A 63,646-nucleotide genomic window follows, 5' to 3' on the forward strand; every position below is an offset into this window, starting at 1 on the left:
ACTGCAGTTGAAATTGCTTTTCCTGGTAGCTGAAACTTCCTGCTATTTATGAGCATGGCTGCAGGCTGCAGAAAGAAGGCTGCTTATCTGTGTTCAGGACTTCTCTGTCCTCTACTCCCCCCAGCACTCCCTGAGGCCCCTGGAGAAGATGCAGGGCCCCCCATGCCCGGCCCCCAGCATCTGAAGCTGGCTTTTTGGCCCATCACCTCAGCAACACAGCTGGACACTCAGCTGCTTCATTTCTCTGGCTACAATTCATGGGTAGGAAAGTTGGCTTTTTTTTCCTCCTGCCTGTCTTCTGGGAAGGCAAAAGAGCATCTCCAGGGGATGCTACCCTCTCTGTGCATTCCTTAGGAGAGTGACAGGGACCCTTGAAAGCCAAGCACCTAAGGGGAGCAAATTCAGCCTTGACCACCTGATGAAGTTTTCCAAAGCAGGGTGACCCAGATGGACCTGGGATTTCAGAGAAGCAAAGATACCAAGTGGTGGAGCTACTCTGGGTTCTGATGGAGCACTTCTACAAACACAGTACTTAGCTCTTCCCCCTTCTCTGAGTCAGCAGATTACCCCCGGAAAACATCCAAAAACTTTGGATGAGAGGTGCAGGGAAAGAGGTTACATGTAGTTGGCCACAACCACACTCAGGGATGGGCACCATCACCATGCAACTCCCTTCAGCCCCTATCTTGAGGAGTAGCCCCAACCAGAGCTGAACCCTTGAGGCACTGGGTGGCCCATAACTCATGCAAAAAACCTTGGGTTGCTCTGTCAGCCCCCCAAGGGTACTAATGGGTTCTGGTGGGCCTGAACAGCCTCACCTGGGACCTTGGCCCACACATCCTCAGCCACAGGCCCTGTACTCACTTAAGCTTGGCCCTGAGTACCCTGTGAGGGAGTGTTTATTGATGCCTATCTCAAGACGGACCTTGGACCTGTGGAACAAGTAGCTTATCTCAGATGCCGTTTCCTCTGTGAATCTCATACTTGTGTGGCAGACAGCCTGCGTTTAGCCCATCTGCTGGATGGCCCTCAGGCAGACCTTGCAGGTAGCTGGTCTTTGTGCTTGACCCCATATCCTGGATGGAGCCCTCATGTCTACCCTGCAGCCTGGTGTCACCTCCAGCCGCCCTCCAGTCTGTCCTCTTGCTTTGGCTGCTAACAGACACCGCTACCTGCACATAGGACAGCTGGGAGTGAGCTCCTTCCTACAAACCAGGTCAGGGCTGGAGCACAGGAGGTGCTGGCACTCTTGAACTCACTCTGAGGACCTTCTGCATGGGTTAAGCCAGCTGCCAGAGAAGGGCTGCGCTGCCTGCCTCTTGCCCAGGGTGGGCTTGTTCCCTGTCCCCCAAAGGATGCAGATTTTAAGCCCTGCAGCACCTCTGAGAGCAATTTCACAGAATCCCAGAATCACAGAACCGTAGGGGTTGGCAGGGAACTCCAGAGCTCATTGACTCCAAACCCCTGTGCCAAAGCAGGGTCCCTAGGACAGCTCACACATGTTGGTGTCCAGATGGGGCTAGAATATCTCCAGAGAAGGAGACTCCACACCCCCCTGGGCAGCCTGTCCCAGGGCTCCCTCACCCTCACCAGTAAGAAGTTCTTCCCAAGATTGGTGTGGAACTCCCTCTGCTCCAACTTGAGGCCATCGCCCCTTGTCCTGTCCCCACAGACACTGAGAAGAGGCTGGCCTTGTCCCCTTGTGTCTCACCCTTCAGATATTGATCAGATCTCCTCTCTGGCTTCTTTTCTCCAGGCTGAACAGCCCCAGGTCAGTCAGCCTTGCCTCATAGGGGAGATGCTCCAGGCCATTAATCATCTAATTTCATTGGCACCCTGCTTATTTTTTGGCAGGGACCCTTCCTGGCTGGCTGCACCCTATGCAGGGAGGAGATTGGCTGGGCACCTTGGCCTCCTGTTCATCAGCTGCCAACTATTGTACTGTGATGGAATACCCTGGCTCCTGGGAATTGTCTTCAGTCCCTCTTCGGTGGGATTGCCCTGCCCTCTGCCGTTCCTTGCAGTAGCAAGCCGGGAGCTGAGGTACAGGCCACCAGCCAGCAGCCTGCTGGGCTTCTAAGGCAATTAATGCAGTGGAGATGTACAGATGTCTGTGTGTGTGTGTGTGTGTGAATATTCCAGAAGAAAGCAGAGACCTGAGCCTGGGTCGTACTGGATTTGAGTGTGGGAAGGTGTTTCTCAAGAAGAAAGGCATGGGGTGACAGGACAAGGGGAAATGGGTTTAAATTGGCAGGGGGTAGATTTAGAGTGGATATCAGGAAGGAATTCCTCACTCTGAGGGTGGTGAGGCCCTGGCACAGGGTGCCCAGGGAAGTGGTGGCTGCCCTCTCCCTGGAGGTGTCCAAGGCCGGGCTGGATGGGCCTTGAGTAGCCTGGGCTGGTGAGAGGTGTCCCTGCCATGGCAGGGGGTGGGACTCGATGATCTTTAAGGTCCCTTCCAGCCCTGACTGTTGTATGATTCTACAAGATTTTCAGGGTTGCTGGCCCTGCCTCTGCCCACTGCCCCTTGCCGGCAGCACCCAGCGAGCCTGCCCCTGTGCAGCCCCCGTCTCCTGCTCCCCCCTCAGCCAGGCCAGCCAAGGCGCATGGGGGAGAGGTATCCCCACCATCCTGCCTTGAGGCCTTCTGCCATGGCAAGGCAGAGGCACCTGGGAGAAGCACCACAGCAGCAGGGTGGCAAGGAAGGAGGTGGCTGCATGGGGGCTCATGGCCTCCTGCCACCCCATCCTCTGAGGGCTTCCAGCCCCAAAACTCCTCAGGGCCTCCCACCAGCTTGCCCCTCAGGGCCTTGTGCTGCCCTGACACCCCCTAAGACATCCCAGCACCTGTCCCCTTAGGGACTTCTGCCAGTCCCTCCCCTCGTGACTGCCTGCCATCATGTCATCTACGAGGTCTCCTGCCACCCCTTTGCCCCAGGGCCCCCCCAGCACCTCATTCCCTCATGGCCTCCCATCACCCTGTCCCCTCAGGGTCTCCAGCTGCTCTGATGCATCTGAAGGCGCTCCACCGCCCTGGCCTTCAGGGTCTTTCACCAGCCCATTGAATGTGCCCTGCTGAAGAGGCACCTTAATTCAGCCAGCAACAGCTGGGCAGAAGAGCTGTGCTCATGGGAGAGGACATGGCTGTTGCCCTGCTCCTCTTCTGCCAGGTCCCAGTCAGGACCTAGCAAAGACCAAGCAGAGGTGGAGAGAGATGCTGGGGAGGGCTGAGGGACAGCATGGAGAACAGACACAAGGTCCATGTTCTCCAGACAGGGCCAGCCATGAGACAGAGGCTCCTGGGGACTTGGGCCTGTCTCTCTGGCTGCAGGTGGGGTTGGGTGTGCCCAGTGGATGAAGCTGGGTCTGGAACCAGCTGTGGGGAACAGGTCCATCACCTTACCCCCTCTTCCCCTGGGAAGGTCCATTGGGGATGGGATGGGGCCAAGCTGACTGCAGCCAATAGCCCCGTGGCCCAGCACTCAGGGACCACAGTGGCTGGAGCTGCTCCATCTCATTAAGTTGCCACACTGGGGCAGACACACTGCCTTTATTCTTCTCCTTCTCCCCCATAAAAGCCAAAAAGCAGCTGCTGGCAATTTTTTCTCCTCACTGTGATTCCCAGCAGCACTGTGACCACCGCTGATGGGCTTGGCCTTGGTCAGGTGCAGGACCAGACTTGAGCCCAGCTGGTGTTCGCTCTCTCAAGCATGGGGGATGCTTCTCACTGCCGCTTGCAGAAGCCACCCCTGCAACTCCCCACTACACCAGAATCCCAGCAACACAAACCCACATGAATGGGATATATGGGACAAGCTACAAGAATAAAGTTCTCTGAAGTACCTGGGAAGCTGTTAGGTTTGGATCCCCTTAGAAAGCATGATGTTGCATGGGTCTAAAAGCCTTTAATTGTTCTCTCCCTTTGATGCTCCTGGGTGACTGTGTGTAACAACGTGGATGTCCTGTTCCCGTGTTGAGTGACAGAAGGTGCTCTCAGGGGAGAGCTTGTCCTGTGAGCAGGGAGAGGCCAGGAGCAGCTGGCAGTCCCTGTGGGCTCCAGCAGCCCAGCATACAGAGCAGCTCCTGGGATCAGCTCTGCGCAGAGCTCCAGCACCACAGCCAGCCACTGTGCTTGAATGAAGGCCATCTCTTCCAGGCCCTGTGGAGCTGGTCTTGCAGCCAGAGTCTCAGGTAAGGACATCTCTCTACAGCTCTTCACTGGAGAAGGGTTTGAGCTGCCAGGTTGGAGATGAAGGGGCTGATGTCATTAGCTGTGGCTTGCCAGGCTGGAACACAGAGGAACAGAGCCAAGGTGAGAGGGGAGAGCTGCAGGCACCCCAGGAAGCCCTCCTGCCAGGATGCCCAACCCAGCCCAGGGTTTCTAGCTCCCTGCCCAGGGCCTTTGCTCCTCTGTCAGACCCCGTTGAAAGCCTGCTGTCCTCACTCACTGTCATGTATCATCTGGAGCTTCTGCTGCTGTCACCTCACATGGCGCCCAGCGAGCCCTAGGAACAGGCAGCCTGTCACAACTCCTGCTCGCCCCAGCAGCACAGCATCCCCATGCCAGCCCTGCTGAACACTCTTCTCCCCTTGGCAGGGCTGAGCCTGGGGTGTATCAAGGGCAGGGGTGGGCAGCAGGGACCCCGTGGGACCTGCATCTGGAAGATGGGGCCCCACTGCCACAGTGCTGATGCCTGCTGCTGGTGAGCAGGGAGGGACCCCCGGGGGGCTGCTGCTTGTGTGGATCCCTGTGGGCTCTGCAGGTAGAGCAGGGTCTGCTGCAGGTACCCATCTGCCCCCCTCCTGCTGCACTCTGCCAGCTGGAGAGAGCGCAGGGATGGAGGGAAGGGTTTGGTGCAGGGACTGCTCCGTGGCTGCGTGGTCCCTGCGCCCAGGCCTGGCCTCCTCTGCCAGGACACCCACAATGCCCAGGCAGCAGCAGGCCGGGGCTTGGAGGGAGCCAGGGGCTGGCTGAGCCCCAGGGAGCTGAGTTGCAGTACCAGCTTGCTAAATCCCAGCTGTGCTGGGGTGCCTTTGGCGCCCTCAGGCTAGAGGAGGGAGAACAAATCGGACAAGAGCCTGTAGGAAGGGAGCACGTGTGGGGTACAGCCTGGTGGCCATGGGCTGTAGCTGTGGGCAGGGGCACAGGTGGCAGCCCCACACAGTAGGCATTGGGGGCAGGGGGCTTATCCAGGCTGGGGCTTTGTGACCATCCCTACCAGGCACTCACCAACTGCTCACATCTGCTCCCTCTTCAGCAGCTCTGTGATGTTCCCCTTCTTCAGGAATTTGGTAGCTTTAAACGGGGCTTCCCATGAGACCTGGCAGAGCAGCAGAAGCCAGGAGATGACAGCCCTGCCCAGGGCACAGGACCTGTGTCCCCTGCACCCAGGCAAGGTTCAGGCCCTTCCCTGGAGCCTGCTGGGAAGATGTAGCAGGTTTGATGCCCGGGCAGAGGAGTGGGGTAGACCCCATCTTAGGCATGTGGCGCTGCTGGGGGTAGAAGGACAGAGGCCCCCAGAGCTGCTGCTCTCTGCAGCCAAGGCCAGGAAGAAGCTGGAGCGCTGCAGTGCAGAAGGTGCCAGGGCAGGAGGGAGCCTGATCCACCTCCCATGGAGCAGCCAGCAGCTCAGGAATCCTCGCTTCTGCCACACACTCCTCAGCGTGCCAGCAGCAGAACAATGAGAGCAGGCTCTGGTGAACATGCACCTTCAGTGGGTGTTTTCCTGATGGTGCTACAGCCACCTTCACACAAGAGCTGACTGGAGCACAGTTGCACATAGCTGGACTCCTGGTGGAAAGGAAGAGGGCAAGACCTCAGCACTGGCTGCTCCAGACCCAGCTGGGCACAGGGCTGAAAACCCAAAGGGCACAAAGCTCCCTGGCAGCACCCAGCATCCTTGATGAGGGTGTGGGATACAAAGCCTTACATTGCCAAACAGTGGTGGGAGCCTCTCGGCCAGCTGCAGAGTGATGCAGCTGGAAGTGGCATTTCCAGGAACCAGGAACATCCTGCAATGAGAAACTTCCCATGAGCCAGCAGTGTGATCTTGCAGCTCGGAAGGGCGATGGTATCCTGGGCTCCATCAGGAGAGGGGTGGCAGCAGGGACAGGGAGGGGATTGTCCCTCTCTGCTCTGCCCTCGGGAGGCCCCAGCTGGAGTCCTGTGTCCAGAGCTGGGGCCCCAATACAAGGAAGATGTGGGACTGTTGGAGAGGGTTCAGAGGAGCCACGAAGGTGATCAGAGGGCTGGAGCACCTCCCCTACGAAGAGAGTCTGAGGGAGCTGGGCTTGTTCAGCCTGGAGAAGAGAAGGCTGCAGGGGGACCTCATTGCAGCCTTCCTGTCCCTGAAGGGAGCAGAGAAACAGGAGGGGAATCAGCTTGTTAAAGGGCAGAGACTGGAAGGACAAGGGGGATGGATTGAAGCTAAAGGAGGGAAGGTTTAAATTGGATATTAGGGGGAAGTTCTTTACGGAGAGAGTGGTGAGGGGCTGGAACAGGCTGCCCAGAGAGGGGGTGGGTGCCCCATCCCTGGAGGTGTTCAGGGCCAGGTTGGATGGGGTTCTGGGCATCCTTGTGTAGCTCCAGGCCTGGAGGTTGGTGGCCCTGCCTGTGGCAGGGGGTTGGAGCTCTGTGATCCTTGGGGTCCCTTCCAACCCAGACCAGTCTGTAATTCTGTGATTCTCTGCACATTTGCCACGCTCTGCTGCAGTTCACAGACCAAAAGCAAGCAGAGGTGCCCACATGCCACACAGTCTGCACTCCTTTTAGTCATGCCAGGCCCCTCTGAACACCTTGTGTGCAAATGAACTTGTTGGAACAAAGACAGGGCACTGGATTGTGCCTCTGCTTGCACAGACTCTAGGGAGTGAAGCAGCTCTGGTGCAGGAAAGCCCTTAAATGCTGTCTGGTTTCACTGTCAATCCTTGCAAGAAGCATTTCCCACAAGAGGGAGCTCCCACGTTTGTACAGGCTGGCTTAAGGAGCCATGAACTCCTCCGTGTCAGGAGGCACAGATCGAACCACTTTGCTTTGGGCTTTGAATCTGTGCCTCAAGGCAAAAAAATCCAACCAAAAAAAGATCACCAAGATCAAGGTCCCCCAGGAGCTTCACGCTGGGCAGCTCAGCAGAAACACACAGCCAGCACCACAGAATCACAGACTGGTCTGGGTTGGAAGGGACCCCAAGGATCACAGTGTCCCAACCCCCCTGCCACAGGCAGGGTCACCAACCTCCAGGCCTGGAGCTACACAAGGACCCATCACTATGGAGCAGTGCAAAGGTCTTTCACCTCGACTGAGGCTGGCAGGCTCCCAGCACCTGGTCTGCCTCACTCAGAGTCAGCAAGAGTGGGTTTGGAGCATGGGCTTGTCAGGACATAGCTAAAGCTGGGGTCAGAACTGCTTCCCAGCTGGAGTCTAAAACAACCACAAGGTTACCTCTGGAGGGGCACACTTGCTCCTCTTCCAGCTCACCACAGCCTTGCCTGGCTCCTCTTCTACTTTTCTTCAGTGTGTCCCTGCACCAGCTTTCTTCCTGCATAGGGGAAAGAAGTGAGCTTCCCCCTTGGCACCCTTCTCCTGCTCTCCCCATGGGTACAGTGTCCCATGGAGGGGTGCCTGCTAGGTAGTGTCCAGAGAGCCCCTCTCCACATAGCCCACCATGCTCCCGTAAACACTCCTTTCCTGCTGGAAGAGATCCCAGAGCCAACTGCTGGCAGACACACAGAAACCTTGGTGGGCAGGATCACATCTGTAAACCCTGGGATTAAACTCATAAACTCTCCTCTTTCTCCAGGGCTGGGAGAGGGGGAACTTGTTTCTGCAGAGGGTCCATTCAGAGGTGAAGCCACTCTATCAAAACACAGCTGGGGTTCCTCCTTTGGGGAGGAACAAAAACGCACTGCGCCCCTGTAACTTGGAGAGCAGCTCCACAGAGTCTGGCTCACTGTGTCTGCTACACTCCACAGAAGAACTCTACCCACTGACCCCAGAGGAAGGGAGAAAGGTCTGAGCAAGGCCCTTCCAAGGACACTCAGCACCGCACTGACCTCACCAGCAGCAAGTTGGGGGTCACTTCTGTTGATGCAAAGCTCAACCCACCTCCAAAGCTCCTCTGCTTGTGGTGCAGGCCCTGCTTGTTTGCTACATCCTTGGCTGCTGGGCTCTCCTTCCTGCAAAGTAACTCCAGCCATGGATTCTGCAGAGGACCAAAGTGCAGGTGGACATTCTTCTCCCTCAAGAGCTGCAGTTCCCTTTCCCTCATGCAGCCAGGCCACCAGCGGCTTGGGATGGGATGTTTAGCACAAATGCTATTTCACATTCAAGCCAAGGGTTTTTTCCAACAACAACAGTCCTGTGAAAAAGCAGGAAGCACAGACATGGAAACTGTTCTCAAACAAGCCGAGAAGAGTTGTTCCCCACCCCCGAGAAAGCCAAAAGCCCTGGAGATGGCTAGAACAGCTGGGGCTGGAGCCCAGCATCTCTGCAGAGGACTACACAGAGTAGATGTGACACTTGGTCCACCTCTTCAGCTTGGAAATCCTCTCAGACACATCTGAGGGTTTAGCAACCACCACTGACAAGTGGCCAGGAAAAGGGTAATTAATAATATTTTGGGGGAGGAAAATTCAAAGATGACACGGGGACACCGTGACAATCAGCCCTGGAGCTCCTCTGTGCTCACTGGAAAGACAACTGGGAGACATCAGCACCATTAACAACAGTACATCTGTTAGCAAAGGTGGGAGTTTCTCCCAGCTACAGAGACACCACAGCCTGCCCTCACATCAGGAGAAGGGGCGAGGACAGCAACACAGGCTTACAGCCAACAACCAGCCAAACATTACCAGGCACGGGTACAGATCAAAGTCACACAGTGAGTAAAGGGGGTGACTCTGCAAAATTCCTGAAGAACCACCTCATCCCAACCAAGCCAGACTGATGAGCAGTGTTCAGTCACGAAGCCATACCAGAGAAGGATAGATCATCCTTCCCTGCCTGCCTGGTCTACAAGCATTGAGTCAGTATTCAGCAAAAGGACCTGGGGGTCCTGGTAGATGACAAGTTGGCCATGAGCCAGCAGTGTGCCCTGGGGGCTAAGAGAGCCAATGGGATCCTGGGGGGCATCAAGAGGAGCGTGGCCAGCAGGTCACAGGAGGGGATCCTCCCCCTCTGATCTGCCCTGGTCAGGCCCCACCTGGAGACTTGTGTCCAGTTCTGGGCTCCCTGGGATAAAAAAGACAGGGATCTCCTGGAGAGAGTCCAGAGGAGGCTACAGAGATGGTTAAGGGCCTGGAGCATCTCCCCTGTGAGGAAAGGCTGAGTAAGCTGGGACTGTTCAGCCTGGAGAAAAGCAGCCTGAGAGGGGATCTGATCAATGTTTATCAATATCTGAAGGGTGGGACACAGGGGGAAATGGCCAGCCCTTTCTCAGTGTCTGTGGGGACAGGACATGGAGCGATGGCCTCAAGTTGGAGCCCAGGAAGTTCCACACCAACATGCAGAGGAACTTCTTCCCGGTGAGGGTGAGGGAGCCCTGAGATAGGCTGCCCAGGGGGTGTGGAGTCTCCATCTCTGGAGATATTCCAGCCCCGTCTGGACGCCGACCTGTGTGACCTGTCCTAGGGAGCAGCTTTGGCAGGGGGTTGGACCCGATGGGCTCTGGGGGTCCCTTCCAACCCCTACGGTTCTGTGATCCTGTGAAGTCTGGTGTAGGAGAGGCCATCTTCACCTTCTTGCTGTCTTCGGTTTAGGGATACATCAGCAGCTCAGGTTGGTCCTGGTCTCAGGTACTCTATTACCTGTCCTCAGGCACCTCTGCTCATTTCGATCACTCCCACGTAGATAATCATAGAATCACAGACTGGTCTGGGTTGGAAGGGACCCCAAGGATCATAGAGCTCCAACCCCCTGCCACAGGAAGGGTCCCCAACCTCCAGGCCTGGAGCTACACAAGGTTGCCCAGGGCCCCATCCAACCTGGCCTTGGACAGCCCCAGGGGTGGGGCATCCACCACCTCTCTGGGCAGCCCCTTCCAGCCCCTCACCACTCTCTCCGTAAAGAACTTCCCCCTAATATCCAATTTAAACCTTCCCTCCTTCAGTTTCACTCCATCCCCCTTGTCCTGCCAGTGTCTACCCTTTTAAAAAGCTGATTCCCCTCCTGTTTCTCTGCTCCCTTCAGGGACTGGAAGGCTGTTATGAGGTCCCCCCACAGCCTTCTCTTCTCCAGGCTGAACAAGCCCAGCTGGTTTTCACCAACTTGCAAGGCCAGGATGAAAAATAGGTCCTCATGTCCACCTAAAACTAAACCATAACCAACCCCAAAGCTAATGTGCTGCCCTGGGTTGAAGAGAAATGTTTCATTGGATGCGAAACGGAGCCATGAGCTCCATCAGATAAACTGAACCACATCTCAGTCTGAAATGAGCAGAGCAGAAGGATTCCACATTAGCTTTGAGGTTAGTTGTGAAACACGCATTTGTCAAACAACTGAGGAAGCTTCAGCCCATCCAAATCCAACCTAGAGGTAGAGGAATTAAGGATGGTTATGATGATTGTAATATAACAACAACATCCCCCCACCCCCCCATTATTCAAAAGCACCTCCGAGCCATGAGGTGGTCGCTCCTTACAGGACGACAGCCGATGGGCTCCATCGTTCCTCATATCACCAGCCAGCCTTGGAAGAATTACTGGACCCATCAAAAGGACACACTAAGCTATTCCTTTGGGTAGATGACTGGTATCTGAAGCCCATCATACGTGATAACCATGGGCATGGAATGTTGTACACACGCCTGGCTGCTCAACTGTTCTGGGGACAGAACTCTGCAGGTCCCAGATGTGCTGAAGCATCTCTGGATTAGAATCAGCTTGGGGTTCAGCCAAGATGGGTTTTAATTATTTTAGAAGTGAAAGGAGCCTCAGCTGCTCCCCAGAACACCCCAGTTAACTCCACACCCGCTGCCTGAGACGTCAGGACGCAACACCAGCCCACAAGTTCTCCGCTCCCCTGCTGTGGGCGCTCGCCCTGAAGCTGCAGCCTGCCAGGGGCGCAGGGAGTGGGCGAGAAGGAACACTGCGTCCTCCTTCATCTCTGTTTAATGCAGGAGCCATCAGAAAGCCTTCTGCTCTGCTGCCCACGGCTCCAGCCCCCATGTATAATGGATGGAGCGTGTAGGTGGTGTGGGCAAACTCCAGGCTGAGCTTTTATGAAAATATTTACCTTGCTCGCTGCTGCCTTGGGGCCCTGGGAGACATCTGCTCCCAGCCTCTGCAATGCCACCTGGGGACCAGAGCTTTCAGCCTCTTGGATGCAGGCATCATCAGACCCTCTCCCACCCAGCTGGCTTGAGCCCTGAGCATCCTTCTGCTGCTGTCTGTGGCTCACAGACACCCCCTACCCACCCCCCCAGCCACGGATGGCATTTCTGCAGCATCTGAGAACAGAGGGCAGAAGGGCAAAGAGGAAGATATGGAGGGGAAAAGGAGTTACAAAATCCCTTCCCTCTCCTCCCACCATGCATAAATGCTGCTGGAAGTGCCAGCCCGCTCCCTCCCTGCTTCTAACCATCCCTGAGGCTCTCAACTGTGCTCCAAGGTCAGCTGCACCCTCTGTGACAGCTGAGGGGACACCAGGCACCCTCCTGAGAGAGGGCCCAGGGCTGACCCAGGCTCATCCCCTCCTTGCCACTCACCTCCAGCTCCCCATGTGAGGGGGCTGTGTCTCCTCCTCAGTGTCCCTGAGGTACCTGACTGGGCCATAACCAAAAGTAAGTCCATTCAAACATGAACTTGACCCACAGCAACTTCTCCTGGATCCACCCATGAAGTCATGGATTTTTGCCCGCCCACAACCACAGCAGAGCCAAGGGCAGGCAGGTGTAGGACTGCAAGGATGTAGGAAGAGCAGAGCATGGATTGTGGGACTTGCATCTCCCCAAGATGGCCAGAGCAAGGCCACACCTTCCCTTGCTGTAAGGAGCCTGGGAGGCACCCCAGCTTCTCTTCCCCTTCCTCAGGCAGAGCTAAGCCCTGAGCTACACATGCATCTCTGAATCCCCATACACCTTCCTGCAGCCCTCCCCACCCTGCAGGTGTGAACATGTCCCACGAGACTGCACTGACCCCAAGTGCAGTACGACGTCTGCCTGACCCTCCTTTCCTGCCACTTGTACATCCAGGGCCTGCTTCAAGGAGAAAATGTGCTGGTGGCCAGGTCCCTCCCAGCACCAGGAAGCAGTTGGAAGGCACAGGAGACGACAAGCAGCAGCTGGTGCAAGGGTGGGCATGAAAAATGGATGTGCTGGTCTCCTCAGACAGCGAAGGACGCCTGCTGCAGGGCACCTCCCGCTGCAGAGGATGGCTTTTGCTCCACAGACCTCATGGGAACACAGCAGTGGACAAACTGATGCCATAGTCAAGTACAGCACAGTGCTCTGGTGACAAAGCCAGGAGGGTTGCAGTCCTCCCAAGGGCCCCTGCAGTGCTTGGAAGATCTCGGAGCTGTGGAGACAACTGGAAAGGAAGAGAAGATACCACTCAGGGTGTGAGGTGATGGCATGACTGCTTGCACATCCAGGACCTGGTTCAAGGAGAAAACGTGCTGGTGGTCAGGTTGGTCCCAGCACCGAGGATTCAACGGACTGTTGGAAGTCACCCACCAGCAGCCGAAGGTGACTGTCCCTCCACCCTCGGCAGCGGACGTGATCACAGAATCACAGACTGGTCTGGGTTGGAAGGGACCCCAAGGATCACAGAGCTCCAACCCCCTGCCACAGGCAGGGCCACCAACCTCCAGGCCTGGATCTACACAAGGTGGCCCAGGGCCCCAGCCAACCTGGCCTTGAACAGCCCCAGGGACGGGGCATCCACCACCTCTCTGGGCAGCCTGTTCCAGCACCTCACCACTCTCTCTGGAAAAAAACTTCCCCCTAATATCTAATTTAAACCTTCCTTCCTCTAGCTTTAATCCATCCCCCTGGTCCTGCCATTATCTACCCTTTTAAAAAGCTGATTCCCCTCCTGTTTCTCTGCTCCCTTCAGGGACTGGAAGGCTGCAATGAGGTCCCCCCACAGCCTTCTCTTCTCCAGGCTGAACAAGCCCAGCTCCCTCAGCCTCCCTTTGTAGGGGAGGTGCCCCAGCCCTCTGATCATCTTCGTGGCTCCTCTGAAGCCTCCCCATCAGTCCCACATCTTTCTTGTACTGGGGCTCCAGGTCTGGACACAGGACTCCAGCTGGGGCCTCACAAGGGCAGAGCAGAGAGGGACAGTCCTCTCCCTGTCCCTGCTGCCACCCCTCTCCCAATGGAGCCCAGGATCCCATCACCCTTCCGAGCTGCAAGAGCACACTGCTGGCTCATGGGAAGTTTCTCATCCAGCAAGATGCCCTGAAAGATTTCTTAAAGGGTCGCTGAATTTCCCAGTTTTCCAACAGCCTCTTTGTCCCACTCCATAGGACACTACCTTGGGAAAACAGAAAGTTTCTTCTTCTTCTCCTCACTGGAGCAGCATAAAAATAAATCTGACATATTTTATACATAGGTATGGGCTGTGCTATTCCCCAGGGGAAGGATCATTCTACCAGTACTTAACACTGAGTATCATAGTACTTATTTCACCTTGCTCTAAACCTTTCCTACAGTAAAGGTGAGAACTCCTTAGCTTCGGGCAGCTCTGCTACTTCCCTGCCAGCTTTTTTTAGGTAGAGATACAAGGTATGGCTCATACACCTGTCCCTGCTGCTTGAGAACAACCCCTGTTGCCTGTTGAGGCACTTTGACCCCATCATCCAGAAGAAAAAAAACCCAGAACTACTGCTTATCATCCAACTGGGGCATGTCGCATACAGGACAACACAAGAACAGCAGGCAATACCTGTATGATGTGGCCTGGCTGGGATGGGAGGACACCTAATACCAGAGTATTTTTTGGACACAGGAGTCTTGCATCTGTGTTGGGTCATGCAACTAATGGCAAAGCTTTGCTGAAGCTGGAGGACGTTGGCCATCCAAAACTCGCCTATGGATTACTGAGCAGTGGAAGCCCAGCACGGCCAACTGAGCAGCCTTCAAAAGCCCAGCAAAACACATCAAAACCCCACTCTGGGACTGGTGGAACTGCAAAGGCTGGTTTCACAGCAAAGCATGGGACTTGCCACGTGAACACAGAATCACCAGGTCAGAAAAGCTCATGGGGTCCAACTGTCCCTGTCCTGTGCTGACCCATATCCCTGAGCACCTCATCTCCCCGTCTGTTAAACACACCCAGGGGTGGGGACTCAGCCCCTCCCTGGGCAGCCTGTGCCAGGCCCTGACAACTCTTTCAGGGAAGAACTTTTCCCTCACAGCTGAGCTGACCCTGCCCTGGCACAGCTTGAGTCCATTTCCCCTTGTCCCATCTCCTGTCCCCTGGCTGAAGAGACCATCGCCCACCTCTCTGCACCCTCCTGGCAGGTCAGTGTAGGTGGTGATAAGGTCTCCTCTCAGCCTCCTCTTCTCCAGGCTGAGCACCCCCAGCTCCCTCAGCTGCTCCTCAGAGGATTTGCCCTCCAGCCCCTTCCCCAGCCTGGATGCCCTTCTCTGGACATGCTCCAGGACCTCCATGTCCTTCTTGGAGTGAGGGGCCAGAACTGGACCCAGAACTTGAGGTGTGGCCTCACCAGTGCCCAGTCCAGGGGCACAATCACGTCCCCAGACCTACTGGCCATTTCTGACACAAGCCAGGATGCCCTTGGCTTTTCTGGCCACCTGGGCACACTGCTGGCTCGTGTTCAGTTGCAGTCACCCAACATCCCAGGTCCTTCTCTGCCTGACAGCTCTCCAGCCAGTCTCCCCCAAGCCTGTAGCACTGCTTGGGGTTGTTATGTCCCATGTGCAGCACTCCACACTTGGCCTTGTTAAACCTCATCCCACTGGTCTCAGCCCATCGGCCCAGTCTGGTCAGATCCAGGTCAGAACAGGCTGCCCAGAGAGGTAGTGGATTCCCCGTCCCTGGAGGTGTTCAAGGCCAGGTTGGATGGGGCCCTGGGCAGCCTTGTGTAGCTCCAGGCCTGGAGGTTGGTGTCCCTGCCTGTGGCAGGGGGGTTGGAGCTCTATGATCCTTGGGGTCCCTTCCAACCCAGACCATTCTATGATTCTATGATTCTATGATCCCTCTGATGAGCCTCCCTACCCTGAGGCAGATCAACACTTGTCCCTGTTTAGTGTCATCTGCAAACTTACTGAGGGAGCATTCAATCCCTTCATCCAGGTCATTGATAAAGATGTTGAACAGAACTGGACCAGTTGGGCCAGCGATGTCTCCGTGCGATTCAGCGACACAGTGGGCTCATTCAATTGGATTAAAGCAAGCCACAGCTTGTGGTGGGACAAAGGCCACCCCAGACCACCACAGAGGTGGATACAAACAGACCCTGAGATGGCAAGAGACCCAATAGCCATGAATGCAAAATGAAGAGGGCTGAGGAAAGCCATCACTCCACAGCAAGATGTGCCTGTCAATTCTGTCCTGTGCTCCCTCACAGTACAAATCCCAGGGGTATTTTAGGGTGGGTAATATTTAGATGACAACAGAAGGTGACAGCGCTCTCCAGGAGACAGGGGAGAACACAGCAAAGCCAGGGAGCTTCCTCCAAGCACCACGAGGTGAGAAAGCAACATTTCACTGCCCACAAACCAGCTGCTCCCACAGGTACCCGAGAGGAAAGGTGTAAGGCAGCAGCTGCCACCACAGCCTGCCCTTGTTCTGCTCAGGGGGAGCAAAAGCTCTCTTGATTTTGCTTTCCCAGCTCCCGTGCTACACGTGCCAAGGAGCCGCCACGCTCAGACACGACACGAGCAGCAAGTGGACAAGGGGAGTAACCTAACACCCCATAAAGCTGTCAGCAGGAGCGAAGCCATGAGCAGGGACACAGCAGCAAGGCAGAAGGCACCAGCCACCGGCACATAAAACAAAACCAAGCTCTCTGCTCACCTTGTGCTCTGCCAAAGCAGCTGCTGAAACCCAGCTTCTCCCTCCACCTTCACACAGCGGCTCGCTGGTGAGCTGCTTCCCACCTGGATGCTCCAGGTGCACCTGCGAGCCTTCCACCACTACGAGGTCTGAAGGTGAGCCCAGCAACCTCCATGTACACAGGGGCAGCCCCAAGCAGAGGGGCTCACTCGGTCCCCAAGGTGGAGTCCCCCCCACCTCCATCCATCAGCATCTCTCTGCTGGGATATACAAGCACAGAGCAAAGGGACCAGCGTCCCTCCCTTCCACTGCCAGGGCTCATCTCCCATCCCTAAGTCCTCTGCATTCTGTGGGTGTTTGCCAAGCACGGGTACACATGGGTAGGTGGAACAAGGAAGGATGCTGTGGTCTGCAGCCCCTGCTTCTGTGAGCTCTGGGAAACCCCCCCGTCAGGCTCAGCCCATACCAATTATTTTGGGAGCTACTGAAACACCCAGGGGCTGACATCCTGGGATTAAGGTTTATAGCACATGTTTGTACAACAGCAGGTCAGTCCTGGGCATGCCACCAAGTCCCAGCTGCTCTCCCACCCCCAACACTGCAGCCCAGGGTCCCCTGCCTGGGTCAGAGCGCAACATCCCTGGCACAGGCAGGACACAGGGCCAGTGGGGCGGACACATCCCCCAGGCAGGGTCTTGTGGTGCAGACAGAACAGGATTCCAGCAGCTCCCTTTGCTGATCCCTGGGAGCAAAACACAGGAGCTCTGAATAATTCAAAGGTGTTCGGTCCTCCTCTGCCAGCTCGCAGGCTGCTGTGCTGGGGGTGCAAGATAACAATAACCTTGGGTGATAGAAGAGCAGCTAAAGGGTGCTGCCTCCTCTCAGGGGGCTGGTTCAATGGTTTGGCTTTTCCCCCACAAGAAGGGAAACTTGTTCACAACTGCTGCCTAAACACAGGCTTGGATATCGGCTGCCCCTAAGCTGTGGGGCCAGAGGAAGCACCAGTTAAAAATTCAGAGGATGACCAGCTGTCCTCCCATGTGCTGCTGCCACCAAACCCAACCTGCTCCTGCCAGCAGGACCGGAGGACCGAGGGCTCTCGTATAAACCAGAATCCCAGCGGGGCTTTTCCCCACCAGCCTTCACCAAACAGCACGTTTTCCCATCTGAGCTGCCCAAGAAACCCCAAAGGTGACCTGCTCTTGGCTGCAGACATCTCAAGCTGGCCTCCTGCCTGGTGTCCCCCAGCTTTGCCTCTCCATAAATAGCCCCGTGCAGCCCCCTCGCGTCAGCAATTCAGCAGAACTGTCACAGCGCATCAGCCTGACGGAGTGGAGCCGAGCCAGAGAGCTGCCACCAGCATCCCTCCCCACCACCAGCATCCCTCCCTGGCCACAGGCACCCACACCCCTCCCCAGCCACCCCAGGGAAGGGCAAGGCAGAAGCTGGGGCAAGCTCAGCATTGGGGGAAAGGTGTCCTTCCCAACACAGCCCTTGTCCTTGCATAGGACAGGGAGGCAGGGTGTAGACCTCACCAGGGTGTATCCAGAAAAAGGCACTGGAAGAAAGACAGGGAAAATAAATAAGGAGGGGAGCAGCTTCTCCTAGGCTCCCTTGGTCTGGCCGCCAGCATCATCACCATTGCCACTGGTGATGTGGCAACTGGTGAAGTTGGTCACCTGAAAGCACCAAGGCTCACATGATTTCCCCTGCTATTTCTTCAGAGAATGGAAAGAAAATAAAGCAAGCACTTCTGCCAGAGCCTGTGAGCTGCTTGGCCAGAAAAAGCCTTCCAGAAGAGAGGAAGGAAACCACCTGGATCCAAGAACGAGGCCCCTGCCTGCACCCACCTCCCTGCAGGAGGATGCGTTCTGCACTGTGGTGGTCCTCACATACAGGTGGCCCACGTTGCCTGCCAGGTCCCTGCTGCTAATTCCCCTCCCCCCCCCCCCCCCCCCCCCTCCAGGAGCAAGATGGGGGGCAACTTGGGTGGCATTCCTCCCCCCATCTCCAGGCCAGCATTTCCCTCAGTGCCCAGCCCAGGAAGCCGTTTCACATGATGCTGAGGGGACACCTTGCCAACTGCCAGGTTTGCCAGTGAAATTCTGAACCTCCCAAGGCTTTGCAGACCTGAGAGATCTCTGCCCCAACAAGGGGGTATTAACATTTTTGAGAGGATACATCTCAACTCCCTCCACTCAGAAAAACTTCCAAGTGGGAACAGGGTTTCACATCAGCTGCCGACCGCGGAGGCGGCAAACGTGAGGACTCAGCCCCAAACCCTCTCCAGGCATTGACAGAATCACACGGTTGGAAAAGACCTCTAAGATCATCGAGTCCACCCCTTCCTGTCCTATGCCAAACCATCTCTCCGTGGTTTTACGCGGCAGAAAGAAACCCAACCACTTCATGGCTCTTCTGGAGCAGCGATGGGTCGTGTCTCCCCACCTCTGCTGCCATCATTTAAAAGGCAAGAAGTGGCCCCCGAGCCCAGCCGTGGTGATGGTGAGGACATCTGCATGGGCAGTTACTGAAGCTGAGCAGAGAAGGGGGGCTTTGGTCACAGTGCTCCCTGAAAGAACTCTGCCGCAGGGCTCCGTGCCCCAGCATGTATTGGGCACTCTCTGGGGGAAGGAGTTATTTATTCATGGAACTGCTTCCTTGTCACCTCCTCCTTTCTGCTGCTTGGGCCAACTCCCTGCAAAGCATCCCTTCCACTCACAGCAGTAAGAACCTTACCGTGATGTTACCTCCAGACCTGCCTTTCCCACCCACTTCTCCAGCTCCAAGACTCTCCTGTGCAGAAGGACCTGTGGCTCTGCTGCTCCATACGTGCATCCACGTGTCCAATAACCCCTCAAAACTGTTTTCCTGCACTTTGCTGCAAAGAAGAAACAAAACATTGGAAAGTTAGGGGGGAAAAAGCCCAAATCTACCCACCCCCTTCAGGTTTCTTTTGATAGGCACGATTATAAGTTTAGGTTAAAAATTAAGAGTCATTTAAACAGAGAAGTGTTTTCCCACCTGTCAGAAGGGTATTTTCCTTTTAAAAGAAGTAAAGGGGTTCCCCCACCGTAATTAAGGTTTACTGATGAGCAGACACAGGTCCCAGGCAGGAGATGCCTGCCACCACCCGCCACAGTGTCCCCTTCCCCACAGCTTCAGGTCCCACATCCCTCCTCCCTTGGCTTAGCCAGGTCTGACCCTCCTAACAATTGCCACTGGATCCTCTAAGACATGCCACATCCACCCATGAGAGCTAGTATCCCTACCCAAAAACAAGCCGAGGAAAAGCCCAGCTCCCTCCCAACACATGAATTCTGCAATGCTCCAGTGAAACTAGTGAAGAACATGTGTTTTCACTGGTGGGAATCCCAGACTCACAGAACTGTAGGGTTGGAAGGGACCCCAGAGCTCATCAGGTCCATCCCCTACCCCGCAAAGCAGGGTCTCTAGGACAGGTCACACAGCTCAGCATCCAGATGGGTCTGGAATATCTCCAGAGAAGGAGACTCCACACCCCCTGGGCAGCCTGTCCCAGGGCTCCCTCACCCTCACTGGGTAAAAGTTCTTCCCCATGTTAGTACAGAACTTCCTGTGCTCTAACTTGCAGCCATTGCCCCTTGTCCTGTCCCCACAGACCACTGAAAAGGGGCTGGCCATTTCCCTCTGCATCCCATACTTCAAATATTGATAAACATTAATAAGGTCCCCCTTTAGTCTTCTTTTCTCCAGGCTGAACAGCCCCAGCTCCCTCAGCCTTTTCTCACAGGGGAGATGCTCCAGACCATTAACCATCTCCGTAGCCTCCTCTGGACTGTCTCCAGGAGATACCTGGCTTTTTTATCCCAGGGAGCCCAGAACTGGACACAACACTCCAGGTAAACCCCACAGGCAGTGGAACAGGATCATGCAATGGGGAGAACATCAGCATGATGCTAAGGGAGAAAAACCTGGCCCAAGTGCCTTCCTGATCCTCACGCTCAAACCCATGGGAAGCTGGAGTCATGATGGCAGGTGAAGCACCACGACCTCCTCTCTGGCTTCTCTGATGGCACCTAGGCTGTCAGCACACCAAATCCCATCAGTGCTCTGTCACTTTAACCCCCCTGTTTTACAGCAAGCGCACGTGCCTCCAACTATTCGGGGAAGCAAAGAACAGGAGCACGCACTTAGCAAAGTGGATCCCATTCTGGGTGGGTGTTTATCATCGCCCAGCATCAGCTGAGCTCTTCCTCACCCACGCAAATTTATTCCATGTCCAGATATGAGGAAGACTTAGTGAATGCAGCTGGCTGCTCCTGCGATTCCAAGTACTCCAGAGCATTCTGAGAGGCAGGCAGAAATTTGCTGCAAGCAGGCAGCAAGGCCATCTCCTCCCCGGCTTGCCGAGCCACCACTTCCTTTCCCAGCCCTGAGCTGCACAGAGCCCATCTTCTAGCAAGCCAGCAAATAACTCCTTGAGTTTCCCCTTGGCTTATTCCTAAGGGATACTATGGCTTTACCATCCCCTAACTCTTGCCAGCGCTCCCCACTGACAGGGATTTCATTAGACAGATGAATTATTTACCTCCCGCCTGAACGACGGGGATCCAGCGCCTTCCGCGAGCACGCGTGGTGAATAATGGATGTCCTGCTCAAAGAGCTAATTGCACCTTTGAAAGCAAGGAGGCCATGACTGCACAGAGCCTTCTGCTGTGTCCAAAGGCACTCAGGTCTCCAAGGGAGAAGCAGGTGCAGAGGTTTAAGCGAAGGCAAAGAGGGACAAGGACACACCAGGCTTTGCCGCCTTCTTGCAGCATCTCAGTAAGTTTGGAGAGGACACTAAGCTGGGAGGAAGTCTTGATCTGCCTGAGGGTAGGGAGGTTCTTCAGAGGGATCTGAACAGACTGGACTGATGGGCTGAGACCAATGGGATGAGGTTTAACAGCACCAAGGGCAGAGTCCTGCACATGGGACAGAACAACCCCATGCAGTGCTACAGGCTTGGGGGAGACTGGCTGGAGAGCTGTCAGGCAGAGAAGGACCTGGGGGTGTTGGGTGACTGTGACTGACCATGAGCCAGCTGTGTGTCTCAGGGGCCAGGAAGGCCAGTGGCATCCTGGCTTGTATCAAAAATAGTGTAGCCAGGAGGTCTGGGGAGGGGATTGTGCCCCTGTACTGGGCACTGGTGAGGCTGCACCTCGAGTGCTAGGCAATTAAGAGAGCAGGGTGATCACACAACTAGGCTTTTCCTTAAGTCATCCCTCAAGCTTTACTGCAGAACAGGTCCTAAGGTGGGAGAATGGCCAAAGCCGACAAGCAAGTGGCATCCGTCACCTCGAAGCAACTGCAGATCAACAGACACGCATCCCAACCTCCTGCCCTCACCCCTGAGTAGAGCTTCAGGGTGCAGTTACACCATCTGTAGTAATTACATAACTCAAAGCCCTTTTCCAGCCTGGTCTGATGGCCAGAGAGCAGCTGAGGCACTTTTTGGGCCACCACAGCTCTCGCGGTAACAGGACTCTTCCCTCAGTTTAAAGGGTTAGGCTCAGCCCCGAGGGTGCACGTTGATCCTGCACCCAGGATTTCAAGAGGGCTCCAGGAAAGCCCCCAAGCCCTCAACACCTGTGGGGATGTTGGTTTGGTTTGGGTTTCTTGATGTCACACGGGAGAGGTAAACTCCTTCAGTGATGGGTACACCACAGAACTGTTGAGGTTGGATGAGACCTTTATCATCATCGAGTCCAAGCGTAAAATCCCTCTGCAGAGCCATCCCACCCTCCAGGAGATCAACCCTTCCAGCCAAACTGGTGCCATCTGCAAGTTTACTGATGCCACACTTGATCCTCTCCTCCAGATAATTGATAAAGATACCAAACAGCACTAGTCCCGGTACCGAGCTGCGACCGGCTGCCAACCAGACGTAACTCCACTCATCACAACTCTTTGGGCCTAGTCATCCAGACAGGTTCTCACCCAGTGAAGCATACCAGTCCAAGCCCCGAGCAGACAGTTTCTCCAGGGACCATGACAGTTTCCACAACACTAAAGCTTTACCAGTAAAACACGCTGTGCTTGGCTCAAAGCCACATACAGCCCAAAATGAAGGCTACACCAACCTTCTGATCCACGATGACAGACACTGCAGCTGATAGTCCCAGACTGATTGGGATTGGCAGGGACCTCTGGAGATCCCCCAGCCCCCCCGCAGCCTTCTCTTCTCCAGGCTGAACAAGCCCAGCTCCCTCAGCATCTCTCTGTAGGGGAGGTGCTCCAGCCCTCTGATCACCTTCATGGCTCCTCTGAACCCTCTCCAACAGTCCCACATCTTTCTTGTATTGGGGCCCCAGCTCTGGACACAGGAGTCCAGCTGGGGCCTCATCAAGGCACACTGGAGACTGAGCTCAGGTAACCACCAAGCCCTGGCAAAGTCCTGGCACGCAGCCACCCTGCGACAGTAACTTTAAATAACTTTATTTCCTAGACCAGGTTTCACAGAGCCCCTTTCCAGAGAGGTTTTTGGGCTTTTTTCCAAGATTCAGAAAAGACTCCAGCAGGTCTACAATCAACACCTGCAGCTAGAAGGCTGAGGCTTTCTGTCTCCACCCCCCAAAAATCACACACCCGCCCCTAACCCACATCCCATCCCATAGCTTGCTGGTCAGGAAGCCGGTACCACGGAATCAAAGCCATTGGAGTTAACAGACATTAACTGCTATTAAAATAATAATTAGATAACTATAATGCTATTATATTTTAAATTATAAGATAATTATAATAAATAATTATGTAATAGCATAATGCAATATAAATAATAAAATACAAAAAGATAATATAAATAATGAATATAAGACAATATAAACAATGTAAATAAATAATAAGTAACATAATATTGGTTAGCCATGAGCCAGCAGTGTGGTCTTCTGGCTAAGAGAGCCAATGGGATCCTGGGGGGCATCAACAGGACCGTGGCCAGCAGGTCACAGGAGATGATTCTCCCCCTCTACTCTGCCCTGGTCAGGCCCCACCTGGAGTATTGTGTCCAGTTCTGGGCTCCCTGGGATAAAAAAGTCAGGGATCTCCTGGAGAGAGTCCAGAGGAGGCTATGGAGATGGTTAAGGGCCTGGAGTATCTCCCCTATGAGGAAAGGCTGAGTGAGCTGAGGCTGTTCAGCCTGGAGAAAAGACAACTAAGGGGGGACCTTATTAATGTTTATCAATATCTGAAGGGTGGGACACAGGGGAAATGGGCAGCCCCTTCTCAGTGTCTGTGGGGACAGGACAAGGGGCAATGGCTGCAAGTTAGAGCGTAGGAAGTTCCGCACCAACATGGGGAAGAACTTTTACCCAGTGAGGGTGAGGGAGCCCTGGGACAGGCTGCCCAGGGGGTGTGGAGTCTCCTTCTCTGGAGATATTCCAGCCCCGGCTGGACGCCGACCTGTGCAATATGAGCCAGGGACCTGCTTTGGCAGGGGGTTGGACCCGATGAGCTCCAGGGGTCCCTTCCTACCCCCGTGATTCCATAATATAGATAATAAGTAACATAATATAGATAAGGAACATTAGAAGTAATGTAATAAATAATTATATAATAAATTATATCATTATTATATGATTATAATAAGCAACAATATAATAATTATAATGTTATCACAATTCTTGTATAATTATACAATTATAGCTGTCGCTGTAAAAATTATTATTATTAATTAATTTTAAGCCTGGGCCTCTCAAGGTGGTGTTTCCCACTTTGCCCCAAGGCCAGCCCAAAGCCACGCCCTGTCCCAACACCCCTTTCCCCCAAACCTATGGAGAGGAGAAAACCCCCAAACCACAGACAAGCGGAGAGGAAAAATAATTGAAAAAAAAAAACCCCAAACAAACCAAAAACCGCGGAAAGAAGAAAATAACCCGCCCAAACCAACCCCACAGACCCGCAGGAAGAAGGAAAAAGCCCCCAAAATCCCTCACCCAGAACCCCCGGGACCCGTGGAAAGGAGGAAGATAATAAAACAACCCGCGGAATAAACAATAAAACCGCGGAGAAAAAACTAAAGAAGCGAAGGAGAAAAGCTGGTAAAGGGGGGAAAAACACCACCCCAACAGCAAAGAGTGAAAGCACAGGGGGCACAGCCGGTCATTCGGGGTCCCCCGAGGCCACCCGCGGCATCCCCCGCGTCGCCGCGCCGAGCCCGGCTGCCCCCCGCCCGCCCTCCCGGCCCGTTCCTCGGCCGCGCGAGGACCAGGCGCCCCTTGAAGCTTATGTTAAGTTTATTTTAAGAGCCTCTGCCCGAAGGAAGAACCCCGGGGGGGGTTGGAGGGAGAGGGGGGACGGAGCTGGGCCGGGGTGGGGGCAAAGGGGGGAAGGAGCCGCGGGGGGTGGGGGGATTGAGGGGGGTGCGGAGAGGGGTGAAGGAGCCGGGAGGAGGTGGGGCAGAGGGGCGAAGAAGCCGGGGGCGCGGGGCAGAGGGGGAAAGGAGTTATTAGGGGCAGACGGGGAGCGCCTTAACCTCGAAGAAGCTCCTGGCCCGGAGGTGGCCGCCACCTGCCCAGGGACGGGCAGCAGCGCGCCAGCCGCCCCAGCTCCCGGTTCAGCCGCGCCCGGGGCCACCCGCAGGGGCCGGAGGTGCCGCCCCCAGCCTCACCTTGCCGGGCAAAGCCGCCTTACCGGAGTCCGCTCGGTGCCGTCCGCTCCCCACTCTCCGGGACACTTCTCCTCAACCCCAACCCCCTCACTCCGGCCTCCTCCGCTTGCGACCCGCGTAGGCGGCCGCGCCAGGCCGAGCGGGGCAGCACCGCTCAGCACACCCCCCGCCCCGGGGAGGGGGGGGAATAGTACCGGGAACAGCCCCGCCCCGGGGAGGAGGGGTCGGGAGGAGGGGGGACAGAAGGAGGCTCGGGTAAAGGGGTTGGGGGAAGGGGGGATAAGGGGCCTGGGGGAAATGTGGAAGGGTGAGGGGGTGATAAAGGGTATTTGAGGGGTGAGAGGGGACAAGGGGTTTGAGGAGATGTGGAGGGGAATAAGGGGAATTTGGGGAGGGAGGCGATAAAGAGGAGGATAAGGGGGCTGAAAGTGCGCTAGGAAGTGAGGGGGGAATGGGAGGGTGAGGGGACAAAGGGATAAAGGAGATGGGGGTAAGATAGGGGAATGTGAGGAGGGGGATAAGGGCACTGAAAGGGGGCTAGGAAGTGAGGGGGATATTTGGGAGAGTGTGGGGATAAAGGAGATGGGGGAGGGATGGGGAAATGTGAGGAAGGGGATAAGGTTGCTGGGGGGTGTGGGGGTGGATGGGGGCTGAAAGGGGGCTAGGAATTGGGGGGGATGCAGGGACAATGGATGAGGAGGATAAGAAAGGGGCTGAGGAGGATTTGGGGGCACTGGTGGGTGTGCAGGGGAGTGAGTTAGGGGGGGATTGGAAGTTGTTGGGATGCTGAGAGGTGTATGGGGGTTAGAAAGGGGCAGTGAGCCCCCTCACTCCCCTGGCTGCAGGTGTCCCTGCAGCCCCATCAGCACGCTGGGATGCCTGGCTGCACACTGCTGGTCCGTTCACTGTCTGTCTGCCTGTCCCATCCGTGTGCCTGTGCTGGGCGAGTACATGCAGGTGGGGTCAGGGCACAGCTGCCTGCAAGGGCTGCAGCAGCAGGGAACATCCCATCATCCCAACCCATCTCATCCCATCCCAATCCCCGCTGGGCTGGGCACAGCAAGAACAAGCGTGTCACACCCCACCACAGCTGGGCACACAAGGCCGGGTGGTGGGTAAGGCGGTGGTGGTTGTGCAGTTCTGTCCTTCCAGAATGTTCCACAGGCCACACCACCAGGATCAGGTGCTGAGTGAGGTCAGAGCATCACTCCAGTCCCTGCACCCTCTGAGGCTGGGCTACAGTTCTCCCCAAAATGACCAGAACAGGGCAAAGCACTGCCTTCCCCAAACCCCTGCTCCCAGCCCCGTGCCTCCTGGGGTGCAGGGGGCGTGGGGGGAGCCAGCACTGCCCTCCTTCAGCCCAGAGGAGTGGGGCTGGGGGCTGAGCCAAAGGGAGCCTTCTTCAAACACTTGCTCAGCCCAGAGGGAAATGGAGAGATGCTGGTTTAAGCCAAAACAAAACCGCCGTTTCCATACAAAGTAAATAGCCTTTTAATACGTGAGGAGACGCCGGGGGGTGGGGGTGGGGGGTTGGGGGTGAGTTTCTGGGACATCCTTTTACCCCTGGCATCACCCGCCCACCGATGGCAACACAAAGAACTCACAAAGCGTAAAATGAGAGCCAGCAACAGCGAGTAACAGGGCACTGGAGCCTGGCAGGGTGCCCCCTCCCCAAGGGCACCCCCCTCGCAGGAGCCTCAGCACCCCCTGGGCTGGGGCTGGGCAGCTTCGCTTTGTCTCAAGGGTGCCGGGTGGGCGGGGGGGGGGGCGGGGACACGACGCAGCAGAGTTCCAGCCGGATTCTTTTTGTGGCCGTTGATTCACAAGGCTCTGTCCCAGCTCCTTGCCCCATCCTGGGAGCTTCTCCAGGGTTCTTGGAGGGGCCCCGTGTGTTTCCAGCATCACTCTGCTCCCAGCAGGCAGCCAGCTCAGCTCTTCCCGAGCCCCCCTTGCCCTGTGAGCCCCCAGGAGCCCCAGCACGTGCAGCAATGCTGGACATTGAGGGCAGAGACACAGGCAGGCAGCAGGACATGTGTGGGCTGGCTGCTGGGCTAACCCTGATTTTACTGATTGGCATGAGTACGAGCTTAACACCGGTGTGAGAGGCAGATGTAATGCTGGGGTGGGAAGTGGTAGGTGTAAGGGGTGCTGTGGAGGTCCCCAAACCTCTCGCACCCCTCAGACCAACCTGGCTTGCACAGCTGGTCGTGAACCACACCGCCTCCCCCCAGCCTTGCTGGGAGAGTTTGCCCTGTGGCAGGAATAAAAAAAAATTAAAAAAAAATACCCATCTTAGGTTTAAAAACTACAGAAAAAGGGGAATTCAAGGAGGGCTGCTTCCCAGGACAACAGTTTGAAGGGCACAGAGTTGGTCCAAGTGTAGAGGCCAATGGCAGCCCCTGCATCCCTTCCCTGCATCCCTTTCCACCTCTCCATGCCCTCCTGAGCAACCACAGGAGCAATCCCCATCCTTCTCCTGCCTGGTGCCACAGCTGAGCGTGGGAGACATAGGTGTGGACAAGGCCATGACAAGTCCAGAGGGAAGGTGGTGGGACCTTCCCTGCCCTGCTGTTAAGGGAAAGTCACAGCTCCTCCCAAAGGGCCCCAGGAGGCTGCTGAGGAGCCCCAAATCCTGAATTCCCAACTCCGTTTCTCACAGGGCTCCTTCCAAATGGTGCTGAGCTGCTCCAAGTGCTTGGTAACATCCCTTTTTCTAAAGGAGCTGGATCAGCAGGGCATCAAGAGGAGGTGAGAAGATGGAGTGCACAGAGGGAGGGAGCGAGGAGCAGAGCACAGGGGCTTGGGCTCAGAGACCCAACAGCAACCTGACATGGATGCTCCACACTCCTCCTGCAATGAAGAGACATGCTGCATCGAGCCACAGCAGTTTGGTGCTTGTAAAGCCAGCCAGTCTGTCTGCAAGTGGGTGCCAGGAATACACAGACTGGTGAGCAGCAGGGTCCTCCCCTTTACCCCAAGGGTCTGACAACTGCCCCACCTCCCTCCCCACTCCCCATCACTAGCAGGGCTGCATCTCCCCAGAAGACTTCTCAAGGGAAAAACACAACCAAACCACTCTATCCTAGGCTACCCAAAGGCTCTGCCAGGGGACCTTGGTTTGGGCACTGGCAGACAAAATCCTGAGGGACCAGGAAGTGTGGGGCACTATAAGGGTGTGTGCAGCCATAAGAGCTCCAGATTGCTGGTGGCTTTTCAAAACGTGGCTCCTAGTTCACAGTGAGGTTTCAAAACAGGCTGTACCCACTGCTGATGCTGTGCCTGCATCCCCCCACCCCACTCCCACCACCCTTCCCCAGGCCCCAGCACCACCCCTCGCTCCTCAGGTCCTGCAGCCCTCACACCTCACCTTGAGCTGGACCTCACAGGCACAGAGCTGCTGTCCCCCCACAAAGGACACCGGTGGGAAGCCAGGGCCCTGCTCGGAGCAGGGCAGTGCTCCTGGACCCACCTTTGCAGGGAGAGCTGCTGAGCACCTCAAAACTGAGTCCGGTGGGGAATGGGATGCTCCAGGGTGGGTCTCACTGGGACAAGGCAAAGCACCCGGCTGCTGGGGATGGGGTATTTTAGAGGCATCCCTAAGAAAGGTGCTCTCATGTCCAAAGAGGTTATTTCTGTACTGGCAGTCAGGCAACAACACAGGGTCTGGCTGGTGGGTGCTGGGACCTGTGTTGGACCCTGGCAGGAGCCCAGCACATCTTCGCGGGGCTTCCCTAGGCTGCAGGAACCATGGCTGGTGCTGCACCAACCACTTGTCCTGCTCCCCTTCCCAAGAACAGCTGGGCTCTGGGGAGAGCATCAGGGGCCCTTTGGGGAAGCCGCTGTCTGCTGGCAGCTGGCTGACTCCTAAGGGTGCTGATGCTTGTGCAGGAAGAGCCGCCTCCTCATTGTGGGAGGCCCCAGCCCCAGAGAACAAGGACTTACTCAAGCCCTGTGAAGGACAAGGAGCAGGCTGGGGGGGCAGCAACCACAGTTCAGCCCCCAGGAGGGTCTCAGAGCCGCTGGCCAGAGTTTGTGAGTCCAGGTGTGTTCCTGCTGCTTCCAGCTGTTTTGGAGCTGCAGCCATCCAAGCCTCTGATGGGCAACCTCTGGGAGAAGCATGCTGCCCCAAAGCATTGGCTGGGTTCGCCTGGACCGGGACATCGTGCCACTGAGTCACCAGTGTGCTTGAGTGCAACGGAGGTGGGCAGCTTGAGCCCACCAGCTCACTCCTGGGCTGGCTCTGACCATCAGGAACAGTGTTATCTACAGGAGCAGGGCTGGTGACTCCTGTTTGAAGCACTTGTCCCAGGTTTGGTAGCTGAAGTGCTACAGAGGGCTTGGTGCTGGAGCCTGGGACATTCAAAACTGCCCCCCGCACCAGCCCAGCTGAGCAAAACAGGACCTGCTGTTGAGCAGAGCCAACCTCGGATGTAACAGAGACTGGGGAGAGCACAGCATCTTGGCCTGCACCAGCTGCCTGGGGCTGTGATGGGGCTTCAAACGCTGAACCCGTTGCCCAGCAGTGCTGGAAACGAGCCGTGTCCACTTCCTCATCGCAGCAGGATGCACTGCAGCGTGGGAAGCCCGTGCTCTTCTCACCGCCCTCCCCGAGGAGCATCTGCTCCACACAGGACGTCACCGTGGTGTCCAGCCTCTCGTTAACGTCCTGAGCAGGAGGCTTCCCTGTGCCCAAGCTGAGCAGAGTCTCTTCCCACCGCTGCAGGTCCTCATTGTCCACGTTGAGGCTCTGAAGGGTCTGGCAGATGTTTCCACCCAGCTCACTCCTCTCAAACAGGGTTTCAATAACGACCAGGAGGGAGTCGCTGTCCTCCTTGGCATCACTGACCTCCTCACTCCGGCTCAGTCCGTCGGGCTCGGCGATGAGACCTGGCAAGAGCTGGGGCAGGTGATCAGCATGGGAGATGTACATGGATGCATCCTGCTTCATCATAGCCCCAAGAAGAGAGTTGGGGTCTACTGAGTGCTGATTCGAATGGGATTTCACTTGTGCCTGCGACTCCTCCTTAGCCTGGAAGGAGTACAGGAACTCAGGAAGGTCACTCCCATATAGGACTCCTTCCCCCGTGGCAAAGCTAAAAGGCAGCTGCAGGTTTCTCTTCTGCAGATGTTCCTCCCCTTCTTCATTCCTTCAGGGTGGAGGGAAAAAAGAGGAGGAAAGAGCATGAGCATCTCCTCCGGGCCAGGCAAAACCACCCTCCCCGGAGTGCAATGGGAGCTGGATGAAGAAAAGGGTGCTGGATGGGGCTGGCTGTGATGCTGATGGTGGAGGACCAGGGCTCTGGGGAGCCCATGGTGTGAGGTCTACACAGATCATAGAATCATAGGGGTTGGAAGGAACCTTGAGAGATCATCAGGTCCAATCCCCCCTTGGCAAAGCAGGCTCCCAAGCTCCCCAGCCCCCCACTGAAAAGGGGCTGCCCATTTCCCCCTGCATCCCATACTTAGATATTGATAAACATTAATAAGGTCCCCCCTTAGTCTTCTTTTCTCCAGGCTGAACAGCCCCAGCTCACTCAGCCTTTCCTCATAGGGGAGATGCTCCAGGCCCTTAATCATCTCCGTAGCCTCCTCTGGACTGTCTCCAGGAGATCCCTGTCTTTTTTATCCCAGGGAGCCCAGAACTGGACACAACACTCCAGGTGGGGCCTGACCAGGGCAGAGTAGAGGGGGAGGACCAACTCCTTTGACCTGCTGGCCACAGTCCTCTTGATGCACCCCAGAATCAGGATGCAGATCAGGGAAGATCTGCATCTCCCAGGCTCACCCCAGGCAGGAGCGAGCACATGTGTGAGCACCTCCCCCCAGCCACCCACGCCGAAAGCTGGTGAGCACAGCGATACTCACGTCAGGGCTCGCTGCCGGGCGATGATGCAGTCGGGCTTGTCCCCCTTGTAGACCAGCCGGGCGTTGGCCTGCACCCAGAGCCAGCTGCCCTTCTTGGTCAGCAGCCGGAAGACCGTCAGCCCGCTCTCCCCCGTCTTCATCACTGGGTGGGGAGAGAAGAGAAGGTGCGCAACGCGCTTACTGTCCGAGGATGGACAAACGGCACGGGGAGGGTGCCCCCACGTTGAGCATCACCTTGGGCTGTGCTCAAGGGGCAGAGCAGGCTGGGCACAGCCAGCACGCGATGCCGCGGGAGCTGCTGTCCCCTGCCACCTCCCCGAGCGGGTATCACTCGGGATGTGGAGTGTCACAGCTGCTTCACACCCAGGACATTTGGCCCACCAAGGAGCAACAGTACTGGCATGGCCAGAGCTGCACAGGTGCTGGGACCCCCATAAAGGCACCAACCCTGATGTCTCCCGGCCCCCCAGGACTCACTTCTCACGTGGTTCTCAGCGCAGTACATCATGTCGGCTGCATGTACAAACTGGTACCCGGATCCCCTCCTGCACAGCTCTGTTTCTGTGTACCCCAGGACAACCTTCCCCCTGGAAACAGTGCAAGAAAGCCAGTGACAATGAGGGACAGAGGGTGGCATCCCCCAATTGCACCTCACCCTGTGTCCAACAGACTCCTGCTATGGGTGGTACAACCCTCCCATCCTGGCTGAGCTGCACCCTGCTCTTCTCAAAACCCAAAAGCGGGTTTGCTGAGCCAAACACAGTAGCCAAAAAGTGCTGGCACCCAGTTCACCTGCTCCCTGAGTTACTGGAGGGATGCTGAAACGCTCAGCAGTAGATGGACAGAAGCATCAGACAAACTCGCTGGAGGAGCTGGGTTAGAAACGACCTGCTCCCATGGGCTCTGGCTTTCCGTCCAGTGTCTGTAGCCACGGATTTCGCCACAGGGAAGGTGTGAGATGTCCTACCGGGAATCACAGGCCATGGGAGTGAAGTCCAACTTGTGCTTCGTCTGGAAGATCAGTGTCTTGGTCCGCAGCTCCAGGATGGAGAGCGGCTGGAGTGGAGTTGCGATGGCAAACAGTGCAAGCGGGGACCTGTCTGATGCCACCTTCTGCTGCCCAAGGAGGAATTTCAAGCGCCCACGGAAATTCAAGGCCTTAGAGGAAGTTAGAAAACATGGTTGTGAAGTAAAGAGGGTGATGGGAACTGGCTGTGCTCCCAGCCCTATGGGACGTGGACGGTCCCTAGGGAAGAAGCTGGGGGTGAAAGGTTGATCCAATATGGGGCTGTGTTACCAGAAACCCCGAGGAGTTATCCAGCAAGCAGCGGAAGCGGCAGGTGAAGTTCTTCTCCGTGAAGGAGGGCTTCTCTGTGCAGAGATGCTGGGGGCTGGACATGGTGCTGCATTCCGCTGGCAGTGGCAGGTCACTGGGAACAGCTGGAAAACCAAGGGGGAAAGCTGAGCCATGCAAACTGTGCACCTGGATGCTGTGGCCAGGCAGACCTGCTCCGGGCAGACCTGCTCCCGGCAGAGGCTTTGCTGCTCAAGTGAACCTGTGGTCCTCACAAAAGGGGTTAGGCCTCACCATGGGTTGTCACCCATTAATGGTGGTTTTTGGTCCCTGTAAGCTCAGCTTACCTCCCAGACAAGGCAGTAAGCCACCCTCCACTGAAATAAGGAGGTGAAAGGCTTAGGAAGGGATGTGATAGAATCCCAGACTCACAGAGCCGCAGGGGTTGGAAGGGACCCTGCCAAAGCAGCTCCCCGGCTCATAGTGCACAGGTCGGCATCCAGACAGGGCTGGAATATCTCCAGAGAAGGAGACTCCACTCCCCCAGGGCAGCCTGTCCCAGGGCTCCCTCACCCTCACTGGGAAGAAGTTCTTCCCCAGATAGCCCTTCGCCCCTTGTCCTGTCCCCACAGACACTAAGAAGAGGCTGGCCTTGTCCCCTTGTGTCTCACCCTTCAGATATTGATAAGCACTGATCAGATCCCCTCTCAGGCTTCTTTTCACTAGGCTGAACAGCCCCAGTTCTTTCAGCCTGTCCCCACAGGGGAGATGTCCCCATCCCTTCAGCACATCGACAGACATAGCACCATTGCTGGTGGCTGCTTCTGGTGACAAGTGGCTGTGCCAACCCTCTGGGATGACTACGCGTTCTACAGGGAGGCTGTGGGATGCTCCTCACAAAGGGGGCTGTGAGCTTGGTGGCTATAAATCCCACCAGGAAGGTTTTCCAGCACGGGGCTGGCTGGTCCCTGGTGATTGTCCTGGCACTCACCATCGGCAGCATGCCGGGTGCTGCCAGACACCGCCTCCCCGTGTAGCTGGTGGTGGAAGGCGGCTCTGTCGTCAGCGTGGATCAGCTCATACACGCTCTGGTAGATGAGATCCGACTGGAAGGACACAAGGGGAGAAGAGCATTGGCTCCTGCCCAGCCTGGCAGAGGGGCCTGGAGGAGGACACGGCGGGAGGTTTTCCTTCATGCCTACTCAAAGTGCAGCCACTGAGTGTGAAGGAAGAGGAAAAGGAAAGCACAACCGGCTCCACGTGCTGTGGGGAGAGCGAGGACCAGGAACCGGCTGGTTTTGGGAGAGGGGCTCAGGAAGGAGGAGAAGGGAGCAGAGAGTGACTCTGCCTGGGGAAATCATGGGAATGGCTCAGAACTTTCTAGAAGCAATAGAAATCACAGAATCATAGGGGTTGGAAGGGATCTTGAGACATCATCAGGTCCAACCCCCTGCCAAAGCAGGGTCTCTAGGACAGGTCACACAGGTCGGCGTTCAGACCGGGCTGGAATATCTCCAGCGAAGGAGACTCCACACCCCCCTGGGCAGCTTGTCCCAGGGCTCCCTCACCAGGAAGTATCACAGAATCACAAAGTTGGAAGAGACCTCTGAAGGTCATCAAGTCCAACCATGCCCATCCTATGCTAAACCATATCCCTAAGTATCTCATCAACCCTTTTTTTGAACACATCCAGGGAAGGTGACTCAACCACCTCCTGGGCAGCCTGTGCCAGGCCCTGACAACTCTTTCAGTAAATTTTTTTTTCTAATATCCAATCTAAACTTGCCCTGGCACAGCTTCATGCCATTCCCCCTTGTTTTATCTTCTGTTACCTGGCTGAAGGGACCATCACCCACCTCTCTAATACCTCCCTTCAGGTAGTTGTAGGTGGTGAAGTTCTTCCATGTGTTGGTGCGGAACTTCCTATGCTCTAACTTGCAGCCATTGCCCCTTGTCCTGTCTCCACAGACCACTGAAAAGGGGCTGAAAAAATGGCTGTGTCCAAATAACCCTGGCCATGCTGACATTGCCCATTTCCTCCATTGTCCCCTGGTGATGGCTAAGCAGAGCGTTCCACCCCGTTCCCCATGGCTAGGGTTCTCCCAGTGCCACCCAGCCCTTCCCAGGATGTTTGGCACTGGCTCTGGCTCCTGATCCTTAACCCCAATCCATGGGAAGTGCTGAAACTCCAGCTCCCTCCCCTGCCCCCCAGGCTCTTTAGGAAGCTCCACTCCCTGGAACAGTCCTGGCCTGGCTTAACTTTGAGTATCTTCTTGGGACCAAATCCAAAGTGCTGTGGGATGTCACTGGTTTGCTGGGTACAAACACACCAGACCACTAGTGTTGCCATCCCTATCCCTCTGCAGATGAGTAGCTTTGTTTCTTCCACGGGATCAAAGGATAAAATAACTTCAGGTTGATCAAAACATCTTATTTCAACCAACCCAAACTATTCCACCCCCATCCCTGACTTAGGTGGGGGGAATTCGCTGCTCCATGCAGGCTTTCTCACTCCAAACCCATGGGAATCTGTCTCCCAGTCCAACCATCTTCCTTCAGAAAGGCCAGCTGTGCTGATGCTGGGCTGTAAGGTCGGCTGCACAGCAGAAACACCGTCCTCACGCCTCCCAACACCCCAACACAGCTGCCTCCTTCTACAGAGGACCGTGCCTTGGACCCCGACTTTCCCATCCTAGTCCTGCATGCTGCAGGGTCAGCATGGTCCTGCCAAGCCCAGGGGCAGCTCCAGCCACTGACTGCCATGTCCATGCCCTCAGAAACACACCAGAGCAGAGCCTCCTGCCTAACCAGACACATGGGTACTCTGAGAGGACCACTGCCCGCCTCTGACAGATGTTTCCACTCAGGGCATCAGCCCATGATGATCCTGCTACAGTTGGCTGGGAAAGGGTGCCAAGAGAGGACAGAAGAAACACTGGTGTCTGCAGGCACACCAGGAACCCACACAACAAAGTGGGGTTGGTAGGACAGCACCACAGCACTCCTGTTAACTCAGTCCTTTGGCCAAAGGAGATAGATGGATGTCCAGGGAGCAGGAGAGAAGAGGGTGGATGTGAGGAGAGACCTGCTTTTCCTTAGCATCTCGTGTAACCCACGGTACATCAGGGCAGTGAGATGCCCTCTAAGTGAGAGCACATGTGCCCAGCAGCACAAGAAAAGTCTCTCCCCACTCCTAGACACAAAGACAAGGGGATCTGGAGCCTGCCATTGCTCATCTCGCCTCTGTTCCCAGTCGTGTGCACACTTCCTGCCTTGCCTGGCCCCCAAAACACGTGACTCGTTTGAAGACATCCATCAAAAAAGACCCAATGGAGAAGAAAACCCTTGGCACTGCTATCAGCATCTTCTTCCCAGGCCTGGACTGCACCCGTCTGCTTAGAGCCAGGAAAAAAACCCCAGTACCCACCTGATGAAAGCCCAGGTAGTCCTGCACAGTAGGGGAGATGTAGAAGATGTGTCCATCTCCGGTCACGGCAATCACAAACCCGTTGAGTGCCTGAAAGCAGAAGTTCAGCCCAGAGTTACTCTCCCCAGCTCCAGCTGCTGAAAGAACTTCTCCAGGTGTTGCTTAAGCACGTGGGGACAGGAAGGGACCTTCTCCATCAATAGGGAGCCACAAAACCAGAAACACCTTGTGACCACATGCAAGACTTTAATCCTGGTGAGTTGGGTTTCGGTGGGGGGTTGGATTCACCCCTGCTCAATGATAGCATGACCAACAACCAAAGGTGGACTGACCACTTTTCCTAGACCCACTGTTGAAGCCCTCTCACCACACGGCAGTTCCTGCATGAGGAGGGACCAGCTAAGGCTGGTCATGGAGGCCCAAGAGGTAGTTCCCTCCTCTCCAGCTCTACCAGGCACTGTGTATAGATACATATCTGCACCTCTGTGGCTCTGATTTCCTCTCACAAACCTGCCCACAACTTCAGTAGCAGGTGGTAGGGAGGGGAAGGACTGCCCTGAGCCACACCAGAGCCTGGTGACTCCTGCAGAAGCCTCCATCAATTCACACATAAGGAAGCATTCAGAAATAGTAACCAAACTGCATCCAGTCATCAACCTCACCTATTCATCCACGCCTTCATTTTAAGGGTGACCTCCAAAGGCACTTGGGGCCTCACTCCTCACCCCGAACTTTGCAGTCAGGAAGTTATACAAGCTTATTTCTGTATGTCTTCCCCCCATGCTTTCTCCCATCACGCCCCAAAACCTGACTCTTAACCCTCAGCACCTGAGGACATTGATGTCCCTCGGACTTCTGCTCTCAGCTGCAAGGGGACATGAGCAACTCATCACACAGTACATTGAGAGGGACCACATCATAGGATCATAGAATCACAGAATGATCTGGGTTGGGAGGGACCCCTAGGATCACAGAGCTCCAACCCCCTGCCACAGGCAGGGCCACCAACCTCCAGGCCTGGAGCTACACAAGGTTGCCCAGGGCCCCAGCCAACCTGACCCTGAACACCCACAGGGACGGGGCATCCACCCCCTCTCTGGGCAGCCTGTTCTAGTCCCTCTCCACTCTCTCTGTAAAGAACTTCCCCCTAATATCCAATCTAACCCTTCCCTCCCTCAACTTCACTCCATGCCCCTTGTCCTGCCATTATCTACCCTTTTACAAGCCTATTCCCCTCCTGTTTCTCTGCTCCCTTCAGGGACTGGAAGGCTGCAATGAGGTACCCCCCGCAGCCTTCTCTTCTCCAGGCTGAACAAGCCCAGCTCCCTCAGCCTCTCTTCGTAGGGGAGGTGCTCCAGCCCTCTGATCATCTTCATGGCTCCTCTGAACCCTCTCCAACAGTCCACATCTTCCTTGTACTGGGGGCCCCAGCTCTGGACTCAGGACTCCAGCTGGGGCCTCATGAGGGCAGAGTAGAGAGAGACAATCCCCTCCCTGTCCTTGCTGCCACCCCAGTGGCCACATCCAGTCACTGCTGTCACTCAAAGGCAGTGAGGCAGCTACACCCAACACCGCCCTGAAAGCAAAAGAGGTGGAAATACCTGAAAACCCAGATCCCAGATTTGTGAAGGCCTCAACATTGCACCCATGATGCCTGACGTGATCTTTGCAAGAGTGCAGATTGTTTGCCACATCATCAAGGATGTGGCAGCATCCTTCTCACATCTGCAATGCAGGACCATAATGCCTTCTCATCTGATTTTGGTCTCGGTACCCACAGAACGTCCTCAGGAGCCTCCGTTACTCTTGAGGGCCCTCAAACACATCCTGGCATTGAACTGCCACTCTGAGACACCATACTAGGAAAGTTAGTCTCCCCTTGCCTGTGTTCTAGATGGTAGAAGATGAGGCTTTCAATGCAAAGGAACAAAATCTCTATTGAGAAGCATCTTTGTGGTAATATCCCCTGCCAACTCCACCTCTCACTCCGCGCTCTGCGATTATATATGCATGGCTGGTGGTTAAACATGTACCCAGTTGGTGGCTCCTTGCCCGAAAAAGGCCAAATTCACACCAAATTAGAGCAACTATTCCAAAACTACAGGACATGGCAGCTGAGGTGGAGGAAGAGGAACTGGTCCACCAAGTGAATAACCAAAACAAAGAGGCAGGGTGAAGATCCAGAGATACCTGGTGACCATTTCAGGCTGGTTTCCTCCAAAAGAAAAGTACTGCTCTTGTCTGTGATGCATTTAATGTATGAGTTAAAAGAAGATAAATTAGGAAGGGAAAAGCCCAAGTGGAAGCCTGTGTCTAATCAGGATGTGGGCAGAATCACAGAATCACAAGGTTGGAAAAGACCTTTAAGATCATCAAGTCCAACCATTCCTGTACTAAGCTAAACCAGATCCTTGAGCACCTCATCTACCCTTTTTTTAAACACATCCAGGGGTGGGGACTCAGCCCCTCCCTGGGCAGCCTGTGCCAGGCCCTGACAACTCTTTCAGGGAAGAACTTTTCCCTCACATCTGAGCTGAGCCTGCCGTGGAACAGCTTGAGCCCATTTCCCCTTGTCCCATCTCCTGTCCTCTGGCTGAAGAGACCATCGTCCACCTCTCTGCACCCTCCTGGCAGGTCAGTGTATGTGGTGAGAAGGTCTCCCCTCAGCCTCCTCTTCTCCAGGCTGAGCACCCCCAGCTCCCTCAGCTGCTCCTCAGAGGATTTGCCCTCCAGCCCCTTCCTCAGCCTGGTTGCCCTTCTCTGGACTCGCTCCAGGACCTCCATGTCCATCTGATGGTGAGGGGCCCAGAACTGGACCCAGCACTCAAGGTGCGGCCTCACCAGTGCCCAGTACAGGGGCACAATCCCCTCCCCAGACCTACTGGCCACACTATTGCTGACACAAGCCAGGATGCCATTGGCTTTTCTGGCCACTTTGGCCACACTGCTGGCTCATGGTCAGTCACAGCCACCCAACACTCCCAGGTCCTTCTCTGCCTGACAATCTCTCTGCCTGAAGTCTCAGTACATCTCATAACAGGACCTGCCATGACAATCACAAACTCTGCCTTCACTGCCCAGCTCAGCCACACTGAACCACCCCTGGAGAGGACCATCATGGGGCTGTACTGTTTGCTCAAGGCCAGGTTGGAGAGAAGGGTCCAGCCACACAACACCTCCTTTGGATGTGCTCACCCCTTTCCTCCATCTGAGGAGGAGGTGGGAGCGACGGCCTGACAAGGCTCTCGCATCTGCCCATTTACAGCAACACTTGGGCTCGGCTGTGGTGGCTTTTTTTAGTCTCTTGGAGTATTTGGGAAGCTGCTGGATTGAGCACGTTGCTTAATGCTGCACAGATCCAGCTTGTGGCAGGCCCAGCCCCTTCTCTTTGTGCGCTGCAGCCCCCCCAGGGGGTCCTCAGAGTTTTCTGCAAATGATGGTATCTGAGTAAAATGTTATTGGGCAAGGAGTGACATCAGGCAGCTCAGCTGGGGGCTTTCTGTCACATTAACACCTCCTAAGCTCTCCAGATGCCTTCAGTCATCCAGTGCTTCCAACACTCCACAAATTGCCATCATATGGTTCAGCTCAAAGCCCCAGAGAGCACTTAGGAGCAGCTCCATCACAGGGCTGGGGCAACTGCAGGCTCCCTCCTGGCTATCACACTATTCCAGCTGTTCCTCCATGGCTCTCACGTTTGCAGGCAGCTGAGACCACCCCTAGGAGCAGAGCCCATGTGGGAGACTATGTGGCCCAAGCTTCATTGCTAGAAGTCTTGACAGACTTCCAAGAGTCTCCCACACACCCCTGCCTGCCTCTCTCTCTGTAGCAGGGAGCACTCACGTAAGGCCATGCAGGAACAGGGCTGAAGACACCAAAGCTGAACCTCAAGGAGAGCCAAACATCCACTGACTTTCATTTGGAGAGGTGGAAGAAGGGAGAGAAGGACTCAAGGTCCAGATGTGTGTGACACCAGGAATACAGCCATGGAAGGATTAAAGGTCTTGCACAGACTTGCCCTGCGGCCCCAAGGAACAGCATGCTTTAAGGCAAGATGCCCAGATGCTTATTCAACAACCAGCCTTCCCATAGGTCCTTTCTATCAGCTTACATCTATAAATTGAAGCCCAACCAAAACAGCATCCTGGCCAGCTGACTGGCCAGCTCCTTGCTGGTGAAATTCAGTGGGCACTGTGTCATTCACCACACACCGGCCTTGGCCCAAAGCAAAGCTCCCACCACACACTGACTCTGTCCTCCCCTCAGATCCACCTTCCCTTCTTAAAATTTTCTCTCCCTCAACCCAGACCTGGGCTTTCCCCCTCCCAGACACGCTGAGCTCACGACGGGCACCTCAGGTGACGCTGCAGGTAGGGCAAACCATTCCTAGCAGATCACAGAATCACAAGGTTGGAAAAGACCTTTGAGATCATCAAGTCCAACCATTCCTGTACTAAGCTAAACCAGATCCCTGAGCACCTCATCTACCCTTTTTTTAAACACATCCAGGGAAAGTGACTCAGCTCCTCCCTGGGCAGCCTGTGCCAGGCCCTGACAGCTCTTTCAGGGAAGAACTTTTCCCTCACAGCTGAGCTGACCCTGCCCTGGCACAGCTTGAGCCCATTTCCCCTTGTCCCACCTCCTGTCCCCTGGCTGAAGAGACCATCGCCCACCTCTCTGCACCCTCCTGGCAGGTCAGTGTAGGTGGTGTTAAGGTCTCCTCTCAGCTTCCTCTTCTCCAGGCTGAACACCCCCAGCTCCCTCAGCTGCTCCTCAGAGGATTTGCCCTCCAGCCCCCTCCCCAGCCTGGTTGCCCTTCTCGGGACTCGCTCCAGGACCTCCATGTCCTTCTTATGGTGAGGGGCCCAGAACTGGACCCACCACTCGAGGTGCAGCCTCACCAGTGCCCAGTCCAGGGGCACAATCACCTCCCCAGACCTACTGGCCGCACTATTTTTGATACAAGCCAGGATGCCACTGGCCTTCCTGGCCACCCGGGCACACTGCTGGCTTGTGTTCAGTCGCAATCACCCAACACCCCAGGTCCTTCTCTGCCTGACAGCTCTCCAGCCAGTCTCCCCCAAGCCTGTAGCGCTGCTCGGGGTTGTTATGTCCCATGTGCAGCACTCTACACTTGGCCTTGTTAAACTTCATCCCGTTGGTCACAGCCCATCGGTCCAATCTGATCAGATCCCAGATGCTTTATCCCGCGGCCGTCACTGCTGTCCTCCTGGCATTCATCAGAGCACAAGGATCCCCCCATTCCAGAGACCACTGAGGCTCCTGAGCCAGGGATTGTTCCCTCCCTGTTGATGCCCCTGCACCCTTCCACTTGGGCTTTACAAACCTGGGCACATTGGGCCCAGGAGCTGTAGCCAAAGAGAAGTGTCAGGTTTGGGCTCAGCCCCAGCCAATGCCCACAAGCCTTGGGCATGGACATCACCCTGGTGCCTTCATGAGAAGGGCACAACCCACCTCCCCAAGCCCTGCTCTGCTCACAGTCCTGTCTGTGCTACAGCCCGTGCCTAGGTCAGCAGAGCAGCAGCCATACACAGTCTGGGGTGGGAGGGAAACGTGGGGACAGGGACATGTCCCAGCCAGGCAGTGCCACCAGTCCCTGTCCCTTGGTGCTCGGTGCCCACAGCAATCACAGCAAAGCAGCTCCTGGCACAGTAGAGTCTCTTCTTGCTCCACAGATGGGAGCCCACCTCCACAGCTGCTGCACGGGGACCAGCCACAGTGCCCAACAGATGGTGGGAGCCAAGGGGACACCCCAGACACCCGGGCTACAGCACAATACCTGGAGCAACAGTTCCCCCTCAGGAAGCAGCTCCCCGTCGACCTGTGGGTCTGTCTGTCCATCCCCTCCTGGGGCTCGGGGCTGATCCAGCACGCAGTCACCAACATCCGTAGCTGTGGCTGGGAGTGAGAAGACAAGAAATCAGCATGAAAGGGACAAGCTGAGAGTCTCTGCCCCCTCCTCCTCCCCACCCCAGTGCTGCACTACACTGCCTGATGCACGTAGACTCAGCTGGAAGGAAGATGAGGACTCATCTTCACTGGTAGCTGGAGCAGAGCCATGTCCAGCCTGGCCCAGTGCTTCCTCCAATAGATTATTTCCCCTGCGTGGTCCCACCTCTGGGAAACTTTGCTTCTGCTAAGGTCTGAAGGTAGACATACCCGTAAAGGAGAGAGGGAGGTGAGTGCTTCTGGCTGCCCAGGCTAGAAAACACCACCCAACACAGTGGGAAGTCTTCAAGTTTGGGTCTGGTAGAGCTGGAGTTGGCTTCAAGCTGCCCCAGTGCCACTTTTCCACCCTTCAGGACTGACAAAGGACAGCAGAAAACCTTCCCAAACCATCTGAGATGCCATCAAAGCACCCGCAGTTTTTCTCCCACCCTTGACTGCTTGGAAGCAGATCAGAGGGTTGGTGGGCACAACCTTCCCAGTGAGACACCAGAGCAGCTCCCTGCTAACAGGACTTGCTGCTATGACCTCCCTGGGCTGATTCACTTACCGCCTCATGCTTCCTCAATAGATGCCTTCAAGGCAACACCCATGGGTGCACCCAACATGAAACCTCCTGCCCTGGCTGCAGGACCTTGGGCATCATGAGACACACAGAAAACCAGTTGTTCAGGGAAAAGAAATGAGGATGGCATTTCCTGGGGACATCCCCAGAGCAGGATTCATCTGCTGGGGAATTATCCTTGAAAAACTCAGCTGCCAACCAAAGGACAATTTTCAAGGCACGTTTTTTTGCCAACTTGACCAAAACCACACAGGAAAACCTCAAAGCATCACCCCCAACTCCCCACCTCTGCAAGCTCATGCAGCATCTCACAGATGAACAGGGCATGTATGCCCTGTGCACAGTCACACCCCAGCAGAGCATCACAGCCCGCCCTGGCTGAGCCCTGGGGTTCTGATGGTACAGCATGACCTGGGCTGGATCCAAAGGGGAGAAGTTCTTCCTGATGTGATGGAGTGGTAGGAAATGAAGAAATAAACCCCCAAGTCATCCCAAGTCTGATCACACATTTAAGTTTCTCTGTGGCAAAAGCTCTCACCTCACCACGAAGAGGTTTCTGAAGTCTGTAATTCTCTTTTTCCCCAATAGCACTGAGTTCCAACCCAAAATTACCCCAAACCTAAACAAAGCTTCACCTGAAACTGCTGATATGAGACAACTTGATTTCCATGAAGCCATCCACATGCAAAAGCATTTTCCCTAATGGGTCTGCAGCTTTGCATTACACCCCCCTGCCCCAGCGAAACAGTTTGAGGTCTGAACATCACCCAGCTCAACATATGGACCCTAAGTGATAAGAAGAACCCACCCACATCAGCCTGCAGCAACCAGGCAGGTGGTTATGGATAATTAGCTGAAGGTCTTGCAGAAGGTGACATGGAGCAGCCACACTGCCCACTGTGGTCACACAGGTTTGAAAGTGAGAGGATGCTCTGAGCCTGCAATGCAGATTTAGCCTTGACCTCTATCAAGTGTGGGCAGCAGGTCAGGGAGGTTCTCCTGCCCCTCTGCTCTGCCCTGGGGAGGCCTCTTCTGGAATATTGCGGGCTCCCCAGGGCAGGAAGGACAGGGAGCTACTGGAGAGGGGACAACAAAGGTCTATGTAAATGATGAGGGGACTAGAACATCTCTCTGGCACAGAGAGGCTGAGGGACTTGGGACTGTTTGACCTGGAGAAGAGAAGACTGAGGGGGGAAATGTTATCAATGCTGATAAATCCCTGACGGGTGGGCTCAGGAGGACAGGTCAGTCTGTGCTCAGGGGTGCCCAGGGACAGGACAAGGGGCCATGGGCACAAACTGGAGCAGAGGAAGCCCCACCTAACCCTGAGGAGGAACTTCTTTGCTGGGAGGGTGGCAGAGCCCTGGGCCAGGCTGCCCAGAGAGGCTGGGGAGTCTCCATCTCTGGGGACATTCAGACCCTGTGATCCTGGGCACTGTCCTGTACAGCCTGTTTGAGGGGACCCTGCTCTGGCAGCAGTGGGACTGGGGGATCTACAGACGTCCCTGCTAGCCCTGATACAACCAGGCTACTTCAACCTCCATCAAACCATGAATGCTTCTTGACAATGCTCAGACAGCAGTTGCATCTTCTGCCCTTTTCCCCCCCTGTCTCCTCCCCGCTCGCTCAAGGAAAGCCCAGCCTGGGGACAATTCCCACATCACCTCCCCTGTGGGTCCATTTAGCACCCCCCCCGGCCCCCAAACATGGATTGCCCCCACCACAGGAGCTCGTGTTCCCATTTCTGTGGGGCAAGGAGACTCTGCAGAGACACCCTTCAAACCAGCAGGGCCTGAGGGATGCCAGGTCTCTGGGAAGGGTTAGGAAAGGGGAAGCTCAATGCCAGGGAAGCAGTAACTGTGCTTGGTTTGCTCATGGCTTGAAGGATGTCACGTCACAGAATCACAGTGGTTGGAAGGGCCTATTGGGTCCAACCCCCTGCCAAAGCAGCTCCCTGGCTCATATTGCACAGGTCGGCATCCAGACCAGACTGGAATATCTCCAGAGAAGGAGACTCCACACCTCCCTGGGCAGCCTGTCCCAGGGCTCCCTCACCCTGATTTCTGCATGTTGGTACAGAACTTCCTATGCTCCAACTTGCAGCCATTGCCCCTTGTCCTGTCCCCACAAACCACTGAAAAGGGGCTGGCCATTTCCCCCTGCATCCCATACTTCAGATATTGATAAACATTAATAGGGTCCCCCTTTAGCCTTCTTTTCTCCAGGCTGAACAGCCCCAGCTCACTCAGCCTTTCCTCACAGGGGAGATGCTTCAGGCCCTTAACCATCTCCGTAGCCTCCTCTGGACTCTCTCCAGCAGATCCCCGTCTTTTTTATCCCAGGGAGCCCAGAACTAGGCACAACATCCCCAGGAGTTTCAGAAGGCAGGCTGGAGGCAGTCAGCAGGCAAAAAGCCTCCTCTCATGGTTGCCAAGGGATCCCCAAGGGAAAGCATCCAAAGCTTATCTGGGCCACGGGTATAGCTTCAATTACCTCAGGGGGGAAGGGAATAGTTTCAAAATGAAACATGGATTCTTTCAAAATGTTAGTTCCTTTTGAAGGGATGAGCCTCCTCCAAAGCATTGAAATGAGGCAAGATGGCAGGGAATGAAACCAAGTTCTGCCAAAACAATGCTCCAAAAGGGCTGACGGAATTTTGAGACATCACATGTCCCAAGAGCACACGGTCTCCATCTCTCTCCCAGTGCCACCAGCAGCACCTGCAGGGACGAGCCACCACTAGCTGGGCTGGACTTACAGAATCCAACAGAAAACAGCTCAATTTGTGCTTTCCATCAAAATTACTTCTTCCAGCTGTCCCACTGGTCTCAGCAAGGGGCTTTTAATCTGAGAGATGCTCTCAAACACAGAGCAGTCTGTTCCTGCATGGCTGAGCTAGCCAATCCTGCAGAATCTATCATCTCCCATAGGACACAGTATGGTGACCTGGCCTGGAGCTCAGAGATAGGGTAGGAAGCCCAGCGAGGTGGTGTCTTGACAACTGCTTTGCCACCAGCTGCATCACAGTTGCAATTTCCCAGCTGCAGGGCACAGGTTGTAACTGGTGCTTCCAGGTACTGGTGGTGCAGAGCAGCTGGTGTTCACATCCAGCCCAGTCCTCACCATAGAATCACAGACTGCTCTGGGTTGGAAGGGACTCCAAGGGTCACAGAGCTCCAACCCCCCTGCCACAGGCAGGGCCACCAACCACCAACCAGGCCTGGAGCTACACAAGGTTGCCCAGGGCCCCATCCAACCTGGCCTTGAACATCCACAGCCAGAAGCCAAGGAGATGCAGAGCTCAGTGCCTGAGGTGAAATGCATGTCCCACTCCCACCAAAGGAACCCAGCAAGGTATGAGGTACCCCTGTACTTCCACCATCACTCCAGCACCTGTGGCCCAGTCCCATTTTCACACCCCACACTGCTGGGGATGGCCAGCAGCAGAGTGAGCATCCCGCAGGCTGGTGGGGCTGAGCCTGCCTGCAGGAGCCACAGCTGGTCCTCAGCAGTCAGGGTGCTCTGGAAGCTTCCTCTACCCATTTTTCAGGTGGTGACTGATCCTTTTCATGCTCAAACCTGTCATGACTGGGTGCCCTCCTCAACTAACAAGTTGGGAGCAGAGTGCCCCTGTGGCTCTCTGTGCCCCCTCCCTCCCCATCCCAAACAGGTCTCTGAACTCCTCCTCACTCAAACTGCCAAGAACCACAGGGTTGGGAGGAATCCCAAGAGATGCCCGAGCACAGAGGACTCCAGGCCCACATACCCACCAGAGGCTATTCCTGGTCTCTTTTTGACTTGGAAAGGAAAAGCCATTTTAAACAAAGCCTGGAAGAAAACTGCCACCCCATCTGCAACATGGGTAACCTCATGGGAGGGAGGCATCACTCCTGAAACATCCCACATCTGCTAGGGACACATTATTAGTCTCTGGTGGATTTTGTCAGCACATAAATCCATGCTCACCAGGAGCAACTCATAGGATAATCACCCCATGACAGGCAACGCTGGCTCCATCTCCTGATGACACAGTGGTGGCTTGGAGGCTCCTTTCCCTCCTGCTGGCTCCACGACACAGCTGGATGAAGACAATGCAGAAAGCATCTCCAGGACATGCCGTGACTCCGGAGTGGAGCCTGCAGCAAGGTCAAGCTGGAGCCAGCACCAGGTTCTTCACCACAGGAGAGCAGGCTACATGATGAGGAGACGCCACCCCTCAGCATCCCCCCAAGAACCCCAGGTCCCTCAGCCTTCTGAAGGCACATCTCCAAGGGGCTGCTGATTGAGATGCAAGGAAAACTGTTGATGGCAAGAGAAGATCCCTGGGGGGAGGAAGCAGCTGCCATGCCGCATTAAAGGGTGCCTGATTCACTCCCACTTGTTGTAAAAGACCACTACACATGGAGACCCCCTTCCACATGAAGCAGCTGAGACCACAGAGCTAGTGGGATCAAAAGAAACAGGTCCAACATGTCAACAAGCTTTAGTACACCCAGAGTCAACAGAGACTACAAGCTACAGACACGAGGGGACCAGAATTTACTGTCTGTGCCCAGCTCCTTCAGTGTCCCACTGCACACCTCAGAGTCACCGGTGACCAGCAGAAGATGAGGGAGGGGTGTGACAAATGTGACCTGTGGATACCAGATGAGTTCTAGGCATTTGCTGGACCAATTTGTTGACTATTTGTATTTTCAAAGTGCTGGGAAAGGGTTTGTCCTTATGCAGAGGTATCGAGGTGAAGGGTTAGGAAACCCAGCCCTGCCCTGAACCCCTCCAGCAGCCCGAGTGCTGGAGGAGAGGTCCTGCTGCTGGTGTGATCCCCAAAGCCTTTCCTTTAAGAGGAAGCCAGGGGAGAGGTCAGCCAGGATCAGTAATGATTAGAGCACTAATGAATCGGGTGCCCCGTATGGCCCCAAATCACCCCCTCAGGTTGGCTTTCTTGCCTCTGCATGGAGGTTCCCAAGCTCTGCAGCGTGGAGGGAAGACCAAAGGATGAGAAATGAAGGAGGGAAGCAATCTCTTCACATCACCCTTTGCCCATGGGATTCAGAGAGACAGGGCAGCCCAGCCACGAAGGCCAACATGTCCCCCTGCCCCTGCTTTGGCTTTGCCACCAAAAAGAATGAAGAATCAGCAAAAAATCCTGGGGTTCAATCCGCTCTCATGGACAGAGCTGGGGGATGATGGACTTCACCAGCGATGGGGGTTTCTCTCTGAACAGGCTCTGGAGACGCGGGTGCAGGAGTTCCCAGCAACCCCACCAGCACCATGCCACACACAGCCACCTTCCTCTTGGACACCATCCCAACCCCTGTGAAATACCAACCAACCTTTGCCTGGGCTGGTGAACAAAGGCAGTGTGCCAGGCAGGGCGGGCTCACAGCCAACGCCAAACCCTCTGATTACAAAACCTCTCAGGAGGAGTCACCCAGCATTCAGAGAGAGCGGTGAGGGGCTGGAACAGGCTGCCCAGAGAGGGGGTGGATGCCCTGTCCCTGGGGGTGTTCAGGGCCAGGTTGGATGGGGCCCTGGGCAACCTTGTGTAGCTCCAGGCCTGGAGGTTGGTGGCTCTGCCTGTGGCAGGGGGTTGGAGCTCTGTGATCCTTGGGGTCCCTTCCAACCCAGACCAGTCTATGATTCTTCTGAGGAGCCCATGGGGACTGCTGGCAGCCCCAAAAGCACACACCAACTTCTCCAACCTGTTGCTGCAAATACTCCTGCACAGTCCTGTAGCATCTTGCCCGGGGAGGGATTTAAGCCTGGCTCCCTTCCCTGCACCACTTAACTTCAGGTCTGGGCCCCTACAGCTCTGGCCCAAGGTAACAGCAGTCTAGGAGAGGACTAAGAAAGCTAATTGAATGCTGACTGCAGTGAGGTCACCTGGGGGAACCCGCTACCCTGCAGCAGGGCACTGCAGAGTCACATGGAGAACAGCAGAGGTGAGCAGGGAGCTGGTGAGATCAGAGACTCATACACTGTATTGGGTTGGAAGGCACCTCTAAAGGCCATCTAGTCCCTGCAGTGAGCACCTTTAACTGGAGCAGGTCGCTCAGAGCTTTATCCACCCTGACCTTGGATGTCTCCAGGGATGGGGCCTCCCCCACCTCTCTGGGAAACCTGTGCCAGTGTCTCACCACCCTCAGAGGGAAGAGATTCTTCCTCATGTCTCATCAGAACCTGCCCTGCTCTAGTTTAACCTGTCACCCCTCATCCCATTGCTCCCTGCCCTTACAAACAGTCCTGCACAGCTTTCCTGTAGGGCCTAGAAGTGGCTCGAAGGTCCCCCTGCAGCTTTCTCTTCTCCAGGGTGAACCAGCCCAGCTCTCCCAGCCTGTCTCTGTAGGCAAGGAGCTCCAGCCCTCTGAGCATCCTCATGGCTTCCCCTGGAGCTGCTCCAAGAGCTCCATGCTCTTCTTGAGGCAACATTTCCTAGGCCAATGCCCTGCTCAAGCAGAGCCAGCCAGACCAGGTTTCCCAGGACCATAAGCAGTACCCAGCACTGAGGACAGATGGAGATATTGGATCTAAGCTTCATAACCACACCAGTACAGTGACAGAAAGTGCCTGATACTGCTGGTGGGAAGCATTGACCTTGCAGGGCTCATCCTGTCCTCAGGCAGGAGAATGGAGACCCACCAGAGCTCCAGCTCCTGTGGCAGCAGGATCATGCCACCCAGCATATCCTTGTGGGATCCATCTCTGGAGGGCTTTCCACTGGTTCTCTCTATTGCAGACCTAACCTCCTGGTGACCTTAATCCAGGCAGAGGGTGGCATGGGAGCACATACCCTAAGCACCACCTCCCCACCCCATTATCTTGCTGCTCTCACTCTTGGCACAGCCATTGCTCGGCCACATCTGCAATCCCCAGCATCTGCTGTGTTTGTTATGCAAACCCTAGGAAATGAACCCCAGCACAGATCTCCAGCTGGCTGGAGGCTTTCCAAGCCACTCAGGACTAAACAAATCCATCCAAGCTTTCATGAGATCTTGCTGTTTGCAGCAAGCAAAGCTCCTGTCACACCATCCAGAGCATCACAGCAGCCAGAAGCACGGCTACGTCAGAGACAAAGATGTTCTCCTTGGGCACGTGCTTTTCCAAGAGACAGGGATCACCAAAGCCACTTCAGATGTATCCAGAAGACCAGACATTAGTCCAGGTAGCAACCGCTGCAAACTGGTTTGCAGGTGGAAGTGCAGCACAGGTCTGGAGGTTCAGCCACCTTCTTCATACATGTGGCAAAGCCTTGAAGTGACTTTAAGGCAGGTCCTGATGGCACCAGAGTTGCCATTGCAATCCACCAGCACCCAAAGGCTGAATCTGAGAAGTAAAGCTTGGAGAGGACCAAGCCCTGAGCATCCCCCTTGCCTTATTTTACCCACATCCCCCTGCAAGGCTGAAGCTTCCCTGATGCTCAGAGCAGCCTGCAACCCTGGGAGTACAGAGCTTCTTCACAGAATCACAGGGGTTGGAAGAGACACCAGAGCCCATCGGGTCCAATCTCCTTGCCAAAGCAGCTCCCTAGGACAGGTCCCACAGGTCGGCATCCAGATGGGGCTGCAATGTCTCCAGAGAAGAAGATTCCACAACCCCTGGGCAGCCTGTTCCAGGGCTCTGTCACCCTCACTGGGAAGAAGTTCTTCCCCAGATTGATGTGGAACTCCCTGTGCTCCAACTTGAGGCCATTGTCCTTGTCCTGTCCCCACAGACACTGAGAAGAGGCTGGCCATGTCCCCCTGTGTCCCACCCTTCAGATATTGATAAACACTGATCAGATCCCCTCTCAGGCTTCTTCTCTCAAAGCTGAACAGTCCCAGTTCTTTCAGCTTTTCCTCACTGGGGAGATGCTCCAGGCCCCTAACCATCCCCATAGCCTCCTCTGGACTCTTTCCAGGACATCCCTGTCCTTCTCACCCAGCTGAGAAGAGGGAACACAGTGCTGCTCAGCTACCACAGGTCCCCACTTGAGGCACAGCTGTCCATGTGGGGCAAGCTGCTCCCCTACACACATATCAGCCCCAAGCTGGTGACATGCACATGCTGAAAGACAAAGGAAGAGGTAAATCCAGACTTCTCGCTCCATTCCCCCTCCTAACTACGAGCAGGAGACTGAGAAGACACAGGCACTGCCATCCTTCTGGCACTTGGCACACATCACCACTCCGGCTCATGATGCCTCAAGGGCATCCCCCTGGGCTGACTTGCAATTCTGTATTTCCAAAAGGAAGGATGGGACACAGGACGTAAATCTGAGCTTGTGGTCAGACACAACACACCCAGCCCAGAGTGTAGATTCCTGAAGGACAACTCATCCTGGTACACGGTGCTGCAACACTCATAAACCTTTCAAAATGAACCTAATGTGAACCTCATTTGCTTTGCCCATCAGGAGGAGCAACCTTACAAAGGTCAATGGCTCTATGTTGGTGGTCAATGGGTCCAGGTTGAGGCTGGTGACAAGCAGGGTCCCCCAGGGTCCGTCTTGGGACCGGTGCTCTTTAACATCTTTATCAATGACATTGATGATGGAATCAAGCGTACCCTCAGCAAGTTTGGGTATGACACCAAGCTGAGTGGTGTGGTTGACACACCAGAAGGAAAGGAGCCATCCAGAGGGATCTTGACAGGCTGGAAAGCTGAGCCTGGGTGAACTTAATGAGGTTCAACAGTGCAAAGTGTCAGGTGTTGCACTTGGGCTGGAGGAATCCCAGGCATATTTACAGCCTGTGAGAAGAGCTCCCGGAGAGCAGCCCTGAGGAGAAGGAACTGGGGATTCTGGTGGGTGAGAAACTTCCTATGAGCCAGCAGTGTGCTCTTGCAGCTTGGAAGGGTGATGGGATCCTGGGCTCCATTGGGAGAGGGGTGGCAGCAGGGACAGAGAAGGGATTATCCTTCTTTGCTCTGCCCTTGTGTCGTGGTTTTACCCTGGCTGAGAGCCAAGATCCATGCAGCTGCCTGCTCTTTAATGGAAAAGAGAAGGGGGAGAAGGAGGGGTGGGGTGTGAGGCAAGGGAAGGGAGAAGGAAGGGGCAAATAACAACCCCAAAACCAAGAAACCAAAAGCCAGTGGGTTGGGATAAGGATACTTTACTAGAATAGCAGAAAGATAAAATATAACAATGCTAACAGGACTTTAGAGCAAAAATATATGAAGCTGTTGATACACAATGCAGTTTCTCACCGAACCCACAACTCAGGCTGTGCCACCCAGAGCCGTCCCAGAACCCGACCGTCCCCCAAAAACCATGTGTCCCGGAGCCACCCGCTCCTCCTCCCATCAGCTCCCTGTTGTACTGAGCAGGACGTAATTGGCATGGGATACCCTCTTTGTCCAGTTTGGGTCACCTGTCCAGGCTTCACCCCTCCTTTCTCATGAATAGAGAAATACGAAGAGCTGAGAAAGTCCTTGACTGTCTGACAGCAACTAAAAACCTCAGGGTGTTACCAGCACTGCTTTCATTTTAACTCTCAAACACAGCATTCCATCCGCTGCTACAAATGAAGTTAACTCCATCCTGACCAAAACCAGGACACCTTGGGAGGCCACAGCTGGAGTCCTGTGTCCAGAGCTGGGGCCCCAATACAAGAAAGACGTAGAACTGTTGGAGAGGGTTCAGAGGAGCCACAAAGATGATCAGAGGGCTGGAGCACCTCCCTGATGAAGAGAGGTTGAGGGAGCTGGGCTTGTTCAGCCTGGAGAAGAGAAGGCTGCGGGGGGACCTCATTGCAGCCTTCCTGTCCCTGAAGGGAGCAGAGAAACAGGAGGGGAATCATCTTGTTAAAGGGCAGAGACTGTCAGGACAAGGGGGATGGAGTGAAGCTGAGGGAGGGAAGGGCTAAATTGGATATTAGGGGGAATTTTTTTACAGAGAGAGTGCTGAGGGGCTGGAACAGGCTGCCCAGAGAGGGGGTGGATGCCCCATCCCTGGGGGTGTTCAAGGCCAGGTTGGATGGGGCCCTGGGCAACCTTGTGTAGCTCCAGGCCTGGAGGTTGGTGGCCCTGCCTGTGGCAGGGGGGTTGGAGCTGTGTGATCCTTGGGGTCCCTTCCAACCCAGACCAGTCTGTGATTCTATGAAAGGTCATCATTCAAGCACTTATGGTACACACACAAATAAAACAGGAGCCAGGCTTATTCCTTCAAAGCCAGAGCCGTGCTCAGCCTGAAATGCGAACTGGTGGAAACACCAGGAAGGAGTAAGTGGGTTTTTTCCAATGAAGAGCCAACTCCAAAATGAGCACACAAGATCAGAAAACAATCAGAAAAGCTGTAGTGCTTGTCAGAAACCACTAACCTGTCCTTGCCAAGCTTTCAGTCCACCCACAGAAGCTGGTAACATCTCTGCTCTGCTTGGGGGCACTCTTATGAGACATTTCCAAACCGTGTCCTTCCTCACCAGCTGCTGCTTGTCACACCTGCAGATGGTTTCTACTGACCAGCATCACAGATGCCACATACATTTTTATCTGCCTGCTGGTTCCTGCAGCCCTGTCCACCGGTAGCAGAAGGGAAGGCTTCAGGAACACATGAAGTTCCTGGGAAGTTCTCATCAGGAAAACCCCCACGCTAGACCTACATGGGTTTCTGAAGCTGTCCTGGAAAGCCAGTGTGATGGCCTTCCTGCTTCAGGTGGCCTTCTGGACACCAGCACAAAGCATGGCCAACTCAGCCTAGGCCAAATACCAGCCAAGTTCCACTGATGACTCAAGCAGCTGTTGCATACTCTGCAGGACAGCTTAACCCTCTGCATCTGGAGAGGAAGTGGTGTGGATCCTTCTACCACCGTCTCCCCCAAGAAGAAACCAGCTGAAGATCCAAGACCACCACCACAGAGTCTTCCTCAGAGTTTCCACACCAGCAAAAGCCACATCAGGGGCAGCAGGAGGAAACACCAGCTGGTGCAGGCACACTGGGGAGGATCAGAGGTTGGGAAGTAGCATCATCTCTCTCTCATCTCTTATGAATCTTTCCCCAAACATCTGAACTGAATGGGATAATAAAAAACCCCAAGAAACCCACCACCAGCAGCAGCAAGAAGTCAAATCCAGCTTGGTTCACCTCCACTCCCAGAAGCATCACCACAGGGTAAGCTGCATGGGAGACTCAGAGTGGGAAGGGCGAGCTAGGAGGACACCAAAGGGTGGGCTCATTCCCCCTGCCTCTCACAAGCAATCAGTCCACCTCTCACCCCAAAGGCCTGTACGTCTGCTCCACAGACACAAACCCAAGAGGGGGCTGAACCTCAGGTGGGCTTCTGGCTGAACCTCAAATGGGCTTTTAGGAACCACCTCTAGCAGCATGGGGGATTTTTACTTTTAACACAGCCTGGCAGGCAGAGGTCCAGGGTCACCTCCTGGCCAGACTGGTTCTAGCCACGTTCTTTGGCTCCACATGGACTCTCTTAACCCTTCTCCTGGGAGAAAGGGTGAGAGCTTGAAAGGCTTGAAAAGAGGAGCTCCCTTACCAACATGGCACAAATTAACACTGTCTGGAGATGAGGTGACAGGCTGGGGTTGTTAAAGGAAAGAGGCCACAGCAGCAGAGGACAGGGATGCTCACCAGATGATGCAAACCAACAGCAAAGCTGCACTGGGAAGTGTGACACAAGGGCTTTCACTGCCTGCACCCCCCACCCACCCCCCTAAGTGCCTGATGCGATCCACCACGAGCAGGCTGCTGCGGCTTGGAGACAACACACGCTTCATCAGGCAGGGCTGGAACAGAGAGTCGACCTTGATGAATCGGTGGGATGATCTGAAGTCAAACAAGATGAACTTCAGGGCAGCCAGGGGCAAGTGAGGGGCAGGAGAGGGATGGAAATCACAGGCACAGCAGCCAGATGGGAATAATTGGCCCAGCAGAGCTGGTCTCCAAGAGGACACGGCTGCCAGCAGCCATGAGCCCACTGGACGATGACTGCCTTCCCGAAGCAGCGCTCACACTGGGAAGTGCATACTAAGCGCATCCAGAGGGAACTGCTCCTGCTGCAAGGAAGGGGGTCCCAGCTGGAGACCTTGGCTCAGGAGTCACCTCCTGGGGACCAGGATCCCCAACTGGAGAGGGCCCTGTGAGAAGCCCAAAGGACTGTGCATGAGGCAAAAAGGTAAGGGAGCTGAGTTTCCTCAGTTTGGAGGGGAGAAGACATGACAGGAGCCTGTAAGCATAGGGAGATGCCAATGGCATCCTGCCCACGTGCTGTGCCTTCACCAGGGTCCATCACCCGTTCCATCAAGCCCAAGGGACTGGAGATGAGACACGTCCCTATCTGTACGTCCTGACCACCAACACCCATGCCATGTCATGCACACACACCAGCCCATACCTCCTGTTTGAGCATACAAACAGAAAGGGAATCAGCTTTTTAAAAGGGTAGACAATGGCAGGACAGGGGGGATGGATTAAAGCTGAAGGAAAGAAGGTTTAAATTGGATATTAGGGGGAAATTCTTTCCAGAGAGAGTGGTGAGGGGCTGGAACAGGCTGCCCAGAGAGGGGGTGGATGCCCTGTTCCTGGGGGTGTTCAAGGCCAGGTTGGATGGGGCCCTGGGCAACCTTGTGTAGCTCCAGGCCTGGAGGTTGGTGGCTCTGCCTGTGGCAGGGGGTTGGAACTTTATGATCCTAGGGGTCCCTTCCAACTCATGCTATTCTATGATTCTATGATTTCCCCAGCTGCAGGAGCCACCCTCAGATTCTGCCCTGTGGTGAAGCATCCCCTTTCCCAAGTGGATTATGAAAGGAATCCCTGGGAGCAGGTGGGGCTTCGTTGGCACTGCAGCCCACAGTTCATCTTCCTTGTAGCTAGGGGCATGTGGTAACTCACCGGCACACAGCAAGTACCCCCCAGCCAGGCTCTGTACCCCAGTTTTCCCCTCTTAGCCCAGACACACACCGGGTGCGCAGAGTCCAGACAGAGCAGTAAGGAGGGCTGACCGCTGCCTTCCTTTGAAGGTCAATGGAGAAGGCAACACAGGTTGATGATCCATCAGCACTGCCTTGGACAGAAGGACCTGGTGCATCCCCAAAACATCGCCACAGTGGACTGCCTCCCCAGCTACCTGCCCCACACCTCACAGGTGGGCACAGAGCAAAACCTACTTCCCAGGTTCATCCCACAAGAAGTGGAGCAGGGAGGAAGAGACACTCAGCCAGGCTCGCTCTCAGTCCAACCTCACCTCTGAGGAGCACCACAGCATCCACAGCACATCCAGTGAAGGCAGTTAGCACCAGGCATTGCCCTGTTGACCCTTCGCATCCCTTGAGGTTCTGCTCCCAGGAGGGACCTCCTGAGTCACAGCCTCCCTGACACGCAATCAGCTGGTATCAGTTCAAAGCTGCCAGCAGCTGGCAATGCTTTGGAATATGTGCTGGAGGTGCTAAAATCACAGGAGAGGTCTGGTCAGTGCCTCAGCTGAAGATCCAACCCCCATGCCTTAACATACAGGGTTCTGACACATCATCATCCTACCTTCAGGAGACACAGCTCTTTATCCCAAGGCAAACATAGCTCAGGGTGGGATGAGAGAGGAGCAGTGGGGATTGACCCCAGGGGATTGATTGTGCACAACTCACCCATCAAGTAGCTCTTCACCTTCAGGTACCCAACAGCCAGTCGGAGGATGGAGAGTTTGTCCAGCCTGGTGCGCACATCCTCAGGGAAGGGCAGCAAGCCCGTCAGTCTGTTCAGCTCCTGGTTGAGTCTGTCTCTGTGTCGCTTGGAGGGGTTGGACTTCACACCTTCGGCGGGGGGTGGCTTGGGGCTGGAAGAGGCAAAGGAGAGTTTACCCAACCCGGGCCTGTCTGACATGCTCCTTCCAAACCCAGCATTGCCTTTAGTGCAGCTGTGCCAGTAGAACATTGAATGGCCAAGGTAAGGCCAGCGAGCTCCAGCAGCGAGCTCCAGCAAGCCCACAAAGCAGTAACTGAAGGACATGTGGCCATCCCAGCCAGCCACCTTGAGCAGCCCCAGGCATGATGTTCTCCAGCTGAAGCTCAGAAGGGCACATTAACACACAGCCTGACCAAGACCACTCAGGTAGTAGTGATATCAGGTGGATACTACAGGCTTGCTCCCAACCACATTGAGCCATGGCAGGGAAAGGGACACCAAGGCCAGAGACCCACATGCCATCAGAGCAGTTCTGTGAGGTCTGGTCAGACCTTTCCACTCACACTCCATTCCGTCCATCCTTTCTCCTCATCCCATGCCCTTCCCTCTCAGTGGGTCTCTCCCTGGCCACACTCCACATGCTCACACCAGGTCCTCAGCATGGCAAAGCACTGCCTTGACCTGCTCAGAGGGGTTCAGCTCAGCTGAAGGACTCAGTAGCTCTTGGCAAAGAGCACGCTCACAAACAGCTGGAATGGGGAAGTCACTTGGAGGGTCCAAAAAGGTTTGTTACTCTGAACCCATCTCCATTCGCTGCTTCCACAGCTCCCCCAGCTGCTCAGAGCCTGAAGTCATCGCTTTGCTTACCCATACCACAACGCACAACTCTGTGACAGCGGCTGGACAACGAGATGCCACCACCCAGCACAGCCTGGGGAGCAGCACCTGCAAACTGGCAGGTTAGAAATCCACCCTCTTCCCCTCAGCTGGTCTCTGTTCCTTTCAGATGGGCATTCCCAACCTACCCCAACACCTGATGCCACACCTGGGCTCTGCCCACCCTCAGTCTGCAGGAGGAACAGGCTCCACAGGAGTAGCTCTTGCCTGTCATCAGCTTTTATGGGGACCCATCCCCATCAGCTGTGGTTACTTCACCAGCTGCATCCCCAGTCCCAGTCATGGCAGTAAGCGGTTGGTTAATGACTTTAACGAGTCTCAGATGTCACCCTGTCTCCTTTGGTTTATTAAAGCCAACTGGAAGTTTCTAGCTTGGAAGAAAAGCTCTTCAGGGGCACCACCCCCTGTATTTGGTCAGGCTGCATCCCCTAACATGCAACCTACAGAGCATTGATGTGATGTATCTAACCACAAACTCCCCCTCCGTGGGCATCCTTGCTCCATAAAGCTGCTTCAGCTGACAGGCTGTGCCAGCCTTTAGCAGCAATTTAAGCTCTCCTCTCTGCCACCACTCCAATCTTGCTGGGCAGGACTGCTCACCCATGTGACAAGAGGAAACAAGCAGTAAATCAAAGGCAGTGAGCTGCCTGTTGAGTTGTCACCACAGAGAGCCACCAAAGGCAGCATGGATGGGAAAACACAGCATTCCTCCATCACACTGTTTGGCAGCATAAGCATGGGGGGTGGGGGGGTATACGCCAATAAAGGTGGGGTACAACTCATCACCAAACTCGTTGAGGGTGACAAATCCCTGGGACAGGCTGTCCAGGGGGTGTGGAGTCTCCATCTCTGGAGATATTCCAGCCCTGTCTGGTCATCGACCTGTGCAATATGAGCCAGGGAGCTGCTTTGGCAGGGGGGTTGGACCCGATGAGCTCTCCAGGTCCCTTCCAACCCCTGTGATATGGGCTGGGCAAAACACACAGGCACTGATGATTTTAGGTTCTCCATAAACACTTAAACCCATTTTTGAAATCACAGTTGCTCCTTGGGAAGGAAAAAGGGGAAATAGTTTTCAGAGGGAATGAAGGAGAAAAATAAAATAAACCAAAAAAAAGTTTTTCTGAGTTTCTTCAGAATTTCCTCAGGTATCCTTTAAGGCAAAGCCCTCTGCTCAGTCAGTGTCCACCTCTAGCCCAGAAAGAAGAGAAGAGCTAAGAAAGAAACAGGTGATGAGCAAGAAATGCTGCCTGTCACAGGAGGGGGCAAAGCATGGAGGTGTAACAGGGTGTCCTGGACAGCCTGGCCAAGCGTGGGAAGTGCCCTGGCTGAGGCACATGGGGTGACACAGCCAGCAGCATGGCACCAAGCACTCCAGGAGAACACCCCAACATCCCTGCTCCTGCAAGCCCCCACCTTGGGAGCTTCACAGACACCCTGGAGGGGTGGGATAGGAAGAGGAGAAGGGCTCTGGTGATGCTGGGCAGCTCTTCTGACACCCCATCTCCATGGGCAAGTGCTGCACCCCGTGCCCAGAGCTCCCAGGGCTGGGGGCATCACAGTTCTCTGTCCCTTTGGGTGCCACAGCAGAACAGCTTCCAGGTGCTCACCAAGCTCTGCCGAGCGGGTCTGCAGTTCCCTTGAGATCTGTGTGAGCACAGCCAGGAAAGCCAGCAGCCCCCACCACACGGGCGCCAAGGGAAAGGCATCAGCCTGAGCTCAACCACGTTACCAGCCACCGGAGAGCCTGCACAGGCAGGCGCTGTGTGCAGCGCCACATCCCCCGCTCACGGAACGAAGCAAAGCTTGGTCAGGATGTGTAAAACCCATTCAAGTTCCCTGCCCTGACCCCATGTCCATCCACACCACAGGCCTGGGCACAGCCCTGGGGTTCGAAGCAGCTCAGCACCTCCACAGGGAAGGGGCATTGTGAAGAGGTGCGAGCCCTCACCCCTTGTGCCAGAGCCCTAAGGCGGCACAGCCTCGCGAAAGGGATGCGGTGCAAAGCTCAGCACGGCCCTGCTGCTACGGGAAGCAGACGGGCCGGGGGGCAAAGGCTGCTGCAGCGCTGCTGCTCCCCAGCCGTCCTTTGACCAGGGAACCCAGCGGGAAGCCAATCGCTTTTGCAAGCAGGCAAGTACCACGGGATAGTAACTATTAACAGCTCGGGCTGCCTGAACTGATAGACCATTTCCTGATTATTATTTTATTTTAATGAGTAAAAAGCCCTGAGCAAACCGCAGAAGGACCAGAGATCTCCTGCTCCCTGGTCCTTTCCTCCCCACCTGGTTGGTCACGCATCCCCCTGCTCCCAACCTGGCAAGATCTACCCAGGGCAAAGTAACCTCTGCTGGTTCCTGGAGCTGACCCAGCAGCACTGGGGATCGAGGTCCCCTCTGCACCTCTTCCCACCCCCTGAGTCGCACACATCCAGCCCAAACCCCCAGGCCAGTCCCACCACAGGGCTAGAATCACCGCTCGGAGGTGAGCAGGGGAGAAGCTTTGAGGCAGAGCAGCTACCCTGTGACGGCTTCACCCCCTCCTAAACGCTGGAGAGGCTCTGGCTCACCTCCTCACCACGCATTTGTAACATCAACACACACTCCTTCATCCCAGATCTGGGCTCATCTGAGCACCTTGCATGGAACATCAGCACCCCCTCCTCCATCCCAGGCTCACATATACCCACCCAGCAGCTAGCTCCCAAAGTCACAGCCACGCCGTGATTCCCTGGCTGGCTGGCAGCACAAGACTGGTGCGAGTGACTTCAGGGCAGGTCAGGGGCGCGGAGGCACAAGGGTCCCCAAGTCAGGGGACCACATTCACACATAGAATTTGGCCACAGAGCTGCATGCGGATTGGTTACCCAGGGAACCGGGATCCTTTGGAACGGGGCAGTCGCTGCCAGCCCAATGGAGAGAGAGGTAAGCCAGCCCAGGAGCCAGACCCACTAGTGGTACCAAACTCTCCAAGGCTTCCCCATCAGAGCACAGGGGACATGGGACAACCATTCTCAGGGGGTTAGCCTCCCTCCAGCCTGCCGGAGCCCACCAGAGCATTTACCTCCAATTAACTCTAATTAAGCCAGGGTAGCCCAAGTGTGCTGCCTCCCTGTCTTTTGCTTCTTCAAGTCCCGCACTGGAGCGACTCAGCCCAGCTCCCTACAACCAGTTCGGCTCCCGCAGACCAGTGTTCCACCGCCCTGCCCAGTCCCACAGCCTGGCTCCGGCTCCCCCCAGCTCCCCGGCGACTGCCAGGCTGTCCCCGTGGGGTGCTATCTGGAGAGGAAGGGGAGGTGGGGGGGACGGGAAACACCCTCGCACCCCCTCACCACCACCCTCTCCCCTCCCTGCACCCACCTCTTCGGCACCGGCTTCTTCCTCTTCCTCCCAGCGTACATCCCGCCGGCAACACCGAACACCGGGCGCACCGCAACCGGCGGCGGGGAACGGGCGGCCGCACCCGGGGGCGGGGTTTAAGCAGGAGGACGGCGGCGGGGGCGGCCCCGGGGCTGGCCCCGGCCCCTTCCCCGCCCCTGCCCCCGGCAAGGCACCCCCCGGTCGTGGGTCGGGGGGGCGGTGTATCCAAGGCCGCCTGTCGCCGTGTCTGCTGCGCGCAGCGGGCCGCTGCCACCGCGGGCGAGGGGACGCTGTGCCCAGAGGGTCGCCGACCCCCCGGGGAGGAGTCACCAAATATCCTGGGGAACGCCGTGCCCAGGGGCCACCATGGCCGGGGGGTTCATGAGCTGCTGAGCCTCAAAAGTCGCTGAACCCATTGCTGCGCCCATCGCTGCGCCCATCGCTGCACCCACTGCTGCGCCCATCGTTACTCCTGTGGGTCACCAAGTCTGGGATCTGCCATGTCCATGGGCTGGCTCCTGTTTCCTGCAAAAGCTGACAGCTTCGGGACGGTTCTCCACATTCCTGCCGTGCTGCGGTGCAGGCAGGAGAAGGTTCAACCACGCGCTGTGTTTGGTGGCCAACGTGTCCCCCTGGCTGTCCACCGGCCAGGACCAGCCTCTCCCAGAGCAGCCAGGCCCCTGGGGCCCTCGAGGTGTCGTGCCCGACAGCCACAGCCAGAGAGGCAACACGGAACTGGAGGCACATGAATTACTGCCCCGTTTCATTGCTGGTGAAAAATGAGAAGCAGGGCAGAAAGATGCAGTGGAACCCTGGGGGCCCCAATACAAGGAAGATGTGGGGCTGATGGGGAGGGTTCAGAGGAGCCACGAAATTGATCAGAAGGCTGGAGCACCTCCCCTATGGAGAGAGGCTGAAGGAGCTGGGCTTGTTCAGCCTGGAGAAGAGAAGGCTGCAGGGGGACCTCATTGCAGCCTTCCTGTCCCTGAAGGGAGCAGAGAAACAGGAGGGGAATCAGCTTGTTAAAGGGCAGAGACTGGCAGGACAAGGGGGATGGGGTAAAGCTGAAGGAGGGAAGGGTTAGATGACATATTAGGGGGAAGTTCTTTTCAGAGAGAGTGGTGAGGGGCTGGAACAGGCTGCCCAGAGAGGGGGTGGATGCCCAGTCCCTGGGGGTGTTCAAGGCCAGGTTGTTTGGGGCCCTGGGCAACCTTGTGTAGCTCCAGGCCTGGAGGTTGGTGGCCCTGCCTGTGGCAGGGGGTTGGAGCTCTGTGATCCTTGGGGTCCCTCCCAACCCAGACCATTCTATGATTCTATGATTGTCCCTCTCGGTGGGATAAACCCCCCTTTCTCCCATGCCATGACTCCAGGGCTTTGCAAGCTAAGCCTCCCCATCTCCTAGAGTCTGATCTCCCTGCTGGTCCCTGCGCCAGGAATAGCCAGCCTGGTGCCCCTCACTTTGTAGTTCCTTGTGTTAATGCTGCCCAAAGCTTTGCTCTTCCACCAAAGAGCCACCTTCCCTGCTCAGCCCTTCAGCATCCCTACAGCCACCTTGCGGGGGGCTGACCCTGGCAGGGGGACAGGTGCGCCCCAAAACTGCTCTGTCAGCACCCTACTCAGTTAGAGAGGGAAGAAAATACATAACAAAAGGCTTACCAATGGAGATAAGGGCAGGGAGAGGTCACTCAGCATCTGGCATCAGGGGCAGAACAGACCCAAGACATAATAAAAGGCATCTATTTTTTTACCCAATCAAAACAGAGTAGGCTAATGAGAAATGAGCCCAAATCTTACACCCCCTCCCTCCCCCTTTCCCTTCTTTCTGAGCCCAACTTAATTTATGATTTCTCTCCCCCTACCCTCCCTCCAGCAACACAGGGGGACAGGGATGGGAGTCAGGGTCAGTCCATCACAAGTCATCTCTGCTGGTCCTTCCTCCTCAGGGGAGGACTCCTCACCCCATTCCCCTGCTGCACCGTGGGGTCCCACCCATGGCAGACACTCCTCCAGGAACTTCTCCAGTCTGAGTCCTTTCCCACTGAGCCTCAGCTCTTCCCCAGCTGCCCCAGTGTGGGTCACTGCTATGGGGGAAGTCATCAACCACAGAATGTCTCTCAGTCCCTCAGGCCCAGACTGCTCCAGCCTGGTCCCCCACGGGGTCACAAGCACCCCCAGAAAACCTGCTGTGGTGTGTGTGTCTCGTTCCACGGGCTGCAGGTCCTGCCAGGGGCTTGGCTGTAACATGGGTCACAGCATCTCCTGTCTGTCTCCCCCTGCTCCAGCATGAGGCCTCTCCACGGGCTGCAGGTGGGGTCTTTGCTCTCTGTCCTCTTCCCTGGGGAGCAGGGGGGACAACCTGCTCCATCATGGTCTACTCCATGGGCTGCAGAAGAATCTCTGCTCCACCTGGAGTGCCTCCTCCCCCTCTTCACCGTCCTGGGGGCTGCACAGCTTCTCACATCTTCTCAATCACTTCTTTGGCAGCAAAAAACTGCCACTTGTGGTTTTTTCCTCCTTAATTCTCCTCCCCAGAGGTGCTGTGACTGTCACTGATGAGCTCGGCCTTGGTCAGTGATGGGTCCATCCTTGACCTGGCTGGTGTTGGCTCTGTTGGACCTGTTGGAAGCTTCTGGCAGCTTCTGGAAAAGCCACCACCTGCACCCCCCTGCTACCAAACCCTTACCAGGCAAACCCAAAGCCACTCCTCTGTGGAGTTTCCCCTATCCTCTCACTGGAAAGACTTGCCTGATGTGCCCCCACGTTGCAGCCAGGGCTGTTAGGGATGGAGAGCCAGGGTCAGACACAGTGTTGTTTTGTTGGTTTTTTTTTTTTTTTTTTTACTCCATCATCAAATTCCAGGGATAAATCCATCAAATGTGATTGTTTCTTGCCAAGGGGCACAGCAGAAGCAGCTAATGGTATCCAAAGCTTCTCAGTCAGCAGGGCTGATGTTGGTTTGATGGGAAGTGTGTTAATACACTTGGTTGTGGCCTTCTTAGGCCATAGCTTGAGACCTGGTGATTTAGCCATGGTTTTTAATGCATCAGGAAAAGACCCAGCCCAGCCCTGGGAATCGCACTCCAGCGTCTCCATCAAGTGGAGAAGGGAAGTCGCGTGAGGAAAGTGATGTGCAGGGTGGTGGGAAGGCAGTTCCTAGACCAGGGGACACCCCCAGATTTGGGAAGTACTGAATGAAGCAGGGAGGGGGCTGTGAATGTCCTGCCCGAGCTCCAGGTCCCTAGATCAGGTGCCTGGAGCTGTAGTGAATGAGGCAAACCCATCTGGCTGTACCTGTTTTCTGCCTCGGATTGCTCCCCACCAACTGCATGCACTCAAGGAGGTCTTGGTGGGAAGAGGCCTCTCCCTTGGTGGGTGAGCCAGCCTCCCACCTGGAGCAGGAAAGGCACAAGACATCAAAATGGGTCAGCAGGGAGGTTACCGGCTTGCAGCGGGGCACTGATTTTTGGCCATTCAGTGCTAGAGTGTCCCTAAACTGACTCCGGTGGCCTGAGTTCAGGGGCAGCAAGGGATGGCAAAGAGAAAACTCTCTTGTTGTGTCCAGTTCTGGGCTTCCTGGTATAAAAAAAACAGAGATCTTCTGGAGAGAGTCCAGAGGAGGCTGCAGAGATGGTTAAGGGCCTGGAGCATCTCCCCTGTGAGGAAAGGTTGAGTGAGCTTATGGAGCCCAGGTTGACAGAGAGGCAGGGTTTTGGGCAACCTTGTGTAGCTCCAGGCCTGGAGGTTGGTGGCCCTGCCTGTGGCAGGGGGTTGGAGCTCTGTGATCCTTGGGGTCCTTTCCAACCCAGACCAGTCTGTGATTCTATGATTCTATGCCTAGGCCTGGAATAGCCAAAATAAGGAGATGGCCTTAAGCTGTAACCACAATGTGTAAAATGACATCCTGAACACAACCATCGGAATACGCAACACAATGAGGAGACAAATACCAAAACACAGGGAGGAGATACACTCCCAAGAGAAGCAGAGGTGTGAGGCAATCATTCAAGAAGAAACCAGTCTGAGGAACTTTTTGAATAACATCCCTTTTTGGAACTCTTATGCATATTCATGACTATGTGTA

General features: G+C 55.5%; 1 protein-coding gene across 1 annotated transcript; it reads right to left on the bottom strand.

The window, feature by feature from the left end:
* Positions 1 to 27,925: 27,925 nt before the first annotated feature.
* On the bottom strand, positions 27,926 to 59,606 carry LOC311192801 (aryl hydrocarbon receptor-like; the record flags this gene model as incomplete). The annotated part of the gene is made up of 10 exons (XM_084265394.1): positions 27,926 to 29,732; positions 30,451 to 30,592; positions 30,928 to 31,037; positions 31,418 to 31,608; positions 31,748 to 31,890; positions 32,736 to 32,850; positions 35,172 to 35,261; positions 40,972 to 41,090; positions 55,273 to 55,460; positions 59,566 to 59,606. 10 exons carry the CDS (start codon positions 59,604 to 59,606, stop codon positions 27,926 to 27,928), a joined length of 2,946 nt encoding a protein of 981 aa, XP_084121520.1.
* Between the last annotated feature and the right edge of the window lie 4,040 nt (positions 59,607 to 63,646).

The sequence above is a fragment of the Gallinula chloropus genome (assembly GCF_964237585.1).
Source record: "Gallinula chloropus genome assembly, chromosome: 5".
NCBI classification, from domain to species: Eukaryota; Metazoa; Chordata; class Aves; order Gruiformes; family Rallidae; genus Gallinula; species Gallinula chloropus.